General features: G+C 32.2%; 2 protein-coding genes and 1 long non-coding RNA gene across 3 annotated transcripts in view; all 3 read left to right on the top strand.

Annotated features, from left to right (window-relative positions):
* The first annotated feature begins 39,649 nt into the window (after positions 1-39,649).
* On the top strand, positions 39,650-47,305 carry LOC143074081 (uncharacterized). Its single transcript, XM_076249627.1, has 7 exons — positions 39,650-39,780; positions 40,464-40,513; positions 41,149-41,257; positions 42,998-43,101; positions 43,555-43,638; positions 44,303-44,641; positions 47,292-47,305. Exons 1-7 carry the CDS (start codon positions 39,680-39,682, stop codon positions 47,303-47,305), a joined length of 801 nt encoding a protein of 266 aa, XP_076105742.1. The 5' UTR covers positions 39,650-39,679.
* Positions 47,306-47,930: 625 nt separating this feature from the next.
* Positions 47,931-66,686, top strand: LOC143074609 (uncharacterized). The gene is made up of 6 exons (XR_012977966.1): positions 47,931-48,096; positions 57,547-57,599; positions 58,289-58,400; positions 61,027-61,112; positions 61,595-61,687; positions 65,338-66,686. It is a non-coding gene; the product is annotated as an uncharacterized LOC143074609 (long non-coding RNA).
* A 3,487-nt stretch (positions 66,687-70,173) lies between these two features.
* LOC143076051 (uncharacterized) overlaps positions 70,174-72,089 on the top strand; it is a 17,109-nt gene continuing 15,193 nt past the window's right edge. Inside the window, exons 1-2 of the mRNA XM_076251679.1 lie at positions 70,174-70,237; positions 71,607-71,781. Of these exons, the coding sequence (XP_076107794.1) occupies positions 71,719-71,781 (63 nt within the window). The 5' untranslated portion in view covers positions 70,174-70,237; positions 71,607-71,718. The remainder of the gene's footprint in view (positions 70,238-71,606; positions 71,782-72,089) is intronic.

The raw sequence follows: 72,089 nt of genomic DNA, 5'->3' as shown, positions 1-72,089 counted from the left end.
TTCGAATTGTTTAATTCAGAATGAAGTGAAGTCATTACAGTATTAGACAATATTTGATATGTTGGTTTTTTTCAAAGTAATTGGTAATTGGTAATTGAAAATATTAATAAAAATGAAACATACATTTTAATTATTCCTTATATAATAAACTATTTATAGTTATTACAATACTTTTGATCTTAAACTTTCCTTAATATGCAATTCATTATTTTAACTACGAAAATTATTTTAAAGATAAAGACGGTTTGTTATTATTTCCTTCTTATCTGGAATACAATAAGTGTTCGAATTGAACACATATTATAAACATAGGCTTAATCAGGGTGTCCCTTGGGTCACTTTTCTTTTTCGCCACCACTTTGCCATGCAATACATTGTCCACACTTTCATTTTTTTTGCCAACTAACAACTTACATAAACTTAGTTTTCTTTAAGATTTTCCTTCTTTCTAACAAAAAAAAAAAAGTTTGCCCAATTGTTGTCTATGGTAATTCTGCAATTTTTTTTTTTAATCTACATTGTAATGAATAAACAGTAAACATCAACTTTTTAAAAGATTTCTTCGTCTTCTTCCAAATACTGTCCACATTCAAAATGAAGAATATTCTGGCAAGATACTGTAGTATTGAAATATAGATCATGAAATCATAATTTTTGACTTCTGGAAACACGAAAATAATCTTAAATAAGTTTATCGGATATACATTTTCCCGTCTAGTTGAAGGATAAAGACTAAAGTCAGAGATTTTTCCTGCAGTTTAATTTATTTTTTTCGTAGCAACAGTTTTCTTTTCCGGACGAAAAGTCGAAACGTGAAACTATGCTTGAAACACTTGCGTCGCCACAACGGTTGTTAAGTACTGGTACTCACTTCAAATCAATTATTTTAATCAAAGTGGTTGTCATAACAACAGTTTTCTTTTCCGGACCATCGTTGAAATGAAAACAAAGAGACGTCAATTTTTGCTTCAAACACGTGCGTTGCAAATTTGTAAATAAATCCTTTGGTGACATGTGACGCCATTTAACAACATCATTTGTACAATAGTACAATGAACATCTTTATTAAATATGCCATTGTTTCCTACAGTTATATAATGCACTTAGCTAATTATTGATTTTCTGTCAAAGTCGTAACGAGTTCAGGGTGAATTCCGAATATTGTCTGATCAGGAAAAGTCCGAGAAACCCGAAAAAAATCAAACAAGATTCATGAAATCCAATTGGTATATTTTTTTCGCCAAATTCTTTCGACAATAATGAAATTTATGCGCCGCAATATATTTATTTTCGCAAAATTTGAAAATGGCGACCACCTGCGGTAGCCCTGGCTTTTTATGGACGTTGACGTCTTACCCACTAATGATTGAATATTAAAGTCTATACATAACAAACACCTGCCTTCGTTAGTTGATTAATTATTATTAAAATTATCTGTGTACTATTTATGATTGTCCGTTAAACAGAAAATAATTAGTTTTGACCATGCAGCATTTGCAATTTGAAGAAATTAGGGATTTTTATTATGATAGAAATTGTCATAAATTCATTTATATTTTACTTATACTAAATAAGAATTTATTTAACATTCTTTGTGGAACTGTGCAACTCAATTTCCATCCTTAATAAAAGCATATTGATATCAATAATTAATAATTATATCAGAAAAAGTTAGATAAAAAGTTGTCATCATATGGCATTTAACAATAAACAGGTGTTCTTATGATTTGAAAGATCTACATTGATCCGTGTCTATAAAAGAAATGAATTTCTTTAAAGCGATTTCAGATTTCGAAGATCTACAATTAAAAACACATTTCCAAAAGTGACAAAATCACAAAAGATCTGCATATATACTCCTCATCTTTTTTTTAATTTATGTTACATATAACATCAAATTAAATGCTTTGTGGTTTAACATTTAGTAAAGGGGCATAATCTGTCAAATTAATGTTCACCGATTTGACTCAAAATCTCACATTTGAGTAATAACATACTAAAACTTAAATCAAAATTACAATTAGTCTAAAATAAATAATTAACAATGCATAGACTTGTTAATATATATCAGAATTTCGTGAGGATTTAAAACTAGATGTCATATAATTAACATCCGAAGACTGCCGACGGTCACATAACCCGATATAAACATAAACATAAACATAAAAAGATTTCAACCACGTGCAATTGGATTTTTCTAGATCTGTTTGAGTTCATGTTAAATACTTAACAAAAATAATGTTATCATCGATTTTAACTGTATAAGTATGTTTTTTGTGGATCAAATCATGCAACGAAATAGTTCACATTTGTTTCACTTTCGATGTTGACATTCCTTTTATTGGCTGAACACGCATAAGACATGCGTATATAATCTCTAGCTAAGGTGAAAAATTGAAAGTCACATAAATACGGATTCAATGAGGTCGAATTATTTACTTGCAAGTTAATAATTCATCAGCGATGTTTCTTAGCTTATTTTGACAGAATTAAACTAAACTGGCTGCTAAAAGAGAATTATTATTTCACTATTGCACTTTCAGTAATGATCGAACAAAAAAAAAAGTTTTGTATATCTCGTAGCTATTGCCCCTTTAAGAACTAAATAAATGTCAATAATTGCTTATACGTGTACATGGTAAAGGAACATTGCTTATAGTTTAAGTCGACTTGTAACATTCTAAGTATTGTATATGTTCTCAAAAGTCTTTCTATCATTATCAATTTCGCTGTACATTATTCAGACCCATATTTTAAACACAACTGAAGAATTTCCAAAATATATAACTATATTATAAAAAAAAGTCAAACCTCAAAAAGAATGTGTTTCCCTCATATCTGTATTAAAAGTTTTTAACACATTCACGATCCAAATCAAAGTTATCGAAAAAGTAATACAATGGTTTGATAAACTAATAGTTTATCTCATCCATATGGCGGAAGGAAAATATAGTCTAAATAATATAGAAATTTCGATATTTGAATATGTAGTTATAAAACTAGTCAACTAATTAATTGTACATGGAGTGGTCTGCACTACATGTAATCAATGCATTACTCCTTAGCAATGACATGTTTGGTTCAAGTAACTTCTGAATGTGTTTTTCTCAATAAAAGATCTTTGAAGAGATTTTACAAAATGCTATACTCTCACGTTGAGCTAGTACGAAAACAACTAAATTATAGTCATTGTCGAAAATTAACATTGACAAAATGTTATATCACTATTAAAATCACTAGTTTCTTCTTCAGAAGCAAAGACGTTAGCCAGATTAGGCAGAATTATTTTCATTTTGTTTTTTGATGTTTTAGAAATGTTCAACTTGGTTAGCACCATAGCTGATTTTTATGTATACGAAATTCGCGTCCTTCGTTCTGAAATTGGGAAGTTTGGTTTTTGATATGATTATACTGGCTATGATTCGAGTTTGAGACGATATGCTATGTATGTCAAATATCTTGATGCAAACACATAATATATTCCAGATGATATATTGTTCATTTTCGTATGCATTTACAACACATATATACGCCAACAACACTTATACGAGTAATTATATTTAACTTCTTGTAATTATTCTCGACGAATGGCCAGATAAATGATTCCATTAAATATTCCTCCAAAACAGGTAGCATAAGCGTTGGTTTCATACAACACCCTTGGTGGTTCGGCAATAAATACCCATGAATGAATGGCTGGTGTTAAAAACCTCAGAATGCTTACCAAAACGAAGAAAGACATATTTCGAGTGGCAACAACTATTTGTTTTGATGCCATACTTTGGTTTCCTAGGGTTTTCTTTATTTGTTTAACTTCTACATATAGTTTGTACCAGATTAGGAAGTATAATATAGATATTACTGTGATCAATATGACGATAGGTATGAAGATAATCAAAAAGTTCCACAACAGTCCTTTTCCTTCTTTCAGTCCACAGCTAAAAGAAAAATTCGTATGTTCTTTAATTACAGAATAGCAAATTTGAATTTTATTTAAGAACACAAATAAAAGGTTATTTGTATAAAAAAAAGTATCGTTGCCAATATTTTACGAAAACAAGGAAAAAATTTGATTAAAAATATTCATTTTCCTGGTTATTTTTGAGACCATTTGCTGTACTGAAATTTTGTATTCGACTCATAAATTCCCTTTAGCAACTTGACATGGTTACGTTTGTGAGAATCGGACATATTTTGGCGATGAACACGTTTGGGGGAAAGACACGTTTGAGGGATGGACACGTTTTGGGGAAGGACACGTTTCTGATAGTGCGGTGACTGAAGGCAGATTTTTTATTCATTTAATCTCCCCACCGAACACACACTTATATAATATATCATTGGAAAGAGGAAATCGTGTACTATAATAATATGCCTGTCGTCATGACTTGATATGGTCACATTTTTTTCAAATTGAGGACAAAGGTCATATGTAAAAAATTGTTAAAATTTGGGAGGGTTTCAATTTTGACATTTTTTTCTATTTCTAAACTATACCTAAATACAGATGATACTGTTTTGGCTTTAGTAATGTTTGTTATTATACATACACCTTAATCATTGAGATTTTTTAATCAAATAAATTCCTAAAACGACGTTTTATAAACAAAACTTCAAAAATCAAGTTTTCAACCTATAAAATGATTTGTGCACCTAAACCTTATGAAAAATTTCAATTTCGGTTAAAAAATCAAGTGTCATGCAGGGCAATACTTTAAAATTATTTTTTAAACTATCATATTGGTTGAGGTATCAATCCGAAGCAATATAACTCTTCAGTCAAATATGACCTCAAATTGAATTTGCGGATACTTTAGTTTTTTTATAGACTACTCATTGCTTTTGGTTGTTGTTCACGATTATTACTGCTTCCATAGTATTATCTGTTGTTGTGTATTTAACTCTGGTAGATATCTGTTATATTATAGGTTTTATAACTATATCCCCCCTTTTTTTCCTTGAAACGTACCACAAACTTCAAAAGTATTCCATATAAGAAAAAGAAGATGTGATATGATTGCAAATGAGACAATTACATGTAACTCTCCAAATGAGACCAAATGTGACATAAATTAACAATTATAGGTCCCGTACGGGCTTCAACAATGAGTAAAAGTTATACTGCATAGTCTTCAATTCCCGAAATGAATAATTTAAAACAAACGAAAAATATAACGGCCTGATTAATGTACAAAATAAATGAGAAAGAAACAAATATGGTATATAGAAACAAACGACAAACACTGCATTACCGTCTCGTGACTTGAAACAGACACATACAGAATGTGGCGGGGTTTAACTATTTTAAGGGCGCATCAACACTCCCCTTACCTGGGGGATGGGACCGTGTGTACCAGTGCAAAAAGCATTTTACCAAAATCAACCGTCATCTCCATCATCTTCTATTTCATCAACCGTCACAAGACATGTTTTAATATTTCTACACATTTCACTCATGGCCACAGGTCTGAACGTTGAAAGGTTCTGCTCAAAGCAAACAACACGTTATTTTGAGTTTTTTGTCTTTACAAATACAGACAAGGTATTGTAGGAAATCCGAAGGCATTTGTTCCTAAAAATGCTTCAAACCATCCCTATCAATTCATCCAAGATTTAACAGAGATCTAAAGGGGTTTTTGGAAAGTGCGATGACATCCATATGCCTGTCTGCAAAGATGCTGGAGAAACATTATACGAGACGTACACACTATCTTGAATTCGCTCAATTTCATGGTTGGCAACACATTAGATAGCGTACTAGCGTCGCACTTCACTTTAAGAAGCATAAAATCCATTGGCATTCAAAGTTTCAACAAGGTATTTTGAACCAAACTCATAGTACATTTGTAATGCCAATCCTAAATGAAAAGGAGGGGAAAAAAGGCCACACAAACGATTGACTCAACAGTTAATTAGCATTTACGCAATTTCTCTGGTGCCATTTTCCAAAATAGTCTTGTCTGTATACAGTTTCATCGAGTAACCATAAAATGAATTGCAATAAATACGAAAGCATTGACTGAATTGAAGAAGGAAGTGACAATTCATCCGAAGTTGGGTATTCTTCTGTAGAGCTTCGATGTCTTTTCTAAGTATACTTGCAGCGGAATGAAATATCTGTCCGTGATTTATATCTATTACAGTTGACATTGAGATTTCGAGGTCAGTTTTCAATTGACTAGCAGCTGATATAGGCATCTCAAATAGTTTTTTTGCTACTAAATATTATGTTATTTTTGCCTTGAACTTGTTGAAGTTGTTTGACAACTGAATTTCTATAAAAATCAAATGATAAAATTGAGAAAGGAAATGGAGAATGTGTCAAAGCGACAACAACCCGACCATAGAGCAGACAACAGCCAAAATGAGTTTAGACTGCATTCTACAAGTAGAATATTTTAAATTAGAATCAGCCGGAAGGAAAGATCTATATTTATCAAGTAACTGTGTCATGGGAATTACCATTAAATTGTTTTCAATAGCCAAAATAAAATTAGTAAAAGCAGTATCCTGATCTGAGATATCTGCTTCCACGGGTTTGGATTTTTTTTTTCGTTTTAAGCAAATAATTTGTAATGCAATCAAAATGACACAGTGCTTGAAGTTTAAAAGATGGACGGGAAACTGTTTCAACTTTAACCTTATCTGACACGGATAAAACATTCCTAATACGCTCATCTGATTCAAACGTTTGTATCTTTATCAAATGTTTTGTTGCAACAAAATACAAGCGCTCCAGTTGAACGATTGCATTCTAGAACGCGTATACACATACCCGAAACTGAGGGACAACAGTCCGATTATTGTATGTCGTCATTAAATATCAGAGATGAGGAGCTTGCTCTAAAGGGGAACCAATATGTTACTTGTTTAACTTTTGTAGCATGAACTATGATAAACTGCCTGCACAGAGTTCTTCAAATTAACAGCTAAATTGCATGAAATATCTTGATGTTCACCTCATCCAATCTTTTATTCAACATTGTTCAATGCAGATACAAAAATTGAATTCCCTTTACTGGTAAATTGACTCAAAATTTTAGTCGACTTTTTAAGCACTGCATAAAATTTAACGACTTTTGTCTTTTCTTTGGACTTAATGGAGCAAGTTGCAACGGACTAAATATATCACGGAATATTTACTGAAACTATCCGTCAACTATTTTGATTTACAATAAGACTTTTCTTACAAAGTATATTTTATAACAAAAAAACATAGAATATAAACATATTCAAACAACGTATGTGGTATATATCAGTGCACTTTAATGAAAATATGTGTATATAATAGCGAAAAAGGTAGTAAATCCATATATCAGTTGAGTGCAAATTATTGACTAATACACAAAATGTGACGGAAGGCAAGTGATTCAGTTCCGTGTTAAAATTGAAGTTTTTTTCTCATTCTTATTCCATTGATTTCTTAAGGTCTTTTTCATATTTTGGTCCCGAAATTTTTATATCTTATTAGTTTTATGAATTACTATATGCTTAAAATATAATGGGATAATCTTTATTACTGCTATGAAGAAGAAACTAAAGTTTGTGTCTAAATTTGCAATTAAAATTGCCTCATTTTTAAACAGTTCAAACTTAGCAAATTTTATAGATTAGAAGAAAATAAAATACTGAATAGAATATTTTGACATATGAAAATAGCTTCAGGAAAAACTATTTCAATTAAATGTAGGCAAACATTCACAATTTTTCATTTTCAAAAAGGGGGGTTGAAATTCTCCAATATACTACTAGTCATTAAAACGACTTTTTAGAAAAATGTGACCGTACGAAATTTTGACGACAGGGCAAAAACGAAAGAAGACATACTTGTCTTTAAGTTAAGACCATTTTTAGCCGTGTGTTATTTGGGGAGATTAAACTCGCGATCTAGACGTCTTTTTACACTTCTGTCACCGCACTATGAGTGTATATTTACATTTCTTCTGCCCGTATTTCAATTTACAATAAAAACAAATTTAATAATATTCTGATGTGACTACAGCAGCACACATCATGCACAAAATGAGCCAAAAAGACGAAGGTATTTGTATATGGTATGGTTATCGTATGTACAAATCTTGTTTCGCACAGGAAAGTAATGGGAAGCTTTACTAATCCCCTCCTTTTACAAAAACCCGGAATTTGCAAATATTGTGATTTTGTTAATTACCATGTACTATTACACTAACCGATTTAAGCAAAGTGCAGTGTCCAGTTTCATATGTAAATTCAGTGTTTACTGTGGCTAGTATTGGTGGATTCTAACGGCGGATTGTGAGTCAAGGGAGAAGGACTACTCCCTTTTTCCATTTTATAATGAGATAAATCCAAAAGAAAATAACTTCAATCCACCGTTCCACGTGAAAGCCTATACATCAACCTTGAAGACTTTCTAGAAATGAGGCAATTTTTAAGATATTAAGCATTGGGAAGCATAACGTCCAGTGGCAGATATTTCATGCATATTCAGGATGAGAACAACAAATACAAAAGTAAAGTCCGGGTAAAAAGTATTCACCTGAATGAACAAGGGGAGGGGGGCTGGTCATTTGGACAGTCACTGTAAAATAAGGGTAATTTGGATGAGGACATTTCCCTATTGGAAAAGGGGACCTACGCACCCTTAAAATAAATGTTGCATTGGACTTGGCTGCGTATTGATACAACCCGTACCATCCAATGGACACCCCATTTTGACAAAACCTTTACTGCCTGTCAGAATGAGGTTCAATATAACCATATTTTCATACCTGTGCCACTGCCAGGATATCGAGGGACACATGAGACTGTACACGTCATGTATGTACAGACAATGAAAATAACACAGACATGCATACAATTAACATATCTGCAGCAACTTTTTCATACATTCAGTTCAAAAGATGGACTCAAGATATGAACGATTCCATTAAATTGGCCGCTAAACAAATAGCATAAAAATGAGCAAGTGCGAAGGTTTTGTTTGCATTAGATTGAAATAAAATACTGATAACAAATATTAATTTTGTGTTCTTGAAATTGAATAATAAATATATAATGAAAATGAATAACAATATCTATTTGTATCCATTCTATTTTTGAGACAAGACAAAACATATATATATATATATCAAAATGATGTCATATAAAGGATTAAACAGTTCTGTTTGCCTCTGTTTTGTTTATTTTCAATTCGGTTTTTCATTTATCTTTTTTGGCTTTGTCTCTTTGTTCTTCTTTTTTTGGGGAGGGAGAAGGAGGGGGTAAGCGTGAATAGTATATTCATTTTCAATTTTACTCAATCTGCATCATTTTATTTGTTTATGTCGGATCAAAGATTTCGTCTTTTTTTTTACACAACCTCCATCAATTTATTTTTTTATATAGCACAACTTCCCTTGCATTATATGTTTTGCCGGAACTTCAATTAAAATGAATGAATTTTTCTTTTTTTTTTGAGGTTTTGTTTGAGAAAAGTATTACACTATTGAGTAAATGCATGCATTTTCAAACTTTTTTATATTTACTAGTCAATAACACTTTTCATAAATTTACCTTAACTCACGTGTACAGAATATCCTGCACAGTACCTCAAATATGTTTATAAACAAATGGAATAAACCCTGATCAGGTAATTCATGCAACTTAATATGAATTCAAAGTCATTATCTGATTAAATGACAACAAAAGATCATAAAGAATGCGACCAATATATATATTCCTCAATGAAAGTTTTGAACAATTATGCACGTACTGAAATTGAAACTATAAATTTATATGCAGTTTCCCAACTGCACAACATGCGGAACAGGGAATAACGTTTTGCGTTACGGCCCTTTGTTTTTTTGTTGCACAGCCATCCCGACTTTGAGGCACTAGTGCCTTACCAGTTCTTATAATATGTTGTAGATTGCAGGGAGCGATCGATTCTTCAAAACATATTATGAAATGGGGTATCTTTTCGGTGAAAAACTCAAAATTATGTTCATTTTCTTCATAATTATACACCTCATTTCAAACTTAGATTAAGATACATTTAATATTTTACTGGGTACTGCATACAAAATGTTGATGTGTGTTTACATTTCTATAAACAGAGCGAGGTCCTTACAGAATATTACATGAATGCATATGATAGCGACAAATAAACTTACTATACACCATTATAAGCCATTCCTCCATTAAAACTTGCTGTGCCCAATAGAATAGCTGGGTACACAAACATGAATGAAAACATCTTCCAATCATACTTTCCTAAATCAATTTCAGCTTGTTTTAGAATATAATAGCAAGCTGTTGCTGCCGCAATTATGCTCAAGTTCCTCTGAGCATACGCGAATTCTAGTAAAAAAAAAACCATCAATTGAACAAAAAACGGGCGAAGGCACAAGTCCTGATATCTGAGTATCAATATTCAATATGAATTGTACTCCGTAAAACAACATATCGCAGACTGATGTTATTACAACGAAACGCTGAGCCCTTTTCCATTTGAAAAATGCTTTCCCGTTTTTCTTAAATGCAAAAATTATTACTAACACACACACTGAAATGCTACATGTCGCAAGAACAATTGAAACAATATCAAACGGTAGCCAAACTTTTAAATCATCATGGAATTCAATGTCATTTCTTGAAGTAATGTTAAAATATTCCACTCTTGTCGCGTTTTCAGATGTAGATACATTTGTTTGGTTATGACTACTACTCAAATGAGTTTCGTTACCATTAAACATTGTCATTTAACATGGTAATGTTTTTTTTTCGCAGTAAATAAGCTGGTCAATAGCTTGCTGTTGAAGCAAAAAAGTAAACGCAATAATTACAAGCTTGCGGAATCGCCGAAGAGTCACAAACAGATTGCTTCAATACATGTCATAGGTATATTCTACAATTATTAAAAGAACACCCAATAATACAACATTCAACCAATGAATATAAACTTATATTTATTGATTGATTTTGTCTGTAATTAACCCAAACAGTGGTCAAATCGAGTATAATTGATGAAAGTGAAAACTACGGACATGAACAATCTTTCACAAACATTTTAACCCCGCAACATTCTATATTTACATGTGCCTGTCACAAGTCAGGAGCTTTCTGTGTTGTAGTTGTCGTTGGTTCATGTCGGTCATATATGTTTTTCGTACATTGTTTAATTACAAATTCGGCAGTTAGTTTTCTCAATTAAATATTTTCATGAAGTGTCCTTCTATTGCCGACTATACGGTATGGGGTTTTCGCATTGTTGAAGGCTGTATGGTTGCCTGTAATTGCTTACGTTCACTGCATCTAAACTTGGTGGATAGTTGTCTCATTCGAAAACATAGCACATCTCCTTTTTTTAATTTCGAACCTTTTGAAAGAAGAGACAATTGCCCGATGGGTATAATAAGGGAATTATTAAATTATATTATTTCATGCTGTATCGAAGTACTGGTTGCTAGACTAGTAATTCAACAAGTGCTATACATTGTTGTAGTTCAAAGATATTTTCTAACACCATGAAAGAGCAGGGACGTAAAATATCACAAACATTGCGCTCAGACGGAAGAAAATACAATTATCAGACACCGAGACAAAACTCGTGGCAAGTGAATAGTTATCATTTTTTCGGATATAATAGTTATTTTGAAAAATAAAAACGATAATCATTCATTAAAGTTTTGTATGCATATACACGATTTACATACCTCTCCAGTTAAATCTAGAATTAATCCTATAGAAATATACGACTGCATTATTTTCTCAATACTTTCACAAATAATAAACATATTTTTAACTTAATCGGCATTTCCATATTTACATTGTAATGTTTTTAAAAACAGCTGATTTTACGTTACGGTTGACTATGACGTCACTTATTTCATGAATATTTATGACGTAAAGGTCACAGATAATGAAATTTTTATCACGTGATATACACCTGAGTAACGGAAGCGTGGACATTTTGTACACCTACCAAGACATATTTCTGCTAGATTTTGGAATTATAATTTAAAAAACTGTCCAAAACAACAGTTGTTTAAACAGAACTTCTCCTGGGGAATTCGATTTTGATCTTATATTTTTTTTTAATTTTTAGGCTATTTTCGTTTTTAACTTATTGGCGCGACCAATCCCTATATACTAGTATTGTGTATAGTTTCCTGTACTTTTTATGGGGTCCGCTAAAGTAGAAGTAATTCCATCAATGCAACTCAACAACGTGGAATGCAAAATCCAACGTCTAACAATGGTCGCCATTACATGTTGACAACGTCGTCTAGAGAACCGTATCACAAAGCACCGAAATCCTGATGGAGCTACCATTTGATATCTAGGGGTGGGGTTAGGATGGAATTTGAAAAAAATAAGCAGGACAGGAGTTTTGAGTTATAAAAAAACAGGCAGGATCAGAGACACTTTGCCAAAAAAATGCAGGATGACAATTTAGGTAAAAAAAAAAGGCAGGACCGGATAGAGTGAAAAAATAAAAAGGCAGGACAGAGATTACAACTAAAAAAATGCAGGACAAAATTGTTCATCCTATTCATGCCATTTACATGTGTATGCCCGGACCTTGGCAAGAGGTCTGAATTGCAAAATTTATATGAATAGAGAAAAATGCCTTAAAATTTGAAGAATACAGAAATAAAGGACTCCAATTCACATTCATCTTCATGGTCATTGTATATGCATGCAGAAATAACAATTGAAACAGTTTCAAGTCGTTTGCATCAGTGAATTTTGAAAATGTGGTTTAAAAAAACGGTAATTTCTGTTGAATACTTCTTCGAAATTAGGACATATTGAGGAAAGAAACTAAGTCCAATAAAGTTTAATGGAATATGAAAAATTACAAACTTTATGTCACAAATAAGTCAACTCCGAACTTTCAATTTAATGAAAATTTTGCTGACAATTTTCGGACCAAATTGAAAAATAAAGTTTCTGTATATGCCAAATTTACGACGAAAAAGTTAACGGTATTTATCTTGTTAAATACAATAAACTCCTAATTGTAACACATCAAACGATGTAACATTCATTTATTTCTGTTTTTATTAAAAGTGACAAAAACGGGTAAATTGCTTAATTTTTCTGAATTTTATTTCACTAAAGATTTTCAATTACCATAGTCCTATCATTTCAGTTCTATATTATTCAACAATATTTTAAACTGTAGATACAACATTTACAAAAAAGTTTTCAGTGTGCACATGTTCGTCTTTGATAGTTGTTTATTGGATAATTACATTAGATGTATGTTTCATTATAATATATTGTTCTGATTGGCTAACTGCACATCACGTGTTATTCTGTAAGCAGTTGCATTGCTCCATACAACTTTTCATTCATGATAACACGTGCTCCAACAATAAAGTGCACAGGTGAATTAAATAATAAAATATATAAAATTCGTGTTTTCATAATCATAGCTAAAAAATGTAATTATAAGTATTGAATGCTTCTTTTTGTAACTTTATAGGGTTGTAAAAGTGTTGACCGTGCGTACATTTTTAGAATGAAGCGCTTCCGCGCTTCATACAAAATATACTTCGGTCAACGCTTTTACACCCCAATAAATTTACAAAAAGAAGCATTCAATTCTTAAATAGTTTTTAATCACTGTTGATATTCTAGATAATCATTGGCCATGCAAAAGTATGACACGCGCCGATAAAAACATGCAGCGATTACTTCATAAATAGTGCTTGCATATTCGTCAGATAAGCATGCAAAACGAATGTTTTTCGAATTTGTCAATTAATTTTCATTTCTTTTTTATTAGATAACATGTTCTGTAAGCACTAAATAGTCTTGGGCGATGGTAAGACGCTCTTATTAATTAAACGTATGCTCACATTGCAATATGTTAAAAGTTTTTTTCTAATATTTCGATATAGATATCCCGTCAAGACAATATGTTCACATGCAATTAATTTAAATTCTCCCTCATAAATTCGTCCGAATTTAAAACATTTCTTATCTATCTACATGGCTAAATAAGAGGCAAGTGTCCAAATGTAGGCTTGGTTTGCTCGCAGTAACTTCGCAGTACTAACTAAAGACTTATATATAGATACTAATCAAACCAGTTCTTCAAATTTGTTCCACAAACCACAGTTACTAGAGATAGAAATAGATAAGGGAAAATCCAAATATAACGGAATAGAAATAAATTGCATATTTTATTTATGTTTATATATATATATATATATATATATATATATATATATATATATATATATATATATATATATATATATATATATATATATATATATAAGTGCCTATAAATAGCAGCACATGACATACAAATCTATGGGAGTGTGGATTAATCAGTACAGAGATTAATTCAATTACACAAATAAAATTATAGATTGCCTAACAATGTAATTTTAACACACTATTTAGTATGTAAATATAAGAATGTTTAAAATATTTACAAAATGATGAAAATAAACGCAATATTTCGCTAGACCAACTAGCTTTATCAAGCGTGCATCTATCCAGGTGAAATCTGATGTAGATGATAAGAAACTTTTGCAGCTCTACGTCTGTGTTGCACTGAACTGCCTTCAAAATAAGAAAATTTTGCAGCTCAATGTATATGACCTCTTGCATTTAGCTGCTTTGAAAATAAGAAAATTTTGCAGCTCAATGTACATGTTGCACTTGGATTTAGCTACCTTAAAAATACATAATTGGTAGTTGAAGTTAGCAACGTCCATTGGCCAATATTACGGGATAAAAAGGACGATGCTTTGTTTTAAATTATTCTTTATCTTTCCTGTAAGACGAAAAAAGATACAGGAAAGATAAAGAATAATTTAAAACAAAGCATCGTCCTTTTTATCCCGTAATATTGGCCAATGGACGTTGCTAACTTCAACTACCAATTATGTATTTTTAAGGTAGCTAAATCCAAGTGCAACATGTACATTGAGCTGCAAAATTTTCTTATTTTCAAAGCAGCTAAATGCAAGAGGTCATATACATTGAGCTGCAAAATTTTCTTATTTTGAAGGCAGTTCAGTGCAACACAGACGTAGAGCTGCAAAAGTTTCTTATCATCTACATCCGATTTCACCTGGATAGATGCACGCTTGATAAAGCTAGTTGGTCTAGCGAAATATTGCGTTTATTTTCATCATTTTGTAAATATTTTAAACATTCTTATATTAAAACGTCAGTTTTAATCTAGTGGCGTACTGCAGTATATGCTATATAAGGCATGAAGATGTTATTGTTACAGATCAGCTAAATTATTTATAGTAAAGGATCCTACAAATTAATGTAAGATACAGTCACAGAAAATAATTATATTTATAAGTACGTCTGAGTCAGTGACAACCCTACTACAGATGTATCCATCGGATCGCCATCAATGATGGTGATACATGGCTGTGTACATAATGTATATACAACTCGTCTAAACATCAACCCAACAATATTAGATCTGTAAATTTGCTTTCGCAAATTTTTGGTTCTTCCCTCGCCGGGATTCGAACCCATGCTACTGTGATATCGTGACACCAAATCGCCTGCACTGCAGCCGTCCCGCTAGGACACACGACCGCCTGGGCTCTAAACAATAGAGCTTTCGCTGGCCGTGTGTTACCTTTCCACGTCAGTTTTAATCTAGCGTCGTACTGCAATACATGATATATAAGGAATGAAGATGTTATTGTTACAGATCAGCTAAATTATCTATAGTAGAGGATCCTACAAATTAATGTAAGATACAGTCACAGAAAATAATTATATTTATAAGTACGTCTGAGTCAGTGACAACCCTACAACAGATGTATCCATCGGATCGCCATCAATGATGGTGATACATGGCTGTGTAAATAATGTATATACAACTCGTCTTAACATCAACCCAACAATATTAGATCTGTAAATTTGCTTTTGCAAATTTTTGGTTCTTCCCTCGCCGGGATTCGAACCCATGCTACTGTGATATCGTGACACCAAATCGCCTGCACTGCAGCCGTCCCGGTAGACCACACGACCACCTGGGCTCTTAAAAATAGAGCTTTCGCTGGCCGTGTGTTACCTTTCCACGTCAGTTTTAATCTAGTGACGTACTGCAGTACATGATATATAAGGCATGAAGATGTTATTGTTACAGATCAGCTAAATTATCTATAGTAAAGGATCCTACAAATTAATGTAAGATACAGTCACAGAAAATAATTATATTTATAAGTACGTCTGAGTCAGTGACAACCCTACAACAGATGTATCCATCGGATCGCCATCAATGATGGTGATACATGGCTGTGTACATAATGTATATACAAATCGTCTAAACATCAACCCAACAATGTTAAATCTGTAAATTTGCTTTCGCAAATTTTTGGTTCTTCCCTCGCCGGTATTCGAACCCATGCTACTGTGATATCGTGACACCAAATCGCCTGCACTGCAGCCGTCCCGCTAGACCACACGACCACCTGGGCTCTCTCTCTCTATATATATATAATTTGTTTTACATGCACACGTATAAAAATTGCGGTTTTTATCCAACGCAATCATAGGTTTGAACTTAGTTTTCAATTTAGACTCGTATATATTGCGGTTTTTATCCAACGCAATCATAGGTTTGAACTTAGTTTTCAATTTAGACTCGTATATATATAGTCTAAATTGAAAACTAAATTCAAACCTATGATTGCGTTGGATAAAAACCGCAATTTTTATACGTGTGCATGTAAAGCAAATTTCGTTGTAGAAGGGTCTAAATACAGCACAAATAACATTTTCCAAAAGACCAAAAAGATGAAAAAGTATAATTAAACAAAACGCATTTGACTAACAGGTCGAACAACTGATGTTCTTAAACCCTGCTGACTGCCATTGGCGATTGCCAAATAAAATTGATCACGAGATGTAACAAAATGGATCTTAATATAAATTTAATACTAAACAGAAAACGATAAACTTGTGGCCAAGATGTTATGCAACAAACACAAGGTGTATAGTTATAAGTACGTCTGAGCCAGTGACAACTCTACAATAGATTTATCCATCGGATCACCAGCAGTGATGGTGATACATGGCTTTGTACATTATGTATATACAACTCGTCTAAATATCAACCCAACAATGTTAGATCTGTAAATTTGCTTTCACAAAATTTTTGTTCTTCCCTCGCCGGGATTCAAACCAAGGCTACTGAGATATCGTGACACCAAATCGCCTGCACTGTAGCCGTCCCGCTAGACCACCTGGGCTTCCTATCTTTTAAAGTGTCAGAGAAAATGTTCAAATAGGCAAAATTCTAAATTGAAAACTTGACTTTGACCTTTGACCTTTTACTTATTTTCTAAGGACTGCAAACAAAAAGATTCTAGGTGGATACGGGTTTCTGTTTATGAGTTACAAAAACATAACGATAAATTTATTTTGTAGAGGTAGCTAACTTTAATAAGACTTCAATAAGTTGCTTCGATCAAAATCATCCAAAAATTCCGGAGGATGTAACGAACAAAGAAGAAAAAATCGTCGTTATCTTTTCGGTTACGGAACACAGTGTTTTTGCAGATGTCTTTTTCAAAAAACTTAACACGTTAAATTGTCAACACCCATTATCTGTTCGGTTTCATCTCCAACATATGTAAGCGACATCTTGTAAAACAACTTTATACAACACGAAAATGGTTTGGCGGAAGAAGAATAAAAAAAATAAATCAGTACAAAATTATTGGGTCTTTCCATAAAAAAGTGGATAGACCTAACCAGAATAAAATCAAAAGTAGTTTTTTTCGCACAAAAGCTGGTAAAGACCAAATAATTTTGAAAATTAAAAAAAAAAGAAAAAAAAAGAACATGTGATTAAGTTTTTAACAAATCACGAAGCATTAAATCAAAACGATCAATGATATTATAATGTATTCAGCAATATTGTATACTGTTTATATACCTTTGATATATATATATATATATATATAGAGAGAGAGAGAGAGAGATTCTTACATTGATACGCGTGGATTATCGGATTTATCCAATCGAGATAGTCAAAATTTATAATTTAACTATCGAGATTGGATAAATCCGATAAACCACGAGTAACTATGTAAGAATCTGTTTCTCTAATGATTAAAAACTACATTTTCCTTTTTTGTTAACCGAAAATCCCCTTTGAGTGCCTTTCACATTGCACGAAGTTGTCCATTGCATTAACACCTGTCATAGCATATTTTGATTCATCCAGTTAGCTAAAAAAGTCACGACCCTTAAAATCATCCAATGATCTTTTGAAATCACCGGCAGCCACATGTTGATTACATTTTTTTTATACATGGGTTCGGAAAGGGATAAATTTCCATAGAATTAGAGAAATATATATATATATATTTCATTAATGTTTTAGTTTAGGTTAAATACATTTAATAGCGCTAGTTATGAATCAATATCACAAATCCATATCTATTAATGTGATAAACCTTGTCATTCCATCAAATACATCTTCAGCGAATCCTGTATTACATCCGGTGATTGTATTTTTCTGATCAGCTATTTTACACGTATCAAATGTGTCCGGATATATTGTGCACAAGCAGATTAAACATGTCAAAGGTGTTTCGATTTTGTTTTATTATATCTAATATTAATAGTGTTGTATTGAATCTTAAATACGACGATAAAGGAGTATGTCAAAGTAGAACAACTGGGTAAGCTTGAATGAATTTACTTTTTGTTATCTGATGTATAAAACGAACTTTTTATGCCATTTTTCATATTTCAAAATATTATGAAAACTTTGCTTCACTGGTGCAAGATATTCAACTGGAAATTTATAAAAAAAAATACTATTGAAATTTTTGCATTCTGAAAATTTAAATGTATGTTACTTAGATGTTAACCAGTTTTCGACGATGACTTTCTTTCAACGACTTTTTCTCAGTAAAATTGTGTTTTTTTTTACTCAACTATACAAGGCACACCTTACTAGATAGATGAGAAAATCGCTGTCGGTTATGAATTCATTTAACGTCAAACTTTAAAATAATTAAACCTCAACCTTTTCTCCAAAGAAAAATATGGATTATTATTTTATTATCTTAATATCTATCATACACATATTAGTTTAACTATCGCTACTCTGTGCATTTTACCTATGATCTTTTTTGTGATAACTTTTTATATCATGCTACTCGCTTGAGATGGAAAATTATCGCTAGAAACTAAGCAGGGACGTGGCGTTGCTAATGAAATTTACATGAAATTGACAACGTCGTCATATAGGTAAAAGAGCGATAAACAGATTATCATTGGTCATCTCAACTCGATTGTTTTTCACGCTTTCGCCGTCCCGGCTCAAGCGAGAAAATTAATCTTGTTGAGATGATCAACGATAATCTATAAATACACTGATACATTCAACATAGCTCTACATACAATATTATAACATATATATTATATCAAAATGAAATGCATTAAATTAAGTTACTTAACACTGCTCAATTAGTACGGCCTTTGTGGCATTTTTGTAGGTTTTACTCAGACGCATACCCTAAATATAACTCAATTATTTTGTGTATCAATCTTTAAGATAAAACAGCCGTACTAAATTTTATTAACGTTACGTTAGGATTTCTCTATATTTAATACACATGCAATTGTCTTTTGTAGAAAACCTATCTGCTGCTTTGAATATCGGCTACATAATGGCAGTTGTGTTTGTAGGTATCAGTTAAATAAAATTATTTTGTTGTCAATAAAATACGAGTACACTATATACGTTTCGAATGACAATGCAGGAACATTATCAAACACCATTTTTGGTACATGTATATTTTATGAAGCCTTTGATTTAACTGAAAAAAATAATTTGTTCACGTAAAAATAGTCTTTTAATTTTAATATTTTGACTGGCTTTATTTCGCAGCATGTCCTATCGGATTCATTATGGCAGGTAATAACTGTACACCTTGTACTTCTAATTGGTACGGTGATAAATGTCTTAGGAAATGTACCTGTGTTGCTGAACAAAGGTAAGTATATATATATATATATATAAGTCTACCTTCCTTTTTGTAATCTGTTTTCCTCATGAACAGACCAGTTACTAACATTCATGCATCTTTCCCTATACAATCAGGACAGTCAATATTTATAATGAACCAGTAAGAATTTTTAGCAAAGGTCAAAATCTAGATAGTCAAATTGACCTTTAACCTCGACCTCAAATTCAAGGTCATAGGTCAGTGATCTCAAATCGAAAGAACCCAATTCATTCACTTCTACGGCTGCAGAGTTATACTGATTTCTAATACATAAGGGGAAAAAACTCCTTTAAGAGATAACCAAAACACTTCTACTTAAATGGGTTGAAGTTGCACCCTATTGTAAACAACTATTTGGCAAACATATCATATCATTAACTGTTACGGTTTCTTTTTAATAAAGATAACAAGTAAAGTAAAATATTAAGAACACGTCCTTGACAATTGACCTTTTTTCTTCCTAATGAACCATGGACTTCATATGGAAAGACTTTAGGCCTCTATGACTTATAATGTTTTAACTTATTCAACATATCACCTGTATTAAATTTTCAAAGGGAAATAACTACCATAGGATGTCATCCGATCACATCAGTTAAACGTAACCAACACTTTCTTATGGGTAGACGACCAATTTGGTGAAAACAGTTTGTTAAAATCTTTTATGGTTTCAGAGATATAAAGATAACAAGAAAATGGGAACGTGGGAGATAACTCTTATAAAAATAAGTGTTCGGTAACACAGGCTGAGTTTTGAAATCCCCATGTACTGTATCATTGGCCTAAAAAATCCTTTCGATAATTTATAAAGCCAAAAAGCATATCAGACGGCAGAAGTAAAAAAAAATAGTAATCGGAAGAAAAGCAAAAGATGAAAAATATCAACTATTTCATGCATGGCGTGACGTTTTCTCTTGGCATTGCATGCCGGAATTTAAATAAAATACAATCATAAAAGTCTTTGTTTTTAATCATACTTTAACGTTATCGTAAGCGTGCTGATGACAAATGTTGTATATAATAACCATCCGATGATAAGAAATTAAAACGAACACCGTGCAACTTTTTACATTCATGAGATAAGTTTTCTATGTTTAACGTATATTTTTCATAGACAGCACATTTTTCTTTGCTTTTTTTTTAATGTATGATTTTTTTAAAATGATAAGATGAACACATTAAAGTATATAACTTAAACTGTAAAGACAATATATAGTTGAACGCTTATTGACCTTTTACTATCTCTTCTGTGACTACGTTTATACGATGTGTGTATTATACTCGTGGAAGGCTTTCAAAAAGGTCAAATGTTATTTGCAGATGGGTAATTAGCTGGGCATCTAGGACACACCGTGCCAGGTGTGACTGTCTATTCGGATCAATGGATTACAAAACAAGAGGTTGCGCTTAATACACAAATTAAAAAAAAAACATTTTCAAGGTGGTGACAAGTACAAATGGATCGCCGTGGAATTATTAAATTATATTTGATGATATTATTCATTTTAATTTAAATTAGCTAATAAACTATGAAATGAATAATTTTCGGTTAAAGTCATGAAACTAAATTCAGGTGTCACAATGAAATGATATAAATCCGTATCATTTTATTATGTCTCTTAAAAAATAGAAAACAGAACTTGTTTTACAAAAGCTTTTTAATTGTCCTTATTAGGCAAAAAAAAAATAAATAACAAGAACATTTAATTTTAGTCATTTGAAAGCCATGACCAAATGAAAGGTGTACCTGAAATACTTAGCGTTTGGCATTTAATCTTAGTGAGGTCGGGAGGGTCAATTTTATAAAATAATATATAAAAACACATTAATTTATTACCAATACACGTTAGACGAAAGCAAACCTGCACGGTATATTCTTCATTTGTATAGTCCTATGTTTACTAATTGGTATTCTTATTTCACATGTTAAAGAATAAACAATTATAAAAAAAACGGCATTCATTTCGAAATATAACACTGTATATCTTGAAAGAAAATAAAGTTGTTGCTAATTTGACTTCCAAAATTGGGAAAAGGGTAGGAAGCAATTCAATATTTTCGTGAAAGGGTGAGCAGCTATGGTATTGAACTTAAGAATAGGTGCTTGAGTGGAGTAATTGTCACCGCTTCAAAAAGTATTTACATTTCTAAATCGCAACTCAAGTGATCAAAATATTGAAAATCGGAGAATGCTTTGCTCATGATGCTGTGATGAATACTTTAACGAAGAGATACATTTATCATTTAAGTTTCGTCCCCGAGTGTATCACCAGCTCAGTAGTCACCACTTCGATGTTGACATGAATATCAAATATATGGTCCTTTTATGAATTTTATGTAACAAAACTTTGAATTTTTCGAAAAACTATGGATTTTCTCATCCCAGGAATAGATTACCTCAGCCGTATTAGGCACAACCTTTTGGAAGATTGAGTCCTCAATGCTCTTCAACTTTGTACTTTTTGGCTTTATAACTATTTTGATCTGAGCGTTACTGATGAGTCTTATGTATACGAAACGCGCGCCTGGCGTATTGAATAATAATCCTGATACCTTTGATAATTATTTATTGTTGTACATGGAGTTAAACTCGTATATGTTGCCCCACGAGAAATGGTAAAAAAAAGTGACATTTAAATTTTGAAATGGTTCTATAGACCTAAACGTTTAAATTTAGGTTTTTTTTATGATTTCATGCATGAGGGGATCGGTTCTGATTAAGGTCATCGACCACGAGTTCTTGAAAGTTGCCTAAAGGAGTTAGTACAGTAAGACCCCTTTTTGGCCCCAAAATATAGCAGTTTTGCAAAATTGTTAAAATGTAAACTTTGAGTTATTTATTAGAAAGTCGAATGCTTCAGCTACATAAACATTGGCTGTTTTTGACAATACAATGCACATATATTGAGTACTAGCATCATTAAGTCATGCTAAATTGCTGAAATCTTCACAATTTTAGCATTTTAGTTAAATTTTAGACGGTTTCCGTCTTAAATGAAAGTGGCCGCAATTGTGTTCCTTCTTAATATTGAAATAATAGTTGTATTTGATGATAATACATAACATATATAAAGGTTGAGGATAAACACGAATGCGGCCACTTTCATTTTTGACAAAATCAATCAGAAAAGTGACAATTTTTGGAATATTTGATAGATTTTTCATATTTAAGCTTGACTCGGAGCGTTTCAATGAATAAATTAGTTAAAATCTTTCACATAAACTAATTGAATCAACCGAGATAGACACTTAAGTGTTTATAAAGTCTTTCGTCAGAAAAATCTGAAATTTGAGTCCAAAATCGGCCCTTACCTGACCTACTCCTTTAGTTAGATTATTCATGAAAAAAACATATTTGTGTGCATAAAAAAAAACTGTGATATAAGATGTTTAATTAAATAATGGGAAGGTAGGTTTTATAATATGTTTTAAGAAAAATAAAAATAAATCTTCCCACAATTTATTTCAAAATTTTATCTTATAGTTTTTTTACGCACACAATTGTGTTTTTTTCATGAACAATCTAACCAAATTGATGCAACTTTCAACGACTCATAGCTTGGTTATAAAGATATGATTTCACGTCCCCTCACGCATTCACGATGTCCTCAATCCGAAACGATCCTCTCACGCATGAAATAATGTAAACTTGTAGATTCATTAAGACGTCCATCAACACCGGACAGCGTACACGCAGCCCAAAACGACATACATACCCATTGACCGAAAAAATTTGAACTTGTAGGTCTGTTAATAGAACCAATTCAAAATTTAAATGTCACTGGTTTAGGCAATTTATCGTGGGGCAACTGAATTTGTAGGAGTTTGACTCCATGTACAACAGTAAATGATATACTTATCTCTTCGTTAAAGTATTCACCACAGCATAGCATTCTTCGATTTTCAATATTATGATCAGTTGAATGACAAATTGCGATTAAGAAATGTACACACATTTTGAAGCTTTGACAATTACTCCACTCAAGCACAACTGAAAAATTCTCTCACGGTTTTCATTGGAGAACCAATTGTTTTGCGTATGTAGATTACCAGCCTTTATCATTTTTATTGAGTATTAAATTAACAAGCCACCCAGGAAGTCTACCGTTAGAATACCCTAATGTGTCACTGTTACACTACCCTGGTAATTATGAAGCCATGCTTTTTACCTCAGACACATTTTTGAAAGTTGGTCAAGTTAGATAAAACACCCAAAAAAATAAACAAAAAATATACGTTCGAAAAAAAGATATCAGATCAACACGTATGTGAGCATAACGATAAATCTCAGTTTATAATTCCGCCAGAATAACAATGAATAAGTATCTCCGGACTTTTTTTCACTTGATTGAGCAGACTCCTATAACATGTAAATGTTTTTTTTAAATATTCTAATCAATTTTAGTAAAGCATTACTTGCTTTTATGATCTTCAAAACTATGTAGGCCTCTTCCATTATTTGGTAGGGGTGAACATCCATTAGCTTGACAAGTCATTGTAACACTAATTAATGGACATGTCATGCTATGTACTGAGACTTTGTGGTAATAAGATATCCGTGGTTATTAGTTTTCAAGATAGCGACTTGCACAGAATTGATTATAGGTTTTATAAATCGATCAACTCACTTATCTACACCAATAGACCTTTATCATTTTGGAAATATGCTTATTTATTTAGGATGAACATAACATCAAATTTTTATTTTTTTTGGTGAATTTTCCCTTTAATAAAGATTTATTTTGATATAGAACTATTAACATTCCGTTTAAAATATCATATCCACCGTCAAAAGATAGCTGATTGTACACTGATTCCAAAAATATTATAATTAAATGCGGTACCTTAAACCAACATACGTAATAAATCTCAAGACTTTACACCGTTTTTTTAAATTTCATTTAATGAAAGTTTGTTGCCTATAATTAAAATAATAACTAACAGTGTTTCGGGATTTTTTGCTTATACTATTAAAGCATGGGTCCCTTTTCAAAAGTCTCCCAACTATTTCCTTGATTGAGCAAGGTGTTATTTGATATTTTTGTTACGTTTATACGCTATGATAGGCATCTGGGTGAAGATTTCACTACATTGTTTGTCTTTTTGTAGATTGCTCCAATGTTTTCTCATAACCTTACTAAGGTTTTTTACCCTTGGATTATATTTAGTAATGAGAGTGAGTGGGACATTCTTTGTCCTATCGGCCTTCAATAAGGTTGTTTTTCTGCCTGTTGTATCTTTAACGTTTTTAATAACATTCTCTGTTTTATTTTTACAGTATCCTTTTTCAACTAACTTATCTTGTAAGTTAGTTAAATGTCTATCAAACTCATTGATGTCACTTTTATTTCTAATATGATGTATAGATTCACACACTGTAATACTTGTGAATGTGTGTTTCGGATGTGCACTAGTGATTGGTAAATATTAATACGTTTCAGTTTTTTTAATATGTGATTTAACATCAAGGATATGTTATTATTATGGAATCTTTAACCTTTGTACACTTCGGTATCTAAATAGGTCATACTAGAACTAGACACCTCAAATGTGAATTTAGGTAGAGGGTCAATTTTGTTCGCTATGTTAAAGAAATCTTCAACCTGTTTTAATGTGCCTGTGAAGACTATAAAACCGTCAACTCTGTATTGACAGTGTAATTTGATGTTTTCTCTCTATTGGAACTTATCTAAAATATTTATTAATAGTACAGACAGATGTAAATCTGTGCATGTCGGAGAAAAAATGCCACCCATAGGCGCTCCTATAATTTGTTTGTATAATTGTCCATTGAATTCAAATTCATTGTTTCTTAGTATTAATTTAACAAATGCCGTTAAATCTTTTTTGTTGGGAATTTTTAAAGTATATTCTTTTGTGTCAATTGATTCTAATGCATTGATAATTGTTTCTTCTAAGTTATCAATGTTCATATTTGTGTACATGGACGTTACATCATAGTCAATAATAATGCAATCTTTCTTGACCTCATGTGACTCAATTCTATTAATGAAGTCTTTTGTATATTGAATTTAAAAGTTATGCCTCTTCAATAATGGTTTTAAAATTAGATCCAGTCATCTTTCAATGCCTCTCGTGGGAGAGTTACACTTATTCATGATCGATCGGTAAGGAATGTTTATGTTTCCAACTATTTGACCATCTCGAAAGGCCTCATTAATTATTTCTAGATTGATTTTATGTATTTTTGGAAGAAGGTACATGTGCCTATGATTTGATTCGTTATTACTCTTCAAGAAATTATAAGTTTGTGAATCTATTTCTTTTTTACTAGTATATAGATTTTCAACAATATCTTTTATAGATTTTACAACAACGTTAGTAGTTGGTTCATTTATTTTCAAGTAATGATTACTGTTGAGGTGACTTGTTCCTGCTTTGATGTAATCGATCTTATTTACAATCACTGTTGTGTTATTTTTATCGGCTTTAGATATATAAATGCTATCATTATGTTTTAGTTCTATTAGAGCTTTGCGTTCTAATTTTGACAAATTGTCTCTAAATTGTTTAACCTCCAGTTTTGATATATTTAGTGTTGTGTCAATTAAGTAATTTTCTAGGGCAAAATTTCCTCTGGGTGGTATATGCCCCGATTGTAAATATAATGGATGAATATGTTTGTTGTTCTTTTTTTCCTGAGTAATGGAATTTACATCTCATTTTTCTAGTTAGCTCGTTAAAATCCATTAATATTTTTTTTCGTATATTACTACGTTTTCGATAAGGGATAAATTTCATTCCCTTTCCTAATAGGAGGATTTCATTATTCGTCAATAACTTTGCTTACAAGTTTAGAACGAATTTTCTACAAGACTCAGCTGGAGTCGCTTTTTTGTTTTTTATTCGGGATTTTAATTTGTCCCGTTTTCTGCATTTTTTCTTTAACTTTGATATAGAACTATTAACATTCCGTTGAAAATATCATATCCACCGTCAAAAGATAGCTGATTGTACACTGATTCCAAAAATATATGGTTTCTATACATTTTTTTCTAAATAAGGGAAGTAAATTGTTACTTCCGGTTTAAAAATTGTCACATTATTTTTATTTGATAGATTACTTGATACTGATTCCTAAAACATATGGTTCAATATACTTTTACTTAAATAAGTACAACCTATAGCTACTCCCGGATTACATAAGGTCACTTCCGATTGGATTTTCATTGGTCGACTTGCTTGGGACATAATGTAAAAAGTTCCATCATGGCTTTATCGTGTATACATATGAGGTAAAAGCAAAGGTCAAAATCTAGAACGTCAAATTTACCTATGACCTAAAGCTCAATATCAAGGTCATAGACCAAGAGTTTCAAATCAAAAGATTATAGGTCTTTATTATATATGGTTCATGTGCTATTTCACTTTGCCTAATTTCTAATTGTAAGATAGATGGGAGAAACTCAAATTTAATGTTAGCAAACCCTTTCAACCAAAATTTATATGTTACAACTTTTAGTAAAAATCTGATGTCGATATCTTTATCTGCTTTGAAAAGAATTGTAAATAAACAGATTAAAATATGACCTTGACATCTTGTCTTGACTTTTTTTTATCAAGGACCCCAAATAAAAGATCCCAGGTCTCTATCACTTATGGTTTACAAGATAGAAATGCCTATATTTTATATCAAATGTATAAGGGGAAATAACATTCATATGGAGTGTTCAAATCGCTTCGGTCAAAATAGGACAAATCATGCGAACGATATAACGGGGAATTTTATAAAATGAATTTGTCGCTTTCTTCTACGGTCACGGAGGAGATGCAGTCATAAGGAAAACAGTGTTCGGGAAGATAACTCCTACAAAGGAAAGTATTTGGTTTTGCAGGGTAAATTTCAAAGTCGCATAAACTGTTCGATATCATTTACTAATCATCTAAATAACATCTTGCGAAACAAAATGTATACGCAAGAAAAAAAGGGGCGGAAGAAAAAAAAAAGAAGAATAATAATCAGAATAAATACAATAGGTCTATCCTCAGTTTATTACAGATATTTAATTGTTTAAAGTAAGATAAGATAATTAAAAAGTAACGCTAGAAACTGAAAAAATATTGCTTATTTAGAATTTTGTCATATTTATATGTCAAGTAATGTCAAGTAATGTCTTAACAATGTGATTTTTACTTTTACACAGAATTTTTCTCTTTTGAATTGTGTAAAACCATAATTGTTCTTAAAAAGGTATTACCAACACAATTTCAGCATTATGAGGGTGCCATAACTGTTTTCAATTATAGAAATTAAAGACATTATTATATGATTCTTTTAGGTGCGACAATGTTCTAGGGTGCGTTAATGAATCTACAACAACACGAATAGCATCCACACTTTCAAAAAATTGGAGAACAGGTAATTAAACATGGTCTTACACATTAAGAGGTAGTTCTTCACTAACATTTGTAAAATTTCCATTGTTTCATAAAGACCATGATGGATCTTAATTATGTTATCATAAATTAATGGAGATGGGTCAAGATGCAAATTTTTTTTCATAAGCGGCAATGATAGCCTATTATTTCTTTCCTCTGTCCATATCCTAAACTTAGATACATATATATATATATATTGTACTGTTTTTGCATGGCCAATAATAGCCGGAAGTCAAGATTGGTTATCAGCCCTCATGACCAATATCGATATCAGCCCTCGAAGTCCATATCGACCCCCGAGTTTAACTTCCGGTAACCTGTCAATCAAAAACTATTTGTAAACAAGTTGTCATCCGAAGCTACTAGACGATCAAATGAAAATGCATGTTAATTCATACCAAGAATGAAACATTAGAACACAACGGAAAGAAATTTAGAAAGTTACGAATCTACTGTAGAAGAAAAAAATGTAAATGTCGGAAATCACAAAAGTTCCCGTAAAATTTTGACGTCATAACGAATTTAAAAATTATATGACGCCACAATGGAAAAGTGATTGTTGTATGACATCAAAAGTTCAAGCGGAACATATTTCCAAATCATAGTAGGGATATGGTGTATTCTTTCTTAGCATTAATTAAAAATGTAACACTTTGCTGCTCACAAGGAAGCTGTCAAACAAAGAATGGTGAAGTTGAAATCATCCCTTCGTAAATTTTACGGTCGCCATCACGAGTTGGTTGACCGTTAAGGAATAACCGTTTCACAAATGATATCAGATATGTTCCTTACGTCGTAACTACAATACCCTTCCTTTCATGAATGTGACCTACCGAATTAGACTATTTACAGGATTTGTTATCACATAAGCAACACGACGGGTGCCACATGTGGAGCAGGATCTGCTTACCCTTCCGGAGCACATGAGATCACCCCTAGATTTTGGTGGGGTTCGTGTTTTTTATTATTTAGTTTTCTATGTTGTGTCATGTGTACTATTGTTTGTCTGTTTGTCTTTTTCATTTTTAGCCATGGCGTTGTCAGTTTATTTTAGATTTATGAGTTTGACTGTCCCTTTGGTATCTTTCGTCCCTTTTAATTCGTTTAATATTTATAAATCCGAGACTTAATATATTTATTGGTAATTATTTGTTTAACTTTTCACAAAACTTTGTTTACTCACTGTGATACGAACTTTATTAACTCACTGTGATATATTTTTAAAATTTTTTTTGTTAAATATTTTTTTGAATTTTTGTTGAAAATATCAAACATAATTTGGATATGCTCACTTTATATTCTCTTGCTTGAAAATATGTGATAAATAGATTATTACATGGCATTTTCCATATGGTCCGTGGTATCAGCCCACGACCCATATCAAGCCCTCTGGCTTGATATGGGAGTCTAGGGCTGATACCAAGGCCAATATGGAAAATGCCATGTAATAATCTATAAATATATATATTATACACATGATAGCTAATGTCAAAGTTAAGACATTTCACACTTGTGGATAGATTTCAGGGTACAAGGTGATACTAAATTCAATCACAAATTGGGCACATGTGATGCAGCTTCGCCGAGTGAAAAGTCCTTTTTTTTACACTGCTAAATTCTCTGTAACTCTTGCTCTGTGAAAACATTCAATAAAGTGATAAAATCTTTATTGTACAGTCGTCTGCTCTTCAAAAATGCATAAATGGTTTAGATATTTCTTAAAAAAAAGAATCATGGCATTTTTCATTGTAATCAGGTTTTTTATTTCTATTAGTAAATAGAGTACCTCACTTTTCAGCGCGTTCATGATTTTGACCAAGATAACCGACCTCAAAAATGTCCAATAACAGAGCATAATGTAAAACATGATTGAATTAATCTAGACACATGAATTTTGTATTTAGTGTATTTTAAAATTCGTGAAGGACATTTTAATCAGGAAAAAGAAACGTGTAAGCAAATGTCAAATTGCAAACAACTTAAAGATTTAATGGACGTTAAAGAACAAATGTTAAGAAATGAGATTAGACAGAATTAATCATCACATTATGACAAACATTTTAATATATTTGTTTTACAAAAAAGACAATCGTTGAGCAAAGTCAGTGTTTACCCCTTGATTTTTTTTACCTTTGATTTCTAAGATCAAATATGATTTGTAATTCAATAACATAAAATATTTCAGATATTCACAGCATATTATATCTGTACTCTGACGGATACAAAAAAAAATATTAAACTTATTTGATTGACATATATGCAGTAGGGACTACAGATTGTTGAATTTGAGGCATAACTGCGAAGAAGCTTCAATATCAGTTAAGATATGAGCCAAAAACTTACAAAAAAACGAAGTTTGATACAAGATGCCTGATACGACAAAAAGTGTAAATCTAACTTATTGATAGCCCTCAACACTTATCTTTTTAGTCTAAAAAGAAATTTATATAATGGCAATTTAATGTTTGAAAACAGTAATTGAGCCACGTCACAGAGTTTGGTAAAATTTCAGTTTAGGTTTATTTTTGGAGAATTGAACTTCAACTAAAAATCAAAAAGAAATAAACTTTTAACTGTAACAATTGCTTAAATAAAATCTCCTAAAATGTTCAACATTTGAAAAAAATTAACTAATCCACAATTGTGTTAAAACTATCTCTAAACTCTCATTATTGTTCCGATAACGATTCGATTTTTTTTATATAAAATTGATATGTTGTTGTCCAATACATATCTGTTTTAATGCTGTTTTAAAAATAGCGATATGGTCACCTACTTCGTTTTTTCCGTCAATTTATTGATCTAGATGACAAAAGTAGCACACATTGCCGTAAATAGCATATTAGCGTCGTCTTTGACAGTTTTTATACGTTTTCCCTTTTTTTAATTGCATATTCAAATCTGGGGTTATTATGAATATTGTTTCGAACTTAAAGAAAACATACATTTTTATATGTTTTCTGTTATCTTTTCATCATTGTAACAATACTTATTATTACAAATGTATTAATAGTCTAACTTTCAAGAATAACGGGAGAATAGAAATTGGATTCGCCTTTTTTTCTTTCGTCAGGCAGTACAACCCCATTCATTTTGTTGTCTGGGATGGATAAATACGTAGCCAAGTCCTATTGGACTCGAAAAGCTGATTTTATCTCCTCGTAATCAGAGGGTTTCACGATCTCTCCACGTTAATAACATTTATAATAACTCTCTGAGGGGTTCATATGTGTTCTGTTGCATGTCTGAATTTCTGTCACTATCCAATATAATGATCCTCTTTTTTTCGGTAATATTACATTTATAATACTAAAATTACGAGGTCCAATTTGTCAGCCGTCCTCACGTAAAAACGACGAATCAAAGAATTCAACTTTATATATTAATTGTCAAATTGTTACCTATTGTAGTATTTTAATCAGTAAGACTTTCTAAGATAACAATACAAATACTAAAAATATGGACTAAAAATAAGGCGTATAGGTACAGTTTTCAATTTGTTAGCGGGCATGCCGTAAAACAGCGAAATAAAGAATTCAACTTTATTTATAACTAATATAGGACAATGCTGTTGATCAAAAAATACTCCATTCCAGGACCTTTTGTTTTCCAAATAATTAATATTACCAATAATTAATAAGTTCCAGTTCGACGGGTTCAAACAGAAAGATTTGAAAGCAGAGAAAACTGTGTATCTTATAATCGTCATTACTTTATCAGATGACAATACTAATACTAAAATAAGGCTTGCGCATAGTTATATACTTAAATTCAGTCACAAACCCGCGATATCACGGGTGTGTTCAAGTATCATATATAAATAAGATGATGTAGTATGATTGCCAATGAGACAACATCCACCCAAGTGAAGTGGATGTAAGGAATAATAGGCAACAGTACGGCTTCCAACAATGAGAAAAATCCATACCGTAGAGTTAGAATTAGAGGCCACTATTTAAAACATGAATCATTTCAATTCACAAAAAATTAATAGCCTGTTACGCAGGTCGATCATCTGTTAATGCCACCATTAGACAAAAAAAAAAAACAATCAGTGATGTAGAAACAATTAATCAATTAATTTTCACGATATTCTCAAAAGACGTTTTTACGTTTTTTTTTGTACTTTGTATGGTAATATGTACTTTAATAATGAGATAATGATTGTAAAAACTTCGACTGGTAATTAAAAAAGTGGTTAACAATTTTAAAATACGTTGAATAATTGCTGTTTTGTTGTAGAGTATGTGACACAAATGATTACAAACTCAAACGAAACCGATGATGAAATGGAAATTAATAAACCTACTACAACGAAAAACATAAACTACGGTTTGTATCTTATTACCTTGACAGTTTCCTTGCACCAGCTGATGTACATACACCACTTACCAGCATGTTAGGTTTTTTACGTATCTTAATAGATGTTTTGCTTGTTTAAACAACACATTAATAAGTCAAATGAAATAATCAAACGTTTGTCATTTGCAACTTACACTAATGTTACATAATTACATAATCAAAAGGTCATCAGGAGACAATATCAGTTTTCAAAGAAAACGCAAACAATAACTATGAAAACAGTCAAGAAGTTACCAAAATGAACTTCATATTCAAAATGTAATGTTTATTCTGTGTAAAGAAATGCAAAAAATATTTTGAATCGATATTTCTTTTCGTTTGTTAACGAAATAATCATTTAAAGTTTGCTTATACTTTTATCATCGATACTTTCTTAGCATCATAGTCATACTTCATAAAGACAATAAAGACATAACTATTTTGGTTTGCTTGTGAAACGTATGCATTTCCATATGATACTTGTTATCCTATACTATACTTGTCATTATTAACATTGATTCTGTTATACTTTCAGAGATTTTAGGCACTGAAATTGTTATATATTCAGTTGTTGTTACCTGTATCTTTGTAATAATAATACTGTCTTATTTGGTTGTAAAATACAGACAGAAGACTAAGATAAAGTTAGATATTTCTAATGCCATGCAGAATATACATCTAAATAGAAGACATTCGTTGATCAATGACAATCTTGGTATATACGACGAAATTGACGAAAATTTAATGATCGAAAATTTAAATATAAATATGATGAATATTAATGATAGAAATATTGAAGAGGAGATACAAAATAATACTGACAACACTAGTTACCTGAATCCTGTTCATTCAGCAGACGACAGCAGCAGCGCGCTTGTATCTGTAAATAATAGCTATTTATCCATTCAAGATTCGGACAATTATACGCGTTCAGATGAGTCTAACAGAGATGACGACACAACTAGTTATCTTCATCCTTATCATACAATTGATGAAGATTGGAAAGAGAAAACTCACCAGTATGACGTAATGCATGTCTTGAACAAGGACGCAGACAATTCATCTGATTCTAGTACGCAAATGATAAACGATGGATATTTGCATCCATATCAACCGCTAAAAGAAGGATGGAAACAATTGTCGCATAGTTATGAAGCTTCTGTGAAATGTTTAATGATACCTTTTCCATCAAATAAGGAACCAAAAGAAATTGCAAACATTGACAAAGACGAGCGTCGAACGATAAAGGATGAACACAATATATATCCATCTCTGTCTTTTAAGGAAGACAAGACAGAGGTGTCTCAAAATTGTCATCAAACAATTTTAATTAAAAACAGTTCCACCAAAACAAAACTAAAACACCCAATACACAATGACAAGTGTGTTTGTATTGTGACATCAATATGTGCAAGCAAACAAGAAGTAGATGATGCGCTTGATTTTACCGATACTGTCTCGATATCATCAAATGAGGAAATGATGGATATTTCAATGTGTAAAGAAAATAATCTTGAGATACCAAACAAATTGAAAAACATCAGCACATTATTTGTGAAAATTGACAGTAGCCCTCGTGCCTCCAATCAAAGCGAACGAAACACGAATGTCTATGATTATACAGATGCTAAATCGCAATAAATGTTAATAATGCTGTTTTATGTTGTACTTGAAGTGATAATATTATATGATGCTATAGAGGGTGGAAACTTGCTCATTGTTTGAATCTGTTTAACGTTTTCATCTGTACTTTATAGATTACTGTGAATTCATTAGTATTCGTTGGATACCAATCTTCGTGGATTTTGTTGGTACAGGTGAACCACGAATTCAATTGTTCAACAAATAACATACTTTCAAGAGGCTTTGTAAATATATATTTTATTATGGAATAATACTAAATTCCTAACAGGAGGGGTTGTGCCTGATATTCATATGATGAAAACATTATCTATCAATCAGTTAATTGAGGTCCGGAGCTGGCATGTCAGTAACTGCTAGTAGTCTGTAGTTATTTTTGTATTATTTTCATTCTGTTCATTTTCTTTTGTTTCATATTCTGACATCGGACTAGGACTTCTCTTAAGCTGAGATTAACTGTGCGTTTTGTTGTGAGTTTGCTTTTCTACATTAGCTGGCGGTATAGGGGGAGGGTTGAGATCTAAAAAAACATGTTGAACCCAGCCGCAATTTTGCTCCTGTCTCAAGTGAGGAGCTTCTGGCCTTTGTTAGTCTGGTAAGATTTTTAATTTTAGTTTCTTGTGTATAATTCGAAGTTTAGTATGACGTCCTTTATCACTGAACTAGTATGCATATTTGTTTAGGGGCCAGCTGAAGGACGCCTCCGGGTGCGGGAGTTTCTTGCTACATTGAAGACCCATTGGTGGTCTTCACCTGTTGTCTGCTCTATGGTCGGGTTGTTGTCGCTTTGACACATTCCCCATTTCCATTCTAACTTTTATATATTGGCAAAACCCCTAAATTAAATATCCACGAAAATGCAACTTTTCAGCACTCCACGAAAATTGATACCAACGAAAATAAATGAGTCCACAGTATGCTGTATTATAAAGATAGTCCAGAAATATTATCACGTTGATGCTGCTTTAACACGAGATATTTAAGCTCCATTTTTTGAAAGGCAAGTAAATGTAGACGAGTAAAATAATCTAGCTGATTCAATCACCTTAATGTCAACCTATGGTGTTTAACCATGAGCGAAAACCTTTAGAAATATAAAACAATCCAAGAAAAAGAAAACAACGGTTTTATTTCCAACACAGTAATAAACGTAATACAAATATATAAGTGAATGATAGCCACTAGTATCCCAGCCCAGAACAGGAACTTAAAGAATGAAGCAGTTTGAATATGTTGTTATTATTTTTGCGTTCAGCCATCTCTAATCGCGGACAGTCGTGTCACAGCACAACATTAAAACACACTGTAGAAAAAAATTTGCAAGTAGCGGATTTTCTGTTTTGAAAAAGAATTCTACAAATAAAGAGATTTTCTAGCAAGTAGAGCTAACAATATTTATAAGAATTCTCACGGTTTTGAGTTGAAATTCTTTAACAAAAAGTTATTTCAATAGAGCAATGAGTATTATTGCAATGACTTCACTGAATTTATGAACTACATTCCGAAAAATGTGCAGGTAGCGGATTTCCTGTTTCGAATAAGAAATCTACAGAAACAGCCTTACTTAAAAATCAAAATAATTGTATCGATGGAGTATTATGAACAAAATTAAAGAGAGGCACAATATAACAAATTGATGTTGAATCTCATTAGGTGATGTGAAATTAATAACAACATCGAAGAAACTCATAAACAAACAAAAGACACACCAGTAAACAAAAAACAATTACAAAGATAGGGAGATAAGGTCTAATTGCCAATAGGACAACTATCCACCAAAGTTCAAATGATGTGGATAGCAGGGAACCATACGGCCTTCAACAAGGAGAAAAACCCGTACCGTATGGTCGGCTGTGATAGGCCTCGACATGAAAATTTGAAACATGTCAATTGCGAAAAGTCACGGCCTTATTTATAACGAAACACTACGAAAAATAAATATGAGTGACAAGAACCACGGACATTTAAAGAATTTTAAAGAACCACACTATATATAAAATCCTAGCGTTATCATATATGCAACGTATTTGAAAATCCGCTCATGGTGTTACTTCTAAGATATACGTTGATAAAACTAATTGATTGCTTGTGTTTTACACCTGTTTAATTACTACTTTTGGGCTTTTTCGTGGCGGTCAGTTGTTATGGCTGAAGGAAGCTGGTATATCCAGACAAAAATCACCGACCTTCGATAGGAAAAATGACAATCCTAGTCAATTTAGATTGGAGTCAAGTGCAATCGCACGAGAGGAATTTACGTTGATAAGATCTATCAAGTGATAAAAATCACATAAAAGCGGATTGGTATTTAGCTTTTATTTAACAATTATAATACGTAAAAAACTGGTCAACATATGTTCGAAGCCTGAAAGTGTTAAAGTTAATTTAAACAAGGTTTTTATGACGAAGAAAACGATGACTGTTGACTGCATCAATTTCAAAAGCACAATGAACATCAATATAAACTAATAAAAGAAGCAGCATGAACCATTTTAAATCGGTGATTACCATTCAGTAATTTTAAAAAACGAGATATCTGACCAAATAATCCCAAACATAGCCTGTGTTGAACTTCAATTAAATACAGAAACGATCATAGTGAACTAAATGGCGAAAGTTAAATCCTATAATGGAAACAGGAACATTGCTAAACAACAGTAAATTATAAAAAGAGAGGAATCCGATATACAAAACTACGAAATATAAAAAAAGGGAAATCGATAATAGCTGACCTAGTTGGACGTTGGTTTTTATTAATCTACTTGTTCTAATAGGCATTGTCCGAAGACACTAGTCGGTCAATCTGGTTTTATAGATAGATAAGCCTCCAACATGTATGACATATATTTATATTTTTGCTTCATTTACAAAACTAGTCAAGTTACCCAAATATACATTGAGAGTTTTCTCATTTGCAATCATACAATATATTATGCTTTTTATATGATATGTTCACTGGGCAAAAATTTGGATCATGCAGACAAAACTGTATAACAATAAATCCCATAAATGTAACACTGACTTCACAATATAAACAAACATACTAATAATCTAACAAAGACGCCAATAAAAAAAGTTATAACAGTTGTAGATGATAGTACATACAAATGTATAACAAAAATATCGAACTTCAAGGAAAATTCAAAAAAGAAAAGTCAATAAAACTGAAAACATCAAACATTATCAACCACTTGAACAAGTGAAAAACTTTTTACATATTCCTGACTTGGTACAGAAAATTTCCAAAGAAAAAGAGGTGGAAAACCTTCTCATTTAGCTTTCTTACCCTCCATCTTTCATAACAGTTATTTATACATGAACTGACGGCAAACTCTGGTGAATAATCCAACTTAGTCAATGTGACAATAACTGTGAGCCTTTAGCCATAATTGTGTAAACATAATAACACCAGACAAAAACAAGACACCTGACTAAAAAAGTCATAGATGCCATTAAATCTATAGTTGATTGTAAATTTGACAATGACGACGACAAAAGGTTCATCTTATAAAGAAAAACTGTTGAGTTTTAACAATAAATACAGAATAAAGATAGCGGATATATTTGAAGGAAGACTGAAAGTAGAGGGAGGGGTAGTACAGATTTTTAGTAAAGGTTTAAACTCTTAACGGTTTAATGAATATACATGTAGAATATACATGTTTTGAACTTTGCAAAAAATTATAAGGCATATGAACTTAACATTCCAAAATATGATTTTTCCACGAAACCTATAACAAGAATGATACAATGAGCAGTTTAAAAAGTTCCTATTGGAAATTCCATTGTCAATATATATTTACAGAAGTGCAGCCTATCCATTAATTCAACTTAGGTAATATATAAATACAAGGGATGTTCTGTCGGGAGCAAAGTTGTCACTAGTTTGAACAGATAGCAGATGGATTACTATGACTCTAATTCTTGTAAATAAAACAATATAGTCTATTTTGTGCACATTTGAATTATAAGGTACGAGTTATATCCATCACTTCCAAGATGTTCCAATAGATGTTATAATCATCGAAAATGCAAAAATGTGAAAAATTGTACAGATTATTGAAACATAATGAAAATTAGCCGGTTTTTAACCTTTAATGTGAAGAGTAATATATTTATTTCAACATATTTCCGTCGTTATTACGCTATGAAGTGATAATTATAAAAGCAATGTTAGAAACTGAATTTAACGTACAGCAATATGACCGGCATATATGGACAGTAACAGTTTTCGGAAAATTCAAAGCATTTCTTTCATGTCTAGGGTGGCATTATATTTCATAATACATGTTCTCCATGGACATAATATGTGTATTCATTCATGAGGAAGATATCAAGAAGAAGTGAAGGAATAAATCAATAATAATGTAAAGTGGTGTTAGGAAAAAAGCTTTACCCAACAATCTCTACAAAACCGTAAAATACTTTATGGAGCCTAATTTAGAAAAATTGACATGGGTTTACCTAACTGAGTCTAATCCTATTTATCTTGTGACAATTGTCTAATATCATCGATGGAATGTGATCTCCTTTTTTATACATTGATCACATTAAATTGTTGTTTTTTTTTCTTTCGTGAGCTATGAATAGATAGTTCTGTAAATACATGAAAACATGTACAAAAAGAATGAGTTCAAAATTCAATACAATGCACATGTACACCTTGATACTGTATCTGAAGTAATTTTGATATCGTTAAAAAACAGTTGTAAACAATACCCTATTAGAAATGTATCGAACATGTTGTTGTACGTATGAAGTAGGTCTACTTCGGTCGTCGCCATCGAACAGATAAACGGAAAATACGGTTCAAGTGTGAATATCCTTATGATGGATAGTTATTATTTCGTTACTTTGATCTGTCAATATTTTGTAAATTAATTTTTATTGATTATACATGTTTGTGTTTTAAAGTCAAAAACTGTAGAACAGGGACAGTTCCCAAAAAATAGAACGTGATGTTAAAATTCATTGATTCATCACTACAACAATATATTACTCAGCAAATTAGAAATTAAATTAAAAAAAATAGTTAAGATGCACTTTGGACCTATATCCTTTTTTTTCCAAAACAGCAGCTTTTTTGGTGTATGACAATAACGAATGGTTTCGAAACTGCCTGTAATTAATTTACAAAATAAAACATAAAAATTAGATAGTTCCACTTATACCCTCCATGTTTCATTTGACAAATTCTTCCTCTATGCAATTTGTATTCCTTCCGTTCCATCCACCATGATTATACAGACACAAATCAAACCTGTTCAATATTTCCTGATCAATACAATGGAAATATCTGTATTATTTCAAAAATGTTTAACGTTGTGATATTTGTTTTAGTTTTATGCAATTTTTGTAATGTGGCAAATGGTCTTAATACGACGGAAGAGGGTGTTTGCACAGATCTTTCTGAGTAAGTCACAGTTTTTAAATCGATGCAAGGATCATAATTTATTTCATAACTGCAACCATGTTAGAAAGATAACTGTATGCTATTTGTGTTATTTCTTAATCAATCTTGAATTTCGTAAAATTTACTCTACGTGTACCAGAATTTTTATTGGTACTAGCTATTGATTATAAAAAAGTTTCTCTCAAATAAATGTTAGCAGACTGTTTCACCTCAGATCATAGTCTCGATATAGACTTAATGGCTCCGAATCAGCTACCCATTGATGAATGTTCTTCTTTCTTCTTAACCAACCATATCCTCTTGCCAAACATAACAACAATTTTATGTTGAATTTTTCAGTTCTTAATGTACGATTTCGAGCATATGAATAATTATTACACTGAAGCAGAAATGCTTACTTCTTTTCATTCTGCAACAAGATTTGCTATTATTTTCATTATCAATGGTTTAAAAATAAACGTCACCGCTTCTAGAATAAACCAAATTTTCATTTTATTATATCCCGCCCTTTTCATTTCCTATTTTTTGTTTAGAGATATAAGTAGATGATGAATGCCAAAGAGACAATTATTCATCACGGAGCCGTATTCAAATGGTTTCTGAAGATGAAAATACTTTTAAAATACATAATTTTTAAACGCATTTTAATTGCATGCATGTATTATTTAAATTATCTGTTTCAGAAATTTGATATGTTGTTTTAACTACGAACTAATTAATGACACGTGTGTGGGTAAGTGTTTGTTTACACAAAGCATTACTGATAAAAATGAGATTCAATTATCAGTTTTGTTCAAATACTTTATAACAGATTTTGATTCTGAAGTAGTTTTTCGTCTTTGTTTTCGCCATTTGTTTCCATATTCACTTTTCCTACAATTAGTGAGACTAGCTACGCACTGATATTTTATGCACGTGATTTTTTTTTTTATTTTTCTAATATGTAATGTTCATGTAAGTACGTTATAAAAACCAACTAATCATGCATTTGGTATAAATCAACTATATTGATGTAAATTGTTACGTCTGCTCATTGCAATGAATTTATTTTTTTGCAAAAAGTAGTTTATGAAATTTTCAAAATATCAACATAAGAATAAGAGAGGAATATCCGAAAGCTGCACATATAAAAGATATAAACTGTTTTGTTTATAAAAGTATGGAGCTGTAATATGATTTCCAATATATGACCACTAACCAATAAGTTGTGTTTTTTTGTATTGTATTCTTTGATTACTAATACATCAAAAGATACCATAGCAAGTATCATTAATACAGGAAAATTGATTCTGAAAATTGCCTAACACATCGGTATTCCATTTTGTAAAAAGTAACAGAAGTTATTCATGTTTTTTTGTCATTCGACAGCATGTCAGCGTGGATTCATCAGACCGAATGGGATTTCTTGTGTACCATGTAACACAAGCATGTACGGAATCCAATGTCTTGATTCTTGTAGTTGTAGTATATTCCAAAGGTAGTATTCATTTAAATCATAGATATCTTTTGTAAACATCTGTTCTAGCTCATATATATCTTTTGTAAACATCTGTTTTAGCTCAATTTAAGGCCATGTTTTAATACATATAATCATTGAACAGCATATTTTGGTTGATTAACATGTAGCAGCCTTCTACTAGGAAAAAAAGATACGTTCATATCGTCTTCCCTTGTTTAATATCATAATGAAATTGTACTCAACCACACTTGGTTTGAATTGGGAAGTACATTATATTACGAGCACTTTGAGAATTTGATTTTCACTGCTTCTGAAAAGGCTTTACTATGATGTTTGGCGGAGCCCTTTAATGCCCTATGGTATAGAATATTTTTTTACTCACCATTTATCTATGTTGTCGGTGTCATCAAACAATATGGTTTTCTTTTTTAGTATTTCAATTTATTTTTTAAATGAAATATATTTCATAACTGTACTTGTGTATGTCATATAAACGTATTGAAAGTGGAGTGATTTAAAAAAAATCGAAAGCTGACAAACAAATTAAAAGAAACTTTTTCAGGGTAAAATGTCAATTCAAATTAAAAGAGCCTAACCATTTTTCTTAGATGGTTACAAGGATGATCCATTCGAAGCTATCATTTCCTCTTAAATCATTATTAATTCCCTATTGAGACTAGCTATAACAGCATCATTCGACAGAACATAATGAATGACATTTCTGTTCAATGTGTTATCGTTTCAAAAATACAAGAAACATTCGCAATTTTGTGTGAGGTTAACATACACAAAAGGTAATAGTAGTTTATCCAGTGGGTTCAAAGTGTCGTATCATAAATTCATTTATAACATAAAAATCAAGGTACTAAAGTAAAACAAAATTAAATAGTCTCAAATAAGAGCGATACAAGATGCATTATGTTGGTAATCCTGTCTTGACATGCGTGAATCAATAAAAGTCAAAATATCAAATAAGGGGAAAGGACACAATCGTTAATTTTTACAGAAATAACAACTATTCTGGCTTCTAAATTTTATAATACAAAACATGATTTCGAGTTAAGAGATTCAACCACATCTATTACGTTAAACCTTTGTGATGTGACCGTCATCAAGGTCATATCAAATTTGTACAGTTTTTACGAAGAGCACGCTCATGTTACTAGAGTGCGTATCACGTGACTTGGTCAAACAAAATGCATAAACTGATGTATATGTGTATGAAGTAGATGAACATTAATGCTAATGTCAAGAGCATTGGGAAATTATGTCATTGTCAAGTTTATCATACATTCAAGTTTGGTGTTGTCAATTCGTGTCTCTTTAAATAAAAATATCAAGGTGTCAATCTTCTTGGTGTCGATATAATGCTTCATGTTCACTGTGATATGTAAGATGCAAACACTTGCTCAAATTTGGGTTAATGAGTGGCGGACACCATCGCTAGATCTGACAGTTAAATTACGGATTTGTAAAAGAACGTATTTTTTTTTTGTGTTAAAGAAACTTTTATATGAATTTCATGTAAGTACACAAAAAAATACGACCGGAAAGAGTTGACAATACATACTATCCACCGTTTTCTGAGATATAAATACATTCAACAATTATCTTGTATTGACTTTTGTTGTTGTTATCAAAATCCAAAATCGTATTTCGGCTAATGGCTGATTGTCAATAGATTAGAACCATTGATACTAGAAATTTGCATTATAACTTATTTATATAAAATAATTGCATTATAATTTATATTTTTAGATGTGACAATGTTGATGGTTGTGTAAATAAAACAATAACAACAGAACCAATCCAAACGACCGTAACAGAGATTGTTACTGTGACAGAATTAGTGTGGAACACTGGTAATTTATTCATTTATTACAACGTCTCAAAGACTTAAAATGTCTATCTTGTGTGGTAAACACATGGCAAAAGAAGGCGACGTCATATCTTTAGAAAATAACGGATTTAAAGATTGCATTTCCTAATTATGAATGAATGTATTTCATATGTTGCACCATTTCATCGTTGATGTTAAATACATCAATTGACAATGTCTTGAAATATTAAACAGGTACGTATAAGGAAAACCTGTTGACAGCATAATAAAGGAGTAAACAATATAGGTTTTGCTAATATGTTTTTGTTTCTAGTTGTCTTGAAACACCAAATTTTTTTTACTTAATATAGAAAAATATTTCAGCGTCAAATTCGATGTTGCACAGAAGGTATGTATTGATCGTTAGATGTTGTGATTATATCTTACTACCAGTGTATAGTCTCTGCATATTCATATTACTATTTATGATTTTCAGTGAAGGAAAATTTGACAACTTATATGCCCGTCAGCAATGTTTATACGAGGATCATAAACATTACTCCTCAAAAAGAAAGCACTGGTAAGTATTTCAAAATATTTGTTTTAATGTATTTTGTCATACAGAATCATATCACAAATCTTTCTTTGAAATTTGGAACTAAATACGACACTATTGCTCAATCATTGGAAAAATGAGGCATTCTCAAATATTGTTTCGGCAGATTTACTGAGAAATACCAAATACATAATACATTCAATGATTGATTCACCTTAAAGTAGAACCATCAAGAATTTTCTTCGCGAATAACTTTTTTTTAAATCTGATCTTTAAAAAGCTTTTAAATAACTATTAACTATTTTTATACGGTATGAATTTTTACCCATTGATAAACACGTATGATGACCTGGGTTTGCTGACATCTACATCATTAGTTCACTTGTTCAGGGTTATCGCCTTGGCATTCATACAGCATCTTCTTATTTGCGTAGTGACTTCTGATGAATATTTAATTAAGTTTTTTTTTAGTTTCTGATCCTAATTATTGTTGCACCTTTTCCATAGCATGTATTGTAGTGCGATGAATCATAATTGCCTTATTTGACATGCTCGAAATTTGTACAATAGTTCGAATATGATAATGCTTCATTTTATTTATCTAAAGGGACAAAGTTTTCCAATTGCTTGAAATGAAGACGTTTGTGATTCCAGATGATAGGTATGACATATGTTGTTATACTTTCAGGGCTCTTACAGCGAGAAATAGTCATATATTCTTCAGTCATTGCTGGTATTTTACTAGCAATTGGCCTTACTAGTCTAGTCCGGAAATACAGAAAGAAGAATAAAGGCAAAGTAACAAAGCCTGGATCTCGTAATGTTAAACAAAGCAATTCACTGAGACAAATGCGTTCTGATGTCGAATCGCCTTCTAGTTTATACGATGAAATAGACGAGACTAAGCTGGTAGAAAATGCCGGTATAAGAACTCCACATGTGAAACATAAATGTGCTAATGATCAGTCAAAATTGAAAGATATCAACAAATCAGGCTATATATTCCCAATTCATTCTGAAGGGGATAGTACTAGTAGTAGTTTTCATGGTTCTGAAAAACATGTTAACAAAAGCGATATAACCCTCCTTGATTCAGATCAAAAACAAAGCTCAGATGAGTTCGATAAAGATTACGATGCTTCTGGTTATCTTCATCCCTACCATTCTATTGATGAGGACTGGAAAGAGAAGACACATCAATATGATGTAACGCATGCGCCGAGCATAGAAGTGGACGATTCATCTGATTCTAGTACGCAAATGATAACTGATGGTTACCTCCATCCCTACAATTCTGTTGATGAGAACTGGAAAGAGAAGACACATCAATATGATGTAACGCATGCGCCGAGCATAGAAGTGGACGATTCATCTGATTCTAGTACGCAAATGATAACTGATGGTTACCTTCATCCCTACAATTCTATTGATGAGAACAGGAAAGAGAAGACACATCAATATGATGTAACGCATGCTCCGAGCATAGAAGTGGACGATTCTTCTGATTCTAGTACACAAATGATAACTGATGGTTACCTTAATCCATATCAAGCTCTGGACGAAGACTGGAAACAAACTTCTCATAGTTATGAGGTGCCGGTGACAATTCATCAATGCCAAGGACTTTCAATATCCTCCCTCCTACCAAAAGAAGGTCTTAAAGGTGACATCAAAGAAGACCGAATAGATAACTATTTACAAAACACAGTGAATGTTTTACACCAAAATCAGTCGGAAAGGAATGGAAATTCTCAGACTTCTGTAAATACCAAACAAATAGCTAACGCAGTAAATAACAATAAGGGTTCATTATTAATGCCTTCAAAAATCGAAACGACAGAAACCGCAGTCAGCTCTGAAAATAACATTGAACATTCCAACGAAACTGTTTCTCGAAAAGAGCATGCACTTGACCAGGTGGGTGTAAGTGATTTGCGTAAAACTGAAAATGTCCCGATTAACTGTAATTCATTGGAGGTTCAAAATGTAATTGGTAATGCCTCAATCCTTAATGGAACTAATATATACGTACAAGATTACACAGATGCTAAATCCCAATAAAATGTGATTTGGCGTGTGTTCTTTCTAGGTGATAGTCTTACGAACTTTTTATATGTCATGTGTTATATATAGTTTTGTCATTGCTGAGGTGTATTTGCATTCCTCTGGTATACTGTGCCTGTCCTTTAAGGAATTGAAAACAACAGACAATTTAACGTGTGAAATCCCTCACTATAATATAAATAATAATGCCGCAAGCAACCACATAATAAGGTGAAGCATTGTACCTACTTGTTACGATGCATCTCATTTCTTTTGATTTCATGTCATTTCCTCAGTTGTGTTCGTAACATGAATTTGTCTTTCAATCGATTTGAGCATGGGAAAAGTACTGCCTCAATGCATAGTTCATTTTGTATGCTTCCTTTGACATTGTGTTTTATTCAAACATATGTACGGCATAAATCAGACATAAAATACAATGCAAAAGAAAATGATTACAAGAATTTAATCAGACTGTTAATCCTTAACTTTCTATACTAATTCGCATAATCAAAAATATATACCACAGGATCAACAATCCACCCATAACAACCAGAAAAGGACTGGATCTATAAATTGGGAACCTCGACACCATATGGTTGTAAATATAAAAAAAAGTTCCTCATGTAGGTCGGAAAACTTTATGAACATTTTCAACTTCTCGATGTTGACGCAGTCATGGTCAACGTCATTATACCTCACCTAGTTTCTATCTTCTCGGACATTGCCAGTCACAAACTTTTCAAACCAATTAGCATTATGAAAATATGAAAAGGTAAAAAGCGATGCCCCTTCTGAAACCTTCATTTGCCATTACACAGGTGTCGATAAGCAAAATCCTTCATCTTAAGCTAGTTTAGTTCACTCGAAAATACCTCTCTATGTTAAAGATCAGATTGTTCCTATCATTACAATGTACTTATACCTTTATTAAACCAATTGTAACTACAACATTTAAATCACACGTGTTGGAAAATCAATATTGACGCCTTCAAGTCTAAACATCCAGCTTGCACCGGTGCTAACTCCCCAATTATATATAATCATACTCGTCACATTTACACTGGTAAGCTTCACATTGTTATTAACACTTGTCTGAAAAATGCCCAAAAAAAACAAAGGCTCGAATATCTTGAGTTATCAGTTATAAAAACAACCGAAATGACAAATTAAAAAAAAATCTTAATACTTTAATGTTTTGTGTGTTTATCAACGCGTATTTTAGAAGATCCGGTATATATACAATCAGCAGTTTAGTATTTTTATAGACTCTTTTTGTTAGTTTTGTTAGATGTCTTTCTATTATTACTCTTCTGATTAGTCCTTTTTAGTACTATTGCATCACTGTCCAAAGGAAGGGCCGTGTTGGGCGCCCACTAACATGTTTAACCCCACCACATTATAATGGTGTCTGTCTAAAATCAGGAGCCTGTAGTTTAATGGTTTTTGTTTGTTGCTGTTGCTAATATGCGTTGTTTGTTAAGTGTTTTGTACAGTCCTTATATTATTACGTTTATATCATAAAGGTCGTCCGTGGGTCCTAATCAGTTGTTATACTTTCAAAAATGACAACATTAGCTTATTTGATGTTCAAAATAGTAAGGAAAGCTAAAACATACCAATTGATTATTTAGTCTTAGATGCATGATTTTTTTTATTAGCTGTTAGTGGCTTTGACTTAGCTTTAAGTAACTCTGCGTAGTTTCATATCTGTACTTAGTGTTTTTTTGTTGTTGGGATGTACAAGGACCCGGCCACGTCAACTTGTATTTGTAATATTTGTATTTTTATCCATCTGATGATCATGAGTTAAGCCTTTTTCAACTGATTTTTATAGTTCGTTCTTATGTTTCACCGTTACACTACTGTTCCAGGTTAGAGGAGTGTTGGGATCCCGCTAACATGTTTATTCCCGACACATTCTGTATGTATGGGCCTGTCCCAAGTCTACAGTGGTTGTCGTTTGTTTATGTGTTACATATTTGATTTTCGTTCATCCTTTTTACATGAAGTAGACTGTTAGTTTTCTCGTTTGAACTGTTTTACAATGTCATTTCGGGGCCATTAATACCTAAATATACGGTTCGGGCTTTTCTCATTGTTGATGGCCGTACGGTGACTTATAGTTGGCAATATCTGTGGCATTTGGGTTCTTTTGGCAATCATACCACACTTTATTTTTTACAATTATAAATACATATACAATTTATTGACAAATTTTGTACTTACATTCGACAAATTCTTCCTCATTGCATATCCTGTATCTCTTCAAATCCATAAACAATTATATGACTGACGCTAGTTACTTTCTAAATATTTCCTGATTAATCTTATTAAAATGTTCAAATTGGTGTATCTTATTTTAATAATATGGGATTTTTGTAATATTGTAAATAGCCTTAATGAGACAGATGAAGGCGTGTGTACAAAATGTAATGGGTATGTCATATATTTTAATTAATAAATCATTGATTATTTTATTAAAACGACAAGGAAATACCCTGAGCCAACCATTTGTGTACCAATATGATACATTTTTCATTCCAACTTAATTAGTTGGAATTTTACTAGGTTCATTTCAGCACTTTTTACCTTCATTTCCCTATCTAATTCTTTAATTAATCAGACTCATATAGAACTTCTCTCGAGTATTTCTGATTGAAGTAATGGCAAAGTATGTTGAAATTGGTTTCTGTAACACTAACACTAGATAATTTGACAAACAAACTTTTATTACATTATTTTACAATGTATGTGAGAGACACCGTGCGTATAGTGGCATCGGAGAAGTCGCTCCTCGTTAGAGAAACGACACAGTTTATATATCTTAACATTCGGCTGACCTCAGCAACATGTGTTGCGCTTTATTGTTTCTCAACACAAATCCTCGATGTAAGTTCATAAGTATAAGTCCATATTAACGGACATCAATCACTGGACGTGCGTTCTACTGTTTCTTAATGTAAATCCTAGATGTAAGTCTATATGAGTAGATATTAATTACTGGTCGTATTATAATTTGATGACTCATAATGTTGACCCAAGTAACTTTGTTACATTCCTCCAATGATAATAAAAGAAAGTTTCTACACCTAGAAATTTTCTTTAAAGTTCGATTTTCATAACAATGTCCACGTGAGATATATTTATATATCTAACTAAAAGTTTATATGGAAATAAAATGTTTATACAAAATGTTCCAAGGTAAACCCAACATGACGTTGTCTGGTTCCTTCATATTAGAATTTATGTTATATATACTTTAACATATTTACTCCTGATATAATGTTTCTTCACTTTTCCCTTGCTATAGAGTTTCCACAGTAATAATATATAATTATTATCACAACAAAATAAAATGTTATATAATAGTATTTCTGTACAAATTAGTTCTCAGATTCCACTTCTTGAATCGACTCGGGAATATTTCCGAGGGTTGACATTCGGCTTATCCTCAGCAACCTATTTTCTAATGAAGGTTCTTCAGGTTCCTTGTTACATATATATGTATACTGAGGTGTTCGATTTGACAACGAAGTGTATCTTTTCCGTTTCGACTTCTGTCTCAAGCCCTTTATAAATGATAGTGGCTTAGATTGTTCATCTTCCTTCGCGGTGACCACGCTCCGAGTTTCATCTGTGAAACCCACCACTTCTTCATCAGGCTTTGTCCAATTCTGTCTTGCTCTAATGAAAGTTTTGGCTAACCAGTGTTTTAAATTTTTCCCAACCCCGTAGGCAATAATTAATATGGCCACAGTAAGGACAATATAGACCCATATTGGAAATGCAGACTCTCTCTTTTGCAAGTCCGGCATCTTATTATCCCCCTTAAGTTTTTGAACCAAGGAATCCATTGAAAGAGTTTCAATTCCTTTTAACGCTTTTAACAGCGGACGCGATTGATTTTCCGGAATACTATCGTATAAATGTTTCCACATTTTAACATATGTATTATTATAATTTTTCATAAACTTGGCAAATGGTTCATCAATATGTAGTTTAGATTCAAGTTGATAGTAGGGTAGTAAAGTAAGCTGATCGTTATTAGCTGAGCAACCGACTTCGAGAGTTAATAAATCGATAGGCGGTTTCATTATTTTTTCTACGGCCCGAATGTTAGGTCCACAGTTAATTGACATACGCAACGGCTTGGCTATGACAATTATCCACGTTCCCGAAGATAAGTATTCCGCCATTGGAAGTATTGCATTTATTTTAATGGTGTTATGACAATTATTTTCAATCAATTTTACATCATTCCTAAAAAGAGCCACTATACAAAATTTACTTAAATTTATTCGATAGACTGGACTTCTTATGTCACAAAAATTTCTTATCGGATGAATACATTTATTTAGTTCATCATCATTTAGAAGAATATATTCAGTTCTTTTAGCATTTACACCTAACGCCTTAGCTTCAAGATTAGAGTAAGCTAGCAACGACTTTGTACTGTCCACTTGCAGATTTAAGTTTATCGGGATTGGTAAATTAAATGGTTTAAAAATCTCAAAATTACTGTTATAATCTATCAATGGTACCGACAATACAACGAAGATACGATTATTATCCAACACGGTGTGACAGCTTAATATTTGATAGTAATCCCATAATTTTGTAGTTGGATCACTCGGTAGCATTATACCTGGTGGCAATTTTGAATTAATCCCAATTAACAGTTTTCTTAAATTTTTCGGAGAAATCACGCTTGGTGACAAATGACCTAACGACAGCATATTCAGCTGCATTTGTAGGTGAGAAATATAAAATTGAGCCTGCGTTACAAGACGCGATAACCCTTCAATTATCGAATTTATCATTACATGTCTCTCAATTTGAAAAATTCTTTCTTTCACAGCTCTAGTGAAATTTTTAAAATCAACATATAATTCGTTAAACGCAATAAACAAGTCCTTTATTGAATCTCTATTTTCCGCGATATCCGAACGAGATATATTTAGAATAGTTAAACTTTCTCGTAAAACATGTACCATCTTCTGTTGGTTCTTAGCCAACATATTCACATTACTGCGTATAGAATCCAGATCTTGTTCGGATACGGTTCCGAAGAGAAAACCTAAAATTTTTCCTACTACCGGAATGATTGATCGTTTCGACTTTCTCAATAACGATCGGCATTCTTGAAACATATCGGTAATTATATTATGCGTAACATTTAATTTAACCAACTCTTGTTTGAGGTTGGTCAACGACTTGACCCAACGTTTAGGTGCATTTACACGTACAATTTGCGCCAGACTTATTGCCGATCGAATATCACACGAAAGAACCCTTAAAAATGCCTGATATATGTCCAGATCGATAACAAAAGTAACGAGCCATTTTGAACGCGTCGTTGTAATTTCCCCTATTTTATCAAATATCACGTTATGTTGACCATAAACAATACTGGTTAAGCACAAAACTAACAATAGTCGACAATTCATCTTTGTTACGTTTTATATCTACAAAACAAAATATCCTAATATTATTTATATACAATTTATAATCCCGTGCAATCAATATCAACATATTGTGAAGCCTTACAACATGTTAGAAATTGACGCCAACAATTCTTTTACTTTAACATTTTTATCTTTACATATATTTGACGGTAACGTTCGCCTAACTTTTTTCGTTTTCAGATTTCTCTCGATAATCTCGTTGACAGACATTGATTCCTCTGAATCACTGTCATAATTTTCCTCTCTTTCTTTTTCTTTTAAGAGTTTACTTAACTCCATAAGAGGAATTGATTCTTCATCAGAACTATTCGTTCGTTCTTTTCGATATTTCTTTGCAAGAGTAGCAAGAGGTTTATTAAAATCAGAATCCGAGTCAGTGTCAACCTCCATGTCTGAACTACTTACATCCGGAGATGCAACATACGCAGCTTTTCTTAACTGTTTACCCTTATTTTTAGGAATATCCCATTCATCGATTTTAGCTATTCGCAGATGTTCGGCATGTGCTTTCCGTACCACTCCAGTCAACTGATCCTTGATCATGAATGACACTGGCGAGGTTTGATCAACAATACGGAAATACGGCGTCCATCGATTATCTAATTTATTTTTCTTCAAATGATTTTTACAATAAACAGGATCCCCTATCTTAAAACCTTCATCTACACAGTTTTTATTTTTATATTTTAACTGTCGTTTTTGAGCTTGTTTCATGGACCTGTGTACCAGCACGAATGCTTTATGTTGTTGATTTAGCATTATTTGATGCAAGTCTTCGCCCATATATTTCCTATGAGGTTTCATTATATTATCAACGGGAAGAACGGCATCTCGAGTGTATAACAAATAGAACGGTGAAAATTTAGAAGACTCACTTATGTTAAACCTAATAGCGGCCAAAGCTTGATTTAAAAACAAATCCCACGTTGATGTGTCGTCTTTCATTAGTTTAGATAAAACATCATGAAGAGTACGATGGAATCTTTCAATTCGTCCGTTACTTTGCGGATGGTAAAATGAAGTTGTAATATGATTTATATTCAGCGTTTCGCATGTTTCCTTCATAATTTTATTTACATTTTCAGATCCGTTGTCACTTAAAATTTGTAATGGGACTGAATGTCTTGGAATTATTTCCTCAATAAGCAAATGTGCAATTGTTTCAGCTTTTTTATCTTTTACTGCAAAAGCTTCAGGAAATCCCGAATAAAGATCAATGAACCCAATTATGTATTTGTTCCCCGACAATGTTTCTGGATAGGGTCCCGATAAATCTAATGCTATTTTAGCAAACGGATAAGGTGGTATATCCACTTCTTGAACAGGAGGATTTACTTTTCTTAAATTTCTAGTTTGACACGTAACACACATGGTAACATAGGCATATATTTTCTTGTATAACCCTGGCCAATAATACCGTAACTTAATACTGTCATACGTTTTATCAATACCTAAATGACCATTATTATCATGATATTGAACGACAATATCTTCCCTTAAATGTTCTGGGACGTATAATCGGATTAGAGGATCAATATCAGGCGGTGACAGAAAATAAACAACATCTTCAATAATCATGAATTGACTTTGTGTAGAGCTACTCGCTGTACCTGTTTCAATTTCCTTCTTAACCTTAACAATGTTCAAATCTTTTGCCTGTTCTAATTTCATATCTAAATCTTCATTTTGAAAAGTCTCCTTACTAGGTAAATCTGGTTGTTCTACAGTGCAAGTAGCAAAATTTCTTGTGTTTAATTTATTTGAATTAATTGTATTAATTTCATAGGTATTATCATTTATGTCGGGATCGACAGTTTCATTACTTATTCCCTTATCTTCATCACTTTGTGGGGTTCTTGATAAAAGATCTGCACAATAGTTTGTTTCTCCTGCTATGTACTCAATCTTACAATTGTACCCAGATATCCCTAAAGACCACATTTGTAGCTTTTTATTTTTCATCGGAGAGTCTAATAAATATTTCAGAGGTTTATGATCCGTCTTGATGATAAAGTTTGCTCCGTGCAAATAAAAATCTAATTTCTGTAGTGCATAATGAATCGAAAACGCTTCTTTTTCAACAGTTGACCACCGAGTTTGAGTGTCGCTTAATTTATGCGATAGAAAGTAAATAGGTTTTTCAACTGCATTTTGTTCTTCAGTTATCTGTGTCAAGCATGCACCAACACATGTATCACTTGCATCAGTGTACAAGACATAAGGCAAATTAGGGTTTGGATATGCAAGTAGAGGTACTACTGTTAAACTATCCTTTAAGTAATTAAAGCCGACGTCACAACCCTCCGACCAATGATATTTCGCATATTTTCTCGTTAAATTGACAAGAGGTTCCGCTATTTTAGAAAAATTCGGAATGGATCTTCTGTAGTAACTACACATACCAATAAATCCTCTAACTGGTATCGGAATTGTTTGAATAGCTTTTACTTTATCTTGATCTGGTCTAACACCTTCACGCGTTATAACAAAACCCAAATACTTAGTTTCTTCTTTAATAAAACTACATTTTTTTAATTTTAACTTCAAATTATGTTGTCTCAACCTATCAAACACTGTCTGAATGTGACGTAAATGGTCTTCAAATGTTTCAGAAAAGATTAAAATATCATCCAAATAGGCGACCGAAAATTTGTCCAATCCTTGCATTGCAATAGATATGAGTTGGCTAAAAATACTAGGCGCGTTAACAAGTCCAAAAGGCATAACATTGAATTCAAAAAGACCCCTATGACAAGTGAATGCAGTCTTTTCCTTGTCACTTTCTTTCATGTTTATTTGCCAGTACCCACTTTTTAAGTCCAAGCTTGTAAAATACCTTGCTTTATCTAATTGTGCCAAAATATCGTCTATCAAGGGTAAAGGATAAGAGATAACTTTCGTTATACGGTTCAATAAACGAAAATCAATACAAAATCTTTTAGATCCATCTTTTTTATCAACAACAACAATTGGAAATGACCATGGTGATCTAGACCTTCTTATAATATTTGCGTCCAGCATTTCATCAATTGCTTTATCAACTATTGGCCTTTTATGTATAGGAGTTCTATATGGTTTTAATTTAATAGGGTGATGATTTCCCGTGTCAATAAACATTTTAACGGTGTCAGTTCCCCCTAAATCTTTGTCACTATCAGCGAATATGTCCTCATTTGCGTTTACAAGAGATCGTACTACTTCTAGATAATCTTGAGGAACATCAATTTTCTGCTTTGATATATCTATTGACTCAATTGTTTGACCATCTTTTGTTACACATGAAACGTCATTGGTTTTGATGTCACGGACTGTACCTACTACACATCCCCTATTTAAACAAATAGTTTTATTGGTGTTGTTTAACATTAAAACAGGAATCTTGTTCACTTTATGTATTTTAGTAACTGAGTTACTTACTAATAATCCTGCTTCCGAATTTATATAGCCCGAATCCACGGCAGATACTTGTAACAATTCAGAGTTTAAAAAACATGAATGTTTCTTGATCTTTCCTATACAAATGTTTACACTTTGAGGTTTTAACAGTGTCCTCTTAGCAACTCTGACTATCGAGGAAATATGGATGTCATTTTCAAGAGGCACGTAAACTTTTCCAATTCTTATACAGTTTAAGTCAAAATAGACACGTACACCTTGCTGTTGTAGAAAATCTCTTCCTATAATTATATTTCTATTCATATCCGACACTACATGAAAAGTATGATTTATTTTTGATCCCCCAATATCAAATGTGAAACTTGCGCTACCTTCAACTAATAAGGACTCACCGTTTACCGCTTGAAGAGAGACTTTACTTTTAATTAATTTAGGTGGACTTTTCATAGCTTGATAAACTCTTTTATGTAATAAAGAGCAACTTGCCCCGGAATCAATTAGAGCTCTATATTTAATTTTTTCCATTTTGATTAAACATGAATTTGGAGAATTTATTGAATTTATTTCGAATGCTTTATTTAAATTAATTGTTTTAGTTTTGTTACCATAATTTTTACTTTTATGTTTAAATATTTTATTTTTACTATTTCTCCCTTCATTGGCTTCGTTATGAAGAGAGCGTTTTAGTTTCCCTGTCGATTTCGTTGTGGACAATATCTTTGGAAGTGTCCCTTCCCGCGACAGAAGTAGCATTCCACCTCTGCCATACTTCGCTGTTGTACCAAATTAACTCGGTGCGTCTCGTATTTACGTGGAGGATTACTCCTACAATCTTTTGCAAAGTGGCCTATCTTACCGCATTTATGGCATCGTCTAGCCGAACGATAGTGGTCAACCTCCATAGGTTGATGATTCGCGCCTACTTGATCATCCCTATTTAAACGAACGTTGGACCCTTTCGTTCTTAGCCCAAAACGCGTGATTAGATTTTGTTCTGTCATTGCCAAAGTAATTGCGGCCTCGAGAGTAGCCGGATTATCCCGCATAATCTTCATTTTCAATTTGTCAAGTAACAAACCATCTACGAAAAAAACCGATGATTTGTCTTTCCACGGGTTCGACGTCCCGTGGCTGGCCTATATATGCTTCTGCAACTAAAGCCATCAGGCGTTCGGCGAATACCTGAACCGTTTCATTCGTCTTTTGTTCAACCTGACGCAGCAGAGAGAAAGCATGTTGCGGGTCAGTTACCTCTGAAAATCTTGCCGTTAATTGAGTTTTGCATTCTTCCCAGGTTGCTTGATCATTTGCGGTCAAGTACCTCTTAAGATAATCGCTCACAGCCCCTTTACTGGACTGGTACGCAATTAATTTAACGCGATCCGCGTTTCCTATCGCGTGCGTTAAAACAGCATATTTTTCGACGGCCTTCATCCATTCCTGAAACTCTTTTGGATTCCCCCCAAAAGATGGAATTACCTGTGAAACACTTTGCGTGCCCACGGTATTTGATAAAAGCTCGACTTGAGCAGAGAGAGCCTGCTGGTTACGCCCTTGACTCCCAATAGAATCTGACAACTGCCCCAAGGTGTGTGCCAAAGCCTGAAAAATTTCCCCTACTTGCTGGTCAGCCATTTTTTTCACCAAAACAATTCAAAATAAAAACATACCTTGAAAATCAGTGGCAGACGTCGTTGACGAATCCTGGTCACGCGGCACCAAAAATTACTCGTGTAACACTAACACTAGATAATTTGACAAACAAACTTTTATTACATTATTTTACAATGTATGTGAGAGACACCGTGCGTATAGTGGCATCGGAGAAGTCGCTCCTCGTTAGAGAAACGACACAGTTTATATATCTTAACATTCGGCTGACCTCAGCAACATGTGTTGCGCTTTATTGTTTCTCAACACAAATCCTCGATGTAAGTTCATAAGTATAAGTCCATATTAACGGACATCAATCACTGGACGTGCGTTCTACTGTTTCTTAATGTAAATCCTAGATGTAAGTCTATATGAGTAGATATTAATTACTGGTCGTATTATAATTTGATGACTCATAATGTTGACCCAAGTAACTTTGTTACATTTCCTCACTCATTTTTTTTCAAAAATAAACACTTATAGATTTCATGCGTGTGTATGTATAAGTAGACGAAACGTTTGAAGAGTTATTTGACAAGAAAATGCCTTTAAAAAAGTCGAATCCGTCTTAAGTCAACTTTGCCTGCTGATTTTGAAACCTTGGTTTTTTAATATCTATAAATTTATAATCTTGCATATAAAAAGACAAAAGGTGGTATTTAAAATCAAATCAGTACTAAATATAATATTGAGCTTATGATAACATCTTTATCCGATAGTCCACAATGTCCATCATCAGTGATATAGACTCAGTGCTCCATAATAATAAACACCATAAAGTGCATATGTTCGTTAAGGTACAGTCCACACGGAATCTAACAAAGTTCAGGTCAAAGTGAAAGTATCTATAATCCTATGGGTAAAATGGTGTAGTATTTTGAACATTTGTTGGTGTACAAGAAAAAACGTTTCAAGTTAAATACTGTTCCCAGACTATTTAATTAAATTCAATGAAGTCATAATCAGTCTTGATCGATGTAGAAATAAGAACTGTAAATTCAGAAATTGTTGCGAGGTTTTGATTTATATTAAATAATTCAACTGAGTAGATCTCGTATTTCTTAGTTGCTATATATATATATAGTTGTATGCAGATTTGACGTCCCTGAAATCGTAATAACTATCTTACATTTTAGATCGTTTTTACAAAATTCGCAAAAATAAATGCACGCAATTATTTCTGAACTTACAATATTATACATAAACCTTTTAGAAGAAAGATTAATTGTTACAGGATTAATTTGTCTACTACTGTAGTAATGTGTACATTCATTCTAACTAGTTATGTATTTAAGTAACTGGTGCCTGATTTTAACAAACATAATTAAGTAGCTATCCCGATAAATCATTTTAAAATTTCTTTTTGTTCCAGTAATCTGACTTGTTGTTGTTACAACTACGAACTGATTAATGACAGTTGTGTAGGTAAGTATTGATGACCTTATTGTCAGCTAAATAAAAACCTGGAAAAACGTTACGAAGGATAATGTACCGTAGACTTTCTCTCAAAGACAAAATAAGATACAAATCAACCAAGAAGTAACGGAAAAGAAGTTATTATATGCAAACATTAAGTTTTCGTTAGGGCTACTTCATTTATATCTTGTTCCTATACATGTATAAAATATGCAACATTGGTGTCCACAAAATCGTTTTCTCCATACAAAACTTATTAGGGAGATCAAAATTTTGTAAGGTTATTCTTGAAGCCAATCCGACTTCCATCTTGATATTCTATGGTTGCTCCCCCTGGTTGACGTATATCTCGCAGTTTATGTGTGACGCTGTCGGTTGTATCGGAGAGACACCAACTTAAATAGTTGATACGTGTCTCATAGCTTTAATTTACTTCACTGTATAATATAGCAAACGTATATGCAAACGTAACTGTATAATAGTAGTTTATTAAACATTTAAAAAAAAATCTAGTAGGACTCCCACTAAGACAACGGGTTTGTTCATAAAGACAAAGATGGGTGTAAGTAAAATATATGAAACATGAAGCAGATTTATTGAATGCTGTATCAATAATTGCTTAAGACCTGAATTCTGTAAATTACCTTAAACATGTGTCTACTTCTTAAAAGTCATAGACGTAATTTATCATTTAATAGTTTGTCAAACTGGTTACATCAATCGAAATAGTGGGAGTTTTTGTATACCATGTGAAGACAATTGGTACGGAAAACAATGTCTCGATCTTTGCAATTGTGAATTTTACCAAAGGTATGATTACATTAAAAAATAAGATATTATTATACCGACTGTGCGAGGGCTGTATAACCAGTCAAGGTCGTTCAATACTCTCTTCATCATGATATAATTATTAGTTCATATCAGAAATAAATATTCTAATTATAAAACGACTATACCTTTTCAAAAGTTTAATCTTTCAACAGAATATTTTCCACATGTAGCAGGGTTGACGAGGTGAACAAAAAAGGGCACCTAGTCACCGCTTGGTTAACACTTACAATGAGGATGTAGATGTATGAATTCCCTTAACATCTGATGAAAAAGGGACAACAATTTCTTGCTAAGGGGATGCATATTTTAAATTTGACTGTACCTGAAAATCCAATATGATTTTTAAAGGGATTTTAAAGCCTAACGCCGCTAAAATTTTGTATGTATTAAAGTTTCTCTGTGTTGTCAGTAGCTCAAAAAATTCTTTACAGATTAGTCTTAATTAGGAATATCAACTCGGTTAACATTTACTAATCGAGTACTCGTCTGATTTACCGAGCAATACTCGAGTACTCGCTCGGTAAAACATTTACAAAATTGAAACACAAAATTGTACCATTTTGTGATTTTAGGGCCGTTGTCTCAAAATTGTAACCTAGGACTAGATAATAGTCCAAGGAATTGTATACCATAATTAATATCTCTATTACTAAATGTAGACTATTTATGTAAACTGGCAATATTCTAATCAAGAAATTTACAATTATAAAGTTTTGTTTGAGTAATCATTTTTCTATAATTAGTATCTATAGAAAAATGATTACTGAAACCAAATTATAAATAAACACATTTAATGATAAACAGAGGGGTGATGATTAAAACATACTGATGACTTCAATCATTTTCTCTGAGGGCCGACACATGGTGCAACGAATTTTTTTCTAATTTAAAAATATTTACTTGTCAAATAGTTCTTGTACGATTGCTCAACTTAGCTACGAAACTAACAATCTTGCTGATGTAAATATGTTCCCTGACGATACAAGGGTGGAGAAACGACTAAGGATAGCTGGGGAAAGTGCTCTTGTTCATACACTATCTTTGATTGGAAGAGGTGCAATTAAACTATATACTTTATTTCCTTGGAGGCGATCTAAAAAAATATTTTGGTTTAAGCTTTAGAATGAAACATCATTTTAACAGGAAACCGATTAATCGAGTACTATTTTAGTATGCCATACTCGGTAGTACCGAGCGAAACTCGAGTACTCTTTAACATCTCTAGTCTTCATTGATCTCCTTTTAATTTGTAGTGATCTCATATGCATAGAATACAAATGTTTTTGAAACTTACATAATTCTGAGGCTAATCTATTTAACTGTTTTATATTTCTTGCTTCCATCTGTAGCAAAATCAAAATAGAAAGTAACTCCATTTCCATTCCAGGTTGATAGAATATATATGAAAAGCAGAATCACAAAAATACTGAACTTCAAAGAAATTCAAAACGGAAAGTTTCATATCAAATGGCAAAATCAAATGATAAAACACATCCAATAAATAGACAACAACTGTCATATTCCTGACTCGGTACATGCATTTTCATATGAAAAAAATGGTGGATTGGACCTGGTTTTAAATAACTTAACCTCTTACTTGTGCGACAGTTGCCTCAAATTTCATTATTTGCATGAATAGAATGTCAAAAATAAGGGTACAAGAACAACACGAACCCATCAAAAACTGGGGGTATTTCAGGTGCTCTGGAATGGTAAGCAGATCCTGCGTCACATGTAGCACCTGTCGTGTTCTTTATGTTATTACAAAGCCGTTAAATAGTCTAATTCGGTAGGTCAAATTCGTGAAAAAGGAACTGGATTGTAGATACGACACAGAGAATGTATCCAATACCATATGTATGACGGATATCCCATAACGGTCAACCAACTCGTGATGGCGCCCGTAAAATTTACCAAGTTATGATTTCAACTTCACCATTTGGAACTATTGGTTTAAAATGATAACGTCACAACTGGGAAGCTGAAATCATCTCTTTGGTAGTACATTTTTGTTTTTAACCGACCATCATTGTAAATTTCTAGATAAAGTCCTAATCAAATGGCAAATTCGAAAGCTCAAACATCAAACGAACAGAAAACACCTGTCATATTTCTGACTTGGTACAGGCATTTTCGTATGTAGAAAATGATGGATTTAACGTGGTTTTATAGCGCTAAACCTCTCTTAAGTTATGCTTAAATGCAAGTTTGCAGTATACATTTACATAAGATGCAAGTATTTATCTGGATATTGAGTTACAAAATATCATCAACATATCTTTGTTCTCGTTGTTTGGATTGGTAACTAAACAACATGATTTGATTTAGACATATATGAAATAAAAAAACAATTATATCTACTTCTGTATCAATAATGTTTCAATGAGATGCAAGATACCTGAGCAAAAATTGAAACTCATTAAACGAAAATGAACTGACAACGCCATGGCTTAAAACACTCCAGAAGGGTGAATTGATCTTGTTCCTCGTGTGGCACCCTTCGTTTTCAAAGTTATACACAAGCTATCGAGATATGATAAGTACATTGTTGAGAATAAACTGAGTCACAAATTCAGGCAATACGTTATCTTATTTATATTTCTAGATGTGATCATGTTCACGGTTGTTTAAATGAAACAATTACTACAGAATCAATACAGACGAATACACCAGAGTGGATATGGAGCACCGGTATTTAGTTATAACGTGTATTTATTGATGTACTTCAGTATCATATAACTACAAATTTGACCATTAAACCTGCATAATGGCCAATAACACGTAACATCTTACAAAATATTTATTTTCATTTTGATAGTTATTAAGGAAATGTATTTCGTGTAACCCCTTAACTCTTTAGATGGTATATACCTTGATTTTAAAAGAGGGAAGAAATATACCAGAGGGCCAGTCAAATTCATAGATCGAAAATAAACTCACAACACCATGGCTAACAAAGGAAAAAAAACAAACAGATAAATACATGAAATAATAGTACAAAGATTCGTTAAAACGCAAACCAGTGTCACAAAAAAATTATAAATTTATATTTCACAGGAAAATATTTCAGCGTAAAATTTGGTGTTGCAGAAAAGCTATTTATTTTATATCTTGAAGCTGTGTTTGTGCGTATCTTATTATCATAATCTATATGTTCATGTTTTTATTGACAGCCGTGCTGACAAATTTGACAACAATTACTTCAGTGTCCTTCAGCAATGTGTTTACTATGATCCAAAACAAAACTCCTCCTACAGAAAGCACTGGTTAGTATTTTCAATTACCTTTATACATTGTTTAAGTTTTTTTCAATAAGATATATAGCATGTCAACTCAAAAACAATATTCCTTGAAATAACAAACTACAATACACTATTGATGACACAAGTCAAGTGATATATATATATGTTGATCTTAATTACGACAATGATTGCAGTTGCAATTTATAGGACTGGTACATTTCATAGATCAACCAGATTAACATACATTTATTGTACTTCTAAATACAGAACATGTACAAAAAAGTAATTCGTATGATCTTGTACAACATGTTCAAGGCAACGCCTGGATTGACTTCAAATTGAAGACAGATTATTAACTACAATTGTTCGATGTATATTTGACAGTTGGGCACTTATACAAAAACTTTACGTTTGATATCACAATCTCAACGCAAACGTTTTAAAATCATATCTTGATAAATTGTGACAGTTTTTATGTTAATTTGTCCGAGTTTTGGAGCTACAGTGACGGCTGTTGTTGTTATGCTTCATACCTTTTCAGGAAAATGGTCATTGTTATATTATAGTTCGTTTCTGTGTATGTTGCATTTTAGAGTTTCTGTTGTGTCGGTGTTCTCCTCTTTGATGTGTTTCCCTCAGATTTAGTTTGTAACCCGGATTTGTTTTTTTCTCAATCGATTTATGAATTTCGAACAGCGGTATACTCCTGTTGCCTTTATTTAAGCAGACATTTTATTTAACTAAGTCTGTCGTGTGTCAATTGTCCTTGACCTCATTTTCAGGATTCAGCTCATATTATAACTTTATGTCGTATATGGGTTCCTTGTGACGTCTTCATGTCTGTCAGACAAGGGTCAGACACGGTTCATCTGACCTCAACCTCCTTAAATGTATCAGTGATATCGATTAAGATTACAGTTTCATGATTTTGACCGTTTCTCAAATACCAATCTTTAGGTCAATTACTTGTAGTGTGTAGAACGATTGTAAAGTATATATGTTATTATGCCATGTTTCGTTTATCTATGATCTCATTTGCATTGTTAATTGGTTTATCGTGAAGTTTCTGTAGTTTTGTTCTCTATTCAGATTTAGCACATACTTACAACTTCTCGTCCAATCAAATTGCTTGATTTTGCCTTCTAGTTTTCATAGTACATGCTTTTCTGTGTACTACGTAACTATGCATAAATGACCACAAGGGTAAGATTTGATTGTATCCTAATTAAGATATCAAAACAAAAATTGCTACTGGCTAATTTGAAATAAATTCTGTGTTCCACATTTAACTAAATAGTTTGTAATTAGTTTTCAAATAGATTTTTAACATCCTTCTAATCAATCTTTGGATCTAATATGTTTCTGACAATTCAAAGTTTCTTTCATTAAAAAAAGAGTAACAACTATGGTTCTTTATACCTTGATTAGAGTATAACTCCATCTAAAATTTGTAATCCTTTATCTTCCATTCAATTACTTTGTACACAAAAAAGTCAACCATGAATCTTGTGAAGGGAAATTATAAGAAAAGTAATTTGATATATTTTGTCATGAATTGGTCGATTATTGGTTTGCTTATTTCCAGTGACAAATATGTTATGCATGTAAACTATCCACTGGATTACCTATGAGTACATACCAGGGGCATATTCAGCCATTTTATAAAGGTGTTTCAACCAAAAATATGGGAGGGGATCCAAGCTTTACACTCATTCAAAAGCATTTCAATATAGTTTTAGTTTTTATGTGAAATTGAAAAATGTTTTCATGAATGTAAAGCTTCCACTGCAATTCAAGTATTTTCTGCTTTTGGTCAATTTATTTTGTCATCTTGCCATGTAAATAAGTACATGTATAGTAAAACACCGCTTTATATCAATAAACATACTTACACCAGCAGCTACCATCTTTTTATTCTAAAGTTAAGGGACTTTTGAAATCCCATGTTTTACAATGATATTAGTGAGTAGATTTACAAAACTACGTAAATATACTCATCATAGATACCAGAACTAAATTTTGTATATACGCCAGACGCGCATTTCGTCTACAAACGACTTATCAGTGACGCTCGAATCCAAACAATTTCTTAAAGTTTTGCCAAATCCAGCTAAGGTACATGTAATCTATGCCTGAGGTAGAAAAGCCTTAGTATTTCAAAAATTCTAAATTTTGTAAACAGTTAATTTATAAATATAACCATATCAATGATAATTCAAGTCAACACAGAAGTGCTGACTAATGGGCTGGTGATACCCTCGGGGAAATAAATCTCCACCAGCAGTGGCATCGACCCAGTGGTAGTAAATAATCTCATCATAGATACCAGGACTAAATTTTGTATAAAAAAGCCAAATACAGTGTACGAAGTTGAAGAGCATTGAGGACCAAAATTTCTAAAAGTTTTGCCAAATTCAGCTAGGGTAATCTATGTCTGAGGTAGAAAAGCCTTAGTATTTCAAAAATTCTAAATTTTGTAAACAGTTAATTTATAAATATAACCATATCAATGATAACTCATGTCAGCACAAAAAGTGCTGACTACTGGGCTGGTGATACCCTCGGGGAAATAAATCTCCACCAGCAGTGGCATCGACCCAGTGGTAGTAAATAAACTCATCATAGATACCAGGACTAAATTTTGTATATACGCCAGACGCGCGTTTCGTCTTCAAAAGACTCATCAGTGACGCTCAATTCCAAAAAAGTTTTTAAAAAAAAGCCAAATACAGTACGAAGTTGAAGAGCATTGAGGACCAAAATTTCTAAAAGTTTTGCCAAATCCAGCTAGGGTAATCTATGTCGGAGGTAGAAAAGCCTTAGTATTTCAAAAATTCTAAATTTTGTAAACAGTTAATTTATAAATATAACCATATCAATGATAACTCATGTCAGCACAAAAAATGCTGACTACTGGGCTGGTGATACCCTCGGGGAATTAAATCTCCACCAGCAGTGGCATCGACCCAGTGGTAGTAAATAAACTCATCATAGAAATGACCTACATCTAGTCAGCCAAAACATGTCAATAGACTAATTACAGGATTACTCAAGTTGTAAATATGTGCTAAATTGGATAGTGTATAGAAAGGTATATTATACTATGAAACTAAAAGCTCGGGGCAAGCCCCTCGCTCTAAGTTTCATAGTATATACCTTGTATACACTAACCGACACATCATAAGCAATTGGTTAACTTTGTTTGAAGTATGGAACAGTTGTAAGGTTTCTTTTTCTGTAATTATCATGGTTCATTAGTCAATAATCAGTGTTTTTTGTGTAGTCGTTTTTTTAGATATTTTCAGCTATAGGTGAACTATATTTGGTACAACAAAAAATGTCATGTGCACATGTCTTTTTACCAGAGTTTAGCTGACCTTGACCTTGTTGTTTTTTTTATCGCTGATAATGTTCAGGTTGTGTGATACTTGTAGTAAAACTTTATTTTTAAGATTCATTATTGAATCGATCATGGTTAGTTAAGCAGACAGAATTTCTTGATCATCCAATATCTCATGTATCGTTAACAACGTTTATGGAACCTTAATATACATTATTAGTAACCAATTCCAAAATGTGAACTAGTTACCTAAACATACACTGTTTTTAGAGAGCTGATTAAGAGCTAAGTTGTGATTAAATAAGATGATAATGACCCATTTGTATACTTTCAGGGCTTTTACAGCGGGAAATAGTTATTTATTCCGTGGTAATTGGATGCGTTTTATTGACAATAGGTCTTACTAGTTTTGTTCGGAAATATAGAAAGAAGAGTCAAGGCAAAGCAACAAAGCCGGGGATTCCTAATAAAGATCAGAGCGATTCTCTGAGGCAAACACGTTCTCATGTCGATTCGGCTTCCAGTTTATACGCTGAGATCGACGAAACCATGCTAGTAGAAAATGTTAATATGAGAACTTGGCAGGCTAAAAAAATAGCCAATGTAAATGAAGCATTACAAAATAATGACAATACAAGCTACCTATCTCCCGTGCATTCTGAAGGTGACAGCAGTAGCTTTCGTGGATCTGAAAGAGTTGTCACCCGAAGCTATTTGTCGCTTCATGAATCAGACCAAATCCAAAACTCAGATGAGTTCGATAAAGATGATGACGCAACGAGCTATCTTCATCCTTATCATTCGATTGACGAAGACTGGAAGGAAAAGACTCATCAATATGATGTAACGCATACTCCAAAAAGAGACACGGACGATTCGTCTGATTCTAGTACGCAAATGTTAACTAATGAATATTTAAATCCATACCAACCTCTGAACGAAGACTGGAAGCAATCCTCTCATAGTTATGAGGTACCAGTAACAATTCACAAATGTCAAGGGAGTTCATTGTCATCCCTCTTAACATCAAAGAACTATTTAAAAGGAGAAGACACAGAAAGATTAGAGAACAATTTGCACACTAAAGTTAACGGTTTACCTTTAGTGAGTGACAATTCTAAAAAATCGATCTTGGAGGAAAACAGCTCCAATAAGGTAAAACCGGAAACCACAATAACTGATACTTCTTTTAACCAAGAAAACAATGTTGCGATCGTTGTTTTTAATGATCCATTGTCAGTAACTGCAAAAGCTGAAATAAACGAAAGTTTGGCAGGTTTTGAAAATAACTTTGAAAACTCCGAAAAATTTGAAGACAAATGCAAAGGCGCTATAGATGATTGCTGTAATACACAGAAAGCAAACGAACTAGAATCGGTGAAAAGTGATGTTAAATATTTAGGTAATAGCGCAAACAGCCAAAGTATCTTGAATTCTTTGTTTGTACTTGCCAACGAGAATGACTTAATTATCAGCGAATCTATAACGAACGAACATGATTACACAGATGCTAAATCTCAAACAAATGTGGCGATTTGAATTTCTTTGAATGACTTGATAATGTGCCTGTCGAAATTTGTATTTTTTTCTTAGTAAAATAGTGTTGACATTGTTTAGGGTTAATGCTCCTATGATGATATTGTGTAAAATGGTAGATTTAAGCACATTAAAATTAACATCTTTGTGGTACATATACACTTGAAAATCTTATTTAATAAAGATTTAACAAAAGTCACTCCCTAATGCCAGCAGAGAAAAATCAGTTCTAATTAAAATCATTAATTCTATTTAACTTTCTATTCGTTCATAAATGCATTCAATTCAACACCTTCAAAACCAAACAACTTCTATAACAACTTCCGTCAGGAGAATGCTCTGATATTTTCAGATTGACAGTAGATTCTAACTTTGCTAGAATGTTTGCTCTTGTCATATTCTATTGCATTAAACAGGATATTACAAGATACACAAATCTACAAGAGAAACATCATTGATATATTTATTGAAGATCATAACCAGAAGGATTAAGTTTGTCTGCATATCAAACCGACCACAACATGATGATAAGAGAATAATCCGGCAAATTATAAATCGGCTAATAATAAGAGAAACTTAGATTATATCACTTCATCAAACATGATACGCAATTTCTCCACCCCAGACAGAGTTTTAGAACGCGAGGCTTGTCGAGCTTTTTAATATTTAAAATTTTACTGTTTTGAAGGGGAAAATATTGAATCAAATCCGATCTGCAAAATATGTTTTCTTAATATGTAACAGCAAATGCATTGAAGCCTTCTTTTGTGTCGTAACAATAAAAAAGAGAAAGGATTTTTTTTGACTGTCCCTTTGGTATCTTTCGTCCCTCTTTTTTGAAGTCATAGTTTTTGAAAAAGTATAACAAAATACCGAACTTGAAGATAAATTCAGTAAAGGGAAGGCCCATAAAAAAAAACCCTGACAAAATCAAACGTTAGCAACCAACGGAACGGGTACAATACAACCTTTTAATGATGACCAATGAAGAACTAAGATCCATACTTTGATTTAAAAAAATCAACAAGTCCGGATACATCGGGTAGGAATTTAAGAAATACATCCACAATTTAATAATAATAATCAGCAGGTCCGGATACATCGGGTAGGAATTTAAGAAATAAGTGTATGAATAATTTACCACTTAAATATTTATCAGAACTATTTTCCGAGTGTTCAACCGTAAAATAACTACGCATTAAGATCATCTTGAAATAAATATATATATATATATCCATTTTTGCAACGCTTGAGCATTCTTGAACCTTGTTGTAGAACTCCCTGCCTTTAACTTTAAAAGAAAGTCAATGTGTAAATGTTTGTAAAACAAATTATCACGCTTATTGTGTTAAAAAGGAGGAAAATAACTTTTTATAGTAATCTTAGAACCCCTGTTTTTGGTGAGGTTCGTGTTGCTTTGTCTTTAGTTTTATATGTTGTGTCATGTTTACTATTATTTATCTGTTTGTCTTTTTCATTTTTAGCCCTTGCGTTATCAGTTTATGTTCGATTTATGAGTTTTACTGTCCCTCTGGCATCTGTCGCCCCTCTTTTATACTGTTATACTTTTACCATACCATATTTTTTATTTGAGTCAATGGTATTTTTCTACTTGTACTATATACCTGTGCTCTTGTATAAGGTGTATTAATATATTTGCTGACCTGTTATTCTTTTGTCTTTTATTATTTATTGTCTTTCAAATTGTTTTAGCTTAGATGCAGACGATAAGGCCACGGGGCAGTTAATTGTTTAGATAAACTGTAGAATGGGTAACCTTCTGATAATACATATGAATGTATTATTATTATTATAAACAGTTGCTTAAGTTCAAATTTATTTGCAATATTTTAATGCTTGGCTTAAATTGTTTGCTTACAATTGCATTGACAGTTTCCTCACAATCACTTTTCGTTTATTTTCTTATTCATTTAATAAGATGGAAACAGTTTTATCGCAATACAAACTTTTTAATTACCAATGCACTACAAACTAATGGCAATATTTGTCTTGACCCCATATTAATATACAGAGAACCCGCATCGTATAACTAGTAGTGACATGTAGATACACTGGAAATTTATATGGTTTTGTTTATCGATCAATGAGTTGTAATTAAAGTGGACGATACCTTATAAAGTTTCAGAAGAATTAATACTTAAGTTGACCAAAGTATCAAAATAGGTACAGTATATCGTTCCATCTGTGGGTAGTCTTCACCGATTCGTTGACTATCGTAATTACGAATGGACCTGTTTAGTATACATTATAAAATTGAGAATGGAAATGGGGAATGTGTCAAAGAGACAACAACCCGACCATAGAAAAAAACAACAGCAGAAGGTCACCAACAGGTCTTGCACTGAATTGGGTAACTTGAGAATGAGTAGAAAATTATTTATAATGAAAGTAATTTAAAAAACTTAGAGCGGTCAAACAAACATGTAAAACAACAATAATCAAAACAAGTGATCTGATTTGTAAAACAAACATAAGGAATGCAGTTGTTCTAAAATTAAAATAAAACACCAATAGAATTTATGGCACTGCAGTTATGACATGATCTAAAATGTATTAGGAAGTAAACAAACGATCATTCATCCACTATCTTTAAATCATACCGAAAAATTGGTACAGATTTTCATTAAAATAACAAAAACATTTATCGTAATTTTGAATAATTATTTCACCTATATTCACTAATTTAACTGCTATATACATGCAGTGCAGTTTGCTTTATTTTGTTTCCTATTGTTTTTTTGTTTTTTGTTGCTTTTGTTTTTATTTAAGAATATGCTCATGTCATTGACTTCTCTCATCTGCTATTAAAATCATTGCTAAATATTGACACCGGTTTTATACATCCAGGTACGCCCGGTCGGAATTGGGATGTTAAATTCGAACCTCGTGGAAAAAGTGTCACGCTCTTTGTCCGTTAAAAATAACCCTTACATATTTTATATTTACAAACATTCCGAATATAAATTATTATTGGATTACAAGTAAACAGTTTAACTCATTTGAACATGTGGAATCCATATGCATGACTGATTCTGCACACAAAAATCAATGTTATACATTGTTTTTAAATAATGAGACCTATATCAGTCATTATACGATTGCAAATTATTGTCGATGTATCTATTTTGATATGTATGTTTGCATAGAGTCGTATAATAACTGGAAGACATTGGAGGTCATTTCGATGGTTAATTATATGTCGTCTTGTCTATAATACATACTAAATGCTTATCTATTATAACGAGTAGATGCATTGTAAATTTTTTTTTTCGGACTTTCTGTAATTTGAATACATATTTTAGTTTGTTATAAAAAAAGATATACATTGATTTTGGTCAAACGCACATGATCGAACCTGTAAGCTTATGCCCCTTCAATTTGTAGGCAGTAAAAAATGAAGCATTGAACATCGTATAATTGCTACACGGAATATTTTCTTTTATTAACTATCACACTTAAGTATATTTAAAACCCATCAATTCATTATAGTAGATACTGTGAAAATAGTATAAAATAACAAACAAATGCATATAGTGTATACTATAAATAGCATCATTATCGTATTAAATATTATATATATATAGACACACTATAAATCTTATTGATTGGTATACGTAAGCAGGAAGAAGGCAATTCACAATAGTATCGACGTAATCATGGAATGAATCTATTTCAAGGTAATCAATGACATTTGTTTCGTCTTTATTCATTGTTATTTTAAAAACGTGACATTAATATGTAACAGATACACTGTTGATATACATTTTCATTCAACTAAAATATTTCTCTTTCGTTATATTACTAAAACCAACATAAACACTTTATTATGTTTAATTAACATGTTTAACAGAGGGTTTTTGTGCTGTAACAGTGAACTTTAGCTTCCGTATTGTTAAAATTGTTTCCCCCTTTTGAAATGACACAAACTTTCTTATTCAAATCAACACAGCACAATGACAGTGAAGGCTGTCATAACTGCTGTTGTGGTTTTTTTTTAAAAAAGATGTAGGTCACCACCAAATTTAAATTTGACATATCAGCTATATTAGTTCAAGCTCAATACATGTCTAAACAGTTCAAATACTGAATGTGACAAATAATATTTGAACAGTTTATCATGCATAAACTATTAGTGTTGTAAGCGGATCATTCGCGAGTTTAATATCGATTTTGATTTTTTTAATCTTTTTTATTACTGACCTTGTACACGTTAAAATAAAGTTTTGCATTTTTAATTCGTTTTGATGCAAGGTCATTGACAATGTGTTGACCACACCTAATATTAAATTGCGTCAGATGAGGGATTGTATTGAGTTTAACACATGTGGAATGATCAGGTTTTTTTTTGGAAATACGGCATTGTAACTAATGTAAAAAAAATATCGAATATATTTCGAAACTCTTAAACTTAGGGACTGCTTCAAATTGATATTTAATGTCTCATTTCTAAATTATAATTAATGTGAATTGGTGAAATGAGAGAAAATAGATATCAAACTTAAACAAATCAATTCAGTAACTGCATGTTGGCCTAAACTTTTGACATGGTAACCTATTAAGGTTGTATGTTTTGTTCGTTCATCGTTGTCAATACAATTGAACTTATTTCGACTGTAATACAAGTGAGAGGTTTTGCTAGCTTTAAAACCAGGTTTAATCCACCATTTTTTACATAAGAAAATACATTTGTGAAATCAGGAATATGACAGTCAATTCGTTCGATGTCTTTGAACTTTTGATTTTGCCATTAGATTAGAGATTTTCCGTTCATAATTTTCCGCGAAGTGCAGTATTGCTGTGATTTTACTTTTTTTTAACCTGCCGATGATTGAACCACGACATTTCATGACACCCAAATTCGATTGTCACAGAAGATGAGATGCGCATACCTTACATTCAGTGGCAAATATTCCATTCATATTGGTCCATATTGTGTCTGACATAACATGCATAACATGAACAATCTTTATGGTAAAAGAAGTTAAAGTCAGAAAAAAACAGGTTAATTTTAAATGAAGTTAATAATATACTTTATTATATTTGCAGAGCAAAAAATGAGACGCCTAGACCATGAATGAAACATGTTTCACGCTTGCATATTGTTTAAGAACAGATAGCTGTTAAATAGAAATTTGACACTCACTGGTGGATAAAGAGAATGACAGATTTACATACAAGAGTAATGAGGAGTCGATTCATTATATTTATAGCTGGACTTCAGGTTAGTAGGAAGACACTGTCATTGAAAAGCTTGCATGTATAAAGATTGTGAGGGAGAAAGAGAAGGAGAGAGTATAGAATAAAACTAGAAAAAAAACTCAAGAGTTTGAGACTACTTGAAATGTTCATTGTGATACAAACTTAAGTTCGTGTTTCTCAAACTGTTATGCACTGATGCATTATGTTGATAGTTTTGATTAGTTGGTCAGTTCTACTTCCATATAAGTTTAATTTGAATGTCCAATTGGTAGTTTCTCTTTGTTATACATGTGCTCCTAGGGCGGGAGAAATAACTCAGGGAAAGACAAC

This window comes from Mytilus galloprovincialis, chromosome 5 (assembly GCF_965363235.1).
Source record: "Mytilus galloprovincialis chromosome 5, xbMytGall1.hap1.1, whole genome shotgun sequence".
Lineage (NCBI taxonomy): Eukaryota > Metazoa > Mollusca > Bivalvia > Mytilida > Mytilidae > Mytilus > Mytilus galloprovincialis.
This window is presented reverse-complemented; position numbering and strand designations above follow the sequence as displayed.

Coding starts and splice junctions, on each gene's coding strand:
- LOC143074081 (XM_076249627.1), top strand. CDS start 39,680: ATGTTTAACGTTGTGATATTTGTTTTAGTTTTATGCAATTTTTGTAAT. Junction 41,258..42,997: donor AGTTGTAGTATATTCCAAAG/GTAGTATTCATT, acceptor TTATATTTTTAG/ATGTGACAATGTTGATGGTT. Junction 43,639..44,302: donor TCCTCAAAAAGAAAGCACTG/GTAAGTATTTCA, acceptor TTATACTTTCAG/GGCTCTTACAGCGAGAAATA.